The sequence below is a fragment of the Dermacentor albipictus genome, unplaced genomic scaffold (genome assembly GCF_038994185.2).
Source record: "Dermacentor albipictus isolate Rhodes 1998 colony unplaced genomic scaffold, USDA_Dalb.pri_finalv2 scaffold_14, whole genome shotgun sequence".
NCBI lineage: Eukaryota > Metazoa > Arthropoda > Arachnida > Ixodida > Ixodidae > Dermacentor > Dermacentor albipictus.
In genome coordinates this window covers 10,512,181-10,584,022 of record NW_027225568.1, presented here as the reverse complement: position 1 = coordinate 10,584,022, position 71,842 = coordinate 10,512,181, and the positions used below count along the sequence as shown (strand labels likewise).

General features: G+C 47.9%; 3 protein-coding genes across 3 annotated transcripts; 1 reads left to right on the top strand and 2 right to left on the bottom strand.

The window, feature by feature from the left end:
• Window positions 1–14,729: 14,729 nt before the first annotated feature.
• Window positions 14,730–17,186, bottom strand: LOC139046640 (piggyBac transposable element-derived protein 4-like). The gene has a single exon (XM_070528672.1). It carries the CDS (start codon window positions 15,937–15,939, stop codon window positions 14,941–14,943), a length of 999 nt encoding a protein of 332 aa, XP_070384773.1. The 5' UTR covers window positions 15,940–17,186; the 3' UTR covers window positions 14,730–14,940.
• Window positions 17,187–33,861: 16,675 nt separating this feature from the next.
• On the top strand, window positions 33,862–41,259 carry LOC139051708 (putative nuclease HARBI1). Its single transcript, XM_070528683.1, has 3 exons — window positions 33,862–34,971; window positions 35,989–36,200; window positions 36,540–41,259. Exons 1-3 carry the CDS (start codon window positions 34,393–34,395, stop codon window positions 36,853–36,855), a joined length of 1,107 nt encoding a protein of 368 aa, XP_070384784.1. The 5' UTR covers window positions 33,862–34,392; the 3' UTR covers window positions 36,856–41,259.
• Window positions 41,260–43,616: 2,357 nt separating this feature from the next.
• LOC135913447 (MAP7 domain-containing protein 1-like) lies at window positions 43,617–45,527 on the bottom strand. Its single transcript, XM_065446015.1, has 2 exons — window positions 45,291–45,527; window positions 43,617–44,101 (listed from the first exon to the last, which is right to left on the bottom strand). Exons 1-2 carry the CDS (start codon window positions 45,451–45,453, stop codon window positions 43,617–43,619), a joined length of 648 nt encoding a protein of 215 aa, XP_065302087.1. The 5' UTR covers window positions 45,454–45,527.
• Between the last annotated feature and the right edge of the window lie 26,315 nt (window positions 45,528–71,842).

Below are 71,842 nucleotides of genomic sequence, written 5' to 3'. Positions count from 1 at the left end.
GCTGCACTTGAAACTCAGCAGGAACCTGCTCATATCCGAGGCATTATTACCGAGGCCATGAAAAGTGACAATACATCGGTGCAATCTCGTCTGGACGATTTCGAGGACAGGTCAAGGAGAGATAACTTGACTTTCTATGGTATCGCCGATGGGGCCTCTGAAGCTTGGGCGGAAACAGAAAAAAAAGTTCGTTCACTCCTCGTGCAGTTTTTCGCGTTGCGATTACCCGAAGAAGGAATTGAGTGTGCGCATCGCTTAGGTGCCTTTATAAATAACAAATGTCGACCAGTAGTAGTGAAATTGGCATCATTTCATGTAAAGGAAAGCATATTAACACAAAAGAAGAAACTGAAAGGATCCGGGGTATCCATTCAAGAAGACTTCTGTCGGGTAACTAGAATGACCAGGAATAAGTTAATTGCATTTGGGAAGTCTTCCGGTCAATATTATCATCTCAGGTACAACAAATTGTTCATCAACCAAATGTGCTACGTGTATTGCTCTCAAACCGATACTGTTTATGAACTCCAGCAGAACAGTATTGCTACTGCCAGCGGTAATGTATATGCAGCAGCGCAATAAATTTCCCTGCGAATCCCCCGTCACCCGCTTCGAGTTAGCATCGCGCGGCCGTACAGAATAAGCGTCACAACGATTACTCTGCGCTGTTCACTAACATCCGCTCTATTATGAATAAGCGCGATGCTCTGTCTGCGCTGATCGACACGTGCAATGCAAATATTGTTGTTTTAGTCGACACCTGGCTTTCAGACAAAATTGAAAATTCGGAGCTTTTCGCGTGCAGTAAGGCTAACAATATTTATAGAAATGAACGAATAGGACGATGTGGCGGTGGGACCTTGTTCGCTGCTTCATCTGATATCACCTCTTTTGATATATACGTGCCTTCGCAATTTGAGTTCTTGTGCTGTTGTATTCACATAAATAACAAACACGTGGTATTTGCCGCTTGCTATCGACCACCCGATAGTACATCCACATTTTGCAATGAGCTATTTGACTGTCTTAACCAAATCGTTGTTAAATATCCAGCACCACCAATATTCTTGCTCGGTGATTTCAATTTCCCTGGCATTGACTGGGCTGTTGACTTCCCATCAGTGACTCTATCCTCATCCCAATCTTCAACCTTTCTTGATATGTGTTCGACCTTAGGCCTCACCCAGTTTGTTAAAGAGCCTACCCAAGTCACTGCAGTTTCTGCCAACATCATTGACCTCGTCTTCACCACATCCCCTGATTCAATTTCATCATTATCAATTATACCTGGTTTAAGCGATCATTGCGTGATTCATTTTGCAATCCCCTTACACTCGCCACAGCGTCTCAAACACCGTAAGAAAATTCGTGACTACAGTCGAGCAGATTTTTCCTCGTTCAATAACGAATTACAAAGTTTTGGCGATTTCTTTTTCCTCAGTTCTGGGAAAGAACTATTGCAAAAAACTGACTCCTTTTCAAAAACAAGGTTCAAACGCTAACTGAAAAATATATTCCGACTCGCCTATTATCTCCATGCAATCGAGCTCCTTGGTTTAACTTGAGTTTAAAACGGCTTCTTGACAAGAAAAAAAACGCATTTTTCGACGCTTCAAGCTATCTGGGGAAACCAAAGCAAGCCTGCCTACGTAGCTATCACATCTGAATATAAAATGGCCATCCGCTCAGCCAAGAATTACTTTTTTTCTGAAACACTGCTTCATCTGCTCACAACTAATCCTAAGAAGTTTTGGAACATTATTAACGTACGCAAACCAACAGAAATCGTTCTGAAAACTGACGATGGGTTTTCTGTCCCCCGTGAGCTTTGCTCAACGGTTTTTAACAACACATTCTCGCTATCTTTTTCTGACGCTCTAATAGATAATTCACCGTCCGCACGTGCCTTTACGTACCCTGAGATGGAGCCGATTTCGATCGACTTAGATGGCATATACAATTTGATTAAGAAAGCTAAACTTTCTTCGTCGGCAGGTGTGGATACCATAAATTACAAATTCCTTAAGAGTACTGTAGCGTATTCATCTGCTTTCTTGTCATACATTTTTATGCAGTCTTTGCAGAGTCTTGCGGACTCTGCAGTATTTGCGGACGACTGGAGGAAGGCGAAGGTGATTCCAGTCCACAAATCCAGTGATACACATAACCCCTTAAACTACCGGCCGATCTCCTTAACTTCTATTTCATGCAAATTATTAGAGCACATAATCTACTGCAACCTGATTAGCTTTCTCGAGTCTAATAATTTGTTTGCGTCACAGCAGCATGTTTTTCGCAAAAATTATTCTTGTGAGACTCACTTATTAACCTTTGCTAGTGATTTGTCTTCCGCTTTAGATCGAGCTTCAGTTATTGACTGCATCTTCCTTGACTTCGCGAAAGCTTTCGATGCCGTCTCACATCGACTAATATTATTGAAACTTGGCACATTCCATCTTGATTGTAACTTGCTTAAGTGGATTGAATGTTTCTTGCAGAATAGAACACAGTACGTTTCTGTTAATGAGCGTGACTCTAAATCATGCAGTGCAACATCTGGTGTTCCTCAGGGGTCAGTCCTAGGGCCTCTTCTTTTTCTAATTTATATTAATGACCTGCCTGAGCCTGTTACTTCTAACATAAGGCTCTTTGCAGACGACTGCGTTCTGTACCGCGTAATTTCTAACGAGTCTGACTTCTCCGTTCTTCAATCTGACCTAAATAAAATTTCTTCTCGGTGTGTGCATGGCTTATGAAAGTAAACATTAACAAATGTAGAGCAATGAGGGTGTCTCGAAAGAATAACCAGTCCATTTCTCAGGGCTATGATCTTAATGGTTGCCCTCTTCAGTTCGTCGACAGCTACAAGTATCTAGGCGTCCATATCACTGATAATCTGTCATGGCAGAAGGATATCCACCATGTCATTAACAAAGCTAACAGTTCCTTTGGTCGTCTTCGGTGGAATATCCGCCTCGCTCCCGTTCCGTTGAAACTACTATACTATATAAAACACTCGTGTGTTCTAAACTCGAGGACGCTTCATCATCGATATGGGACCGGCACACTAGCTTGTTAACACAGTCCATAGAATCGGTTCAGAACCGCTCAGTTAGGTTTATCATCTCTAACTACAATCGCTTAGCCAGCGTTTCTCGCATGAAGCAAAAGCTTGAACTACCTCTCCTTTCTACTAGAGGTCGAATTTCCCGCCTATGCCTGTTTCATAAAATATACTACACTAATAATGAGCTAAAAATGACACTTTTTTCGCCACCGAGCAATTTGTCATTCCGTATTGATCATCAAATGAAGGTTGGGGTGCCTCAGTGTAAAAGCAATGTATACCTCGAAGCCTTCATCCTGAAAACAAGTCAAGACTGGAATCGCCTTCCCGCATCCATCGTCACTATCACAGACGATGGTGTGTTCAAGTCGGCTATCTGTGACCATGTGCTGCCTCATTAGCTTCTTTTTTTCTATTTCCACTCCTCTCTGTAATGGCTGTACGGCCTTGAGAGTAAATAAATGAAATGAAATGAAACTTAGATGAAAAGCGTCATTGAGAAAATTCAATAGCAACATGAGACACTCGCGAATAAGCTTTCTGTTACTCAATACGTGGTGCATAAAAGTTTTTTCCAGCATGAGAGAAGCCCTCGAATAGAAGGAAAGTGCCTCAAGCTAGCCGCATGTCGGGCGGCAAGAAAACAGCCCAACGTCATGACGTTCAAGTGCTGGTCTCCTATCCACAAAAACTAAAAGGCATGTAACAGAGTGTGCACTCAGGATCTGAAGAAAAAATAAGTGCTATGTTCCGTCAGACCAAGCACGTGACACGGGAACAAAGATGTGGAATGCGCTAGTAGCGTGGTTTACCGCTTCCCACTAACATGCGGGAAAGTGTGTGTTGAGTAGACCGGACGCTGGTCTTAAGGACAGATTACGGGAGTGCAAATACACATGCCAGCGTCTGACAGCCCAAATGGCTGCGCAAAGCAAACATTACAAATGCTCCCCGCAACTAGATAACACCCAAGTCATTGGCACAGCCAAAACGAAAACAGAGCGAGAAATATAGGAAGCACTTGCAAAGAAAAGCAGAAGTGCGTAAAAGCACTCTGTCCATCGTGCTCATCGAAGCTGACATCGAGTTTGCCAAGGTCAACGGGTGCAAGTTAACGCCGCTGTTCAGGCCCACTGCATAATCACTTGTCATCACATTGCCATATCTTACATTTCACCCCATTCTCCTCCACCCTCTCCCTCTATCATCATGTATATAAGCGTGTTCTCTAACAGTATTAAACAAGTTGTTTGTTTGCGCCAAACTAGAAACTAATTTGATTTACCAGTCGGCGTTATATTTTGGAGTTCATTGGCCCAAATTTCATACACCTCCGGTTGCCTTCCTACAGAAACTGGTTAACCTTTGAATGTATATATACGGGTCAGTGAGATGCCATTTATTGATGGCGCGCGTAAATCACTAGAAGTTTCTTTTTTTATTATACCTATCCACGTAATGCTAAACAGCTCTCCTACAGTATTTTAAGTGGGATATTACAGGACGATTTCGTGGGTCTAGCGATATATGCTGTCAGTGGGACAGATTCGTCAAAATGCGAAGAAAACTCGAGCATTGGCATCTTCCCCACTACTCTTGGCTGGGCTTTCTCCCTTAAAATTTCTTAAATCACACCAGAGCTTATTGCTGAATTCTTAGCGGTAATATTAGCCCTGCAAATATTATCCCTGCCTACCTCATCGGTTGTCATAATAGTAGTTTCATTACCTTCACGTTCATCACTCACTGCCAACAGTGATTCTCGCATTTCCTATACATTCCATGCATACTGTAGTGCCTTGTCCTTTAATATCAATAGGACAAGCCTAGGCACCTGGACATCACAGAGTATACATGAATGAAATGCCAGAGAGCCTAGCGAGAGCGGGCCTCAGGAGTCAAATTCGCTCTGTACTTGCAGCGTCAACGTCGTTTCTGTAGCTAGATCCAGGTCATATGTTATATTGCTTGACGTTTCAAACGAAGCTTAAACTAATTTTCCAGAGTATAGGCACCTACTGTTCCCTTGGCACATAAGTATCTTTTAACAGCTAAAATTAGATAACTTTCACTCGATTACGGTGTCAAACACCTTCCTTAAACATTTATCGAGACAGGGCTGGTCTAGTTTCTTCCCCAGTGTGTCCATTATGTGTCAAGATGGCACAATTGATATCGTTTTTCTTATTCTGTTGCCAATTCACAAATGCAAGCAATAGCCACTTTAGAAACGACATTTAGAAACATTCGATTGAATTTTACAATTCCTGAAATTCTTTCTTTCGGAGCTTTCTCTTTTGGTTAATGTTGCAAAGATGCTTGTTCAGACCCCGAACGTCCTTACGTCTACACAGATTCGCGATCGGCGGTGTTACGTTTCGCCTATGACGCGCGCTGTAGCCGGCGCGGATTCAACGGACGCCGGGGCTTCGTTCAAAGCGGTGGACATTTTGGCCCGTTCGGAGCGGCCGCGACGCATCCCCGCCGAGCGCGTCCCGGCATGTTTCAGTGCCACGTGTCTTCGTGTGTGCGTGTGTGTGTGTGTGCCCACGCTTGTCAAAGCGCGGCAGCTGGGGAGAGGAGCTCCCCCAGTGTGAAGCGAGGAGGTCTGACCGGCGCCGGCCCGTCTGATGCGTCACCTCCTTGTCCCAACGTGTCTCTCAGTCCGTCCGTCGCCGCTGTCATGTGGTGTCATCTCGTGACCTTCCTTCTTGCCCGCGACGCGAAGAGTATAAGAGCAGCTGCCCCCGGACGCCAGGAGAGAGGCTCCGATTTCTGCTGTTGAGTAACGTGCTCTCCCGTCTCTCTACTTCGGTCGACCTGACCGCCCGCTCTTTGCGATGCTAGAATAAACAAGTTGTTCTGTTAGCAGTCGCCTCATGCTTTGCTGGGACCTTCGGATGCTTCCAGTGTGCCCCAGGCCGCCAGGCCAACGCTACCCTTGGGGCTTGCGACCCAGTTGCAATAACGGGCGTCAGCACTGAGGTTTCAACAGCTGGTGGCCGCGCTGAGATTCCAACAGCCGGTGCCATCGGTGCGGATCAAACAGCGGCAAGAGCATTCGCCTCGGGCTCGATATCCCGGGAAGCGGCGGCCGCCCTCGGCAGCGAGGGAGCTGCGGGTCAGCACCTCGTCAAATGGTTTCTAGCCCACATGGGGGCCGACGTGCACCCCGAATTTCCCAACGCCAACGAGTTGGCGCACGGACGCGCGCGAGGACTCACGCACCGCGGCGATCGTGGCGAGCGAGGTGGCGGGGAGGGAGGGGAGCACCGAGAGCCGCTGCTCACCTTCAACGAAATAACAACACACTATCAGCTGTCGAGGAGGACCTTCCCACTCCCCCACACTAAACTCACTAGACCACAGTCATCGATATTCAGGATGCTTCAGACAGGGCCGTTCCCCTCGAGAGGCAGACTGAGCCGTTATTCACCAGAAGTAGAGCCGCAATGTCCGGATTGTGGCGAATCTTACTGCTCGCTAGCGCACATGCTTTGGCAATGCTCCGCGTTAAGCGGCACCGTGTTCACTAAAGAAGAAGACTGGGTGGACGCCCTGCAAAGCGACGACCACCAGACCCAGCTCCGGGCCGTCCAGAGGGCTCACGAAAGGGCGGAGGCTCACGGGCTTCCGTCCCAACGTGGGTGCGGCCCGCGACCCCTGCCGCCCACTAAACCAAGAGTGGGTGGGGAGTGGTTCCTCAGGACACATTAAAGTTATTTCCTCCTCCTCCTCCTCAGGCGTTGAAGAGTTTACACTAATTTCAAACCGGCTTTTCAGTGAAATTTCCAATTCATTAGGCTATTTTCTATTGTACTGATTCTTACCCAATTATTTAAGTTGTTTTCTTGGAATTACTAATCACCTTCCAAATCCATCCGAATCTTGGGGTATCCTCCATAGAGGGTATTTGCCCTTAACAGAAGGCAAACAAACAAACAAATATTAGAGTAAATATTTAAGGAAAGCGTGGCTTGTCACGAAATCACTCATGTACATAAGATCCTCCGATTGCTTATTTTATTTATGTTTTTCTTTGAAATAACCGGATGCATGCAGAAGTGGCCTTGCATAGCGCTGGAGAACGCTGGTCGTCATCGACTGGAGGTCGACATGAGCGCATTTTTGCAAGGAAAAGAAGAAGAAGAAGAAAAAGAAACATTCACCTCAGTAGCGCTCAAGGATTTGCTTGTGTTGTGTCTGGGACACAACACAAGACAAGACTTGCGCGACGTTTCAAACATAAATTGGCCTTAGGCCTAAAGAAACCACCCTTGGCAGAAGACTTTGAAACAGTAACAGCGACAGAGATTGAACGCATTATTAGTTCGTTGCCAGCGTCCGCCACCGGTCCAGATGGAATTACAACAGGAATGCTAATAGTTTTATTTGATTATACGCCTCAGGACATCCTAAACATAATAAATTTCTCTATCAAGAATGCATGGGTTCCAAGAGAGTGGAGAGTAGCTAAAATTATTCCACTATTAAATAAAAAATCAGCTGCACTTGACTTTGACAACATAAGACCCATTTCTCTTACTTCCAATGGCGTCAAATTAATAGACAGAGTTCTTCACGGCCCTATAAAAAATTTTATGCGGGATGACACCCTTCTCAGTCCTTGCCAGATTGCATTTCGTCCCGGCCACTCCATATGGTGCGCCCATGTAGACTTAGAGAGCCGCGTTAAACTTGCTCGCCGCAAACGAGAGTACGTAGCTTTGGTGACGCTAGATGTATCAAAGGCATATGACTCTGTAGAACTTTGTATTCTATTCGATAAAATTCAGTCTACGAATTTCAAAAAATATGTAACCGCTTGGATCTATGAATTATAAGAGATAGAGAGTGTTATTGTTACCAACACGGTATTTCGACGTCCAAACACAAGCAGACAAGAGGTGTACCATAGGGTTCCGTTCTTTCCCCTATATTATTTAACATTTTCCTAAGCACAATTCCTTTGTGTCCGGAAGTACATGTTTATGTTTACGCGCACGATATCGCATTGTTTACGTCCGCAAATAATATACATTCATTGCAACAGTCGTTGCAGAATTGCAGGCTAGAGGGGTTATGCATGTCGTTAAATATTAGCAAAAGTGCGGTATTAGTATTCCCATTAACTGCACAGGTGCATATACCTTTACAATACCGACAGGAAATCATTCCCCAAGTTGACGAAGTCAAGTACCTTGGTGTCATCTACGGTGGCAAACTCACCTGGCGCAGTCACATTGAACATATTAAAACAAAGGCAGAACGAGCCGTAGCTATGCTCCGCCGGCTCAGCCACCGTCGCTCTGGACTACGCAGGGATAGCTTACTGATGATCTATAAAATGTATGTTCGGCCCATATTAGAATTCGGCTGCGTAATATTTTCCGGTGGCCCCGCCTACAAAACTAAACCTCTCATACTTTTAGAAAGAGAAGATACGGTCATGTCTTGGGCTACCTAGATTTGTTGCCAACGCTGTTTTATATAAGGAAGCTCATATACCCACCCTAGATTGCAGATTCCGCATACTTGCGGTTCAGACATATTTAAAAATTTATGACTATTTAAAAAGACGTACGCAATATGCTTTTATCACAGAACCTGCTGAGTTTTTCCAAGTATCGTGGTCGAGATGCCACAGTCCTCACATAGTATTCGTACATGCACAGTTACAAAAATTGGATGAATCCATACGCCAAGTTTACCATTCAAATGATGCCTTCACAGACCTCAAAATTGAGTTCGAGGACATATTTCCTAATTATGCTAAACTATGACAAAGGCGAGATTTAATTAATATCTTACACGGCCACCTACACCAGCTAACCACTGACAACGTAATAGCTACGGACGCTTCTGTTTGCAATGAGAAGGTAGAAGTGGGGATCTTCTCTGAATCTCTTCAATGGTCCTACACCCTCCGCCTTCCCGACTTCACACCTATATTTCAGGCAGAAATATTAGCGATTATATTAGCATTACGAAAACTCCCCCAAAAAGACCCATTATAGCTGTTATCGTGACCGACTCGCTATCTGTATGCACAGCACTAACTGCATCTTTAAATTCAGCAATTCAAAGAACATTTCGTTCGATGGTACCTCCGTACTTACGAAAAGTATGTTTGCTTTGGGTACCGGGACATCATGGGTTGCACTTGAATGAAATGGCCGATTCACTCGCACGAGCAGCCCTGAAAGTGTTTGTTTTGCCGGCATCAGCTTATGTCACCGGGGCTAGGTACAAAAATTTCGCTATATCTCAATATTCTGCAAAATCCATGCTAACACCGTGTTCTAAATTCCACCTTCTTGGCTTCCCATGGAATATTAATTGGTGTCCTTCAAGGCAATTGGAAGTATGTTTTAGAAAATTGAGATTTTCTATACCTCCTTTAAATATTTACTTACACAGGTCTGGTCTCGCTATGTCCCCTCTATGTTCTTTTTGCAGTGCACCTGAAACTATCGAACATTATTTTCTCTCATGCCGCCGCTTTCTAAGACAAAGAAAAATATTACAATACTCATTTACCAAACTTGGCCTATCGCTAACCTCGACAGGCATTCTTTCTTTTGGGGCGACTTCACTGGGATCCAGCCACAGGGATGCTTTTCTTGCAGTTTACAATTTTATTAGAGAGTCAAAAAGAGTACCTTGATGATTTTCTACAATTATGCATAGTTTCTATTATTTCATTTCTTTACGTTAAATTATTTTATCAGAATTCTTAACAATATTTTCATTGCAAGTCTAAATTACAGTTCTATCGTCCCACGCTCCACTATCCAAATCTAGTTTGTCTATACTTCTAACCTTACGAAAAACCGCCTGCTTTTTGGCCAATCCGCCATAGTGGGTACGCGCCACTGTCTGGGACACAAGACGAGACACAAGACGTTGCCCTCTTCAGTACTCCTGCAGTGCGACATAAAATTTTATTGCGCGGCAAGTGCAGGAGTGCAGCATGGGCTACGACAGTGTACACCCCGGTGCAGAAGTTGTGCCACGCGATTGCAGTTTGGCGTGCGCTTTAAAGCCAGAAGGCCCGAGCGCCGCGAATACGGAAGCAGACGACAAAGCTATTTTTGGCCGTGAGCTACACGCATATGCACGATTAACCATGTGAGTTTGGGTCAGCGAGCAGCAACATTTTTAGCTTGAGAGAAGGAAAGCGTATAGTTTTCTTTTTTTAACGGTAAACTACAGAGGGAGAAACTGGCGATGTCATTGTTGTACGCACGTGAATGCCGTTTTGTGGTGGCGTCGGATAGGAATCTTTCTCGGATAGCGAAGATACTGCGAAGACGCCGTCATCACAGTTTGGTAGTCTTGGTATGTTGTTAATAAACGCAAATACGCAGGGAATAAGACAAATAGCCGAGAGAGAGAGAGAGAGAGCGCTGTGTTACGATAGCATTTGGTTTCTACGGTTGACAAGCCAAGTTATTGGAGCTAAGATTCAAGACCTGGGTCAGATTATGTGAGCATCCTTGCTCCATACCTCTGAGCGATATTCAGGTTGAATTTCCTATAAGATGGTACCAGCAAGCCTTCATGCGTCTGCCTGGTATGTTTCCAGCAATATGAAGCGTTTCGCCGATAACTGTTGCCAGGAATAAAATGGTGCTGAGACGTAGCCCTTATTCTTGACTTTTCTGTCTTCTCCGCCTTGTACCAGAGCTTGGAGCATCTTCTTAGTAACATGAATACATTTCTTCTGTATAGCAGTGTTCAGTCTTTAAGAATGGATCATTCTTTACTAAAACATCGTGTAAAATGCTAACTTTTCTGCATCACATGTAAAACCTTCTACGATTTCTTTCTTCACTAAATAAGAATTTGCGCTTGGTAGTGCAATTGTATCACGCTTGAACAGTACCGGCGACCGCTGTAGTTGGTGTGAAAAAACATGAAAATTTAACGCGCTGTTGAAATCTAAATGATGCGAACCTTCTTTGACTTAGCGACGTATCAACAGTATCGGATCATACGACGTTGCGTGTGGCTGTTAGCAGTATGCGTCACGAATACGATGTGTGATGCTTGTCGCGGGAACAATGTTGATGAGATATCTATGCATGTGTGGATACCTGCGACACATATCTGAAAACATTTACGGATCCATAGCGATTTCTCCATAACGCCGGACAGGCCGCCATTGGAATCTGAACTTGGCAACCTTTAACGCTAGAACGTTACCTAGTGAGGCAAGTCTAGCAGTGCTATTGGAGGAATTAGAGGGCAGTTAATGGGATATAATAGGGCTCAGTGAAGTTAGGAGGACGAAAAAAGCATATACAGTGCTAAAAAGCGGGAACGTCCTGTGCTACCGGGGCTTAGCGGAGAGACGAGAACTAGAAGTCGGATTCCTGATTAATAAGAATATAGCTGGTAACATAGAGCAGTTCTATAGTATTAACGAGAAGGTGGCAGGTCTTGTTGCTAAACTTCATAAGAGGCATGAATTAAAGGTCGTACAGGTCTACGCCCCTACATCCAGTCGGGATGACCAGGAAGTCGAAAGCTTCTATGAAGACGTGGAATCGGCGATGGGTAAAGTCAAAACAAAATACACTATACTGATGGGCGACTTCAATGCCAGGGTAGGCAAGAAGCAGGCTGGAGACAAGTCAGTGGGGGAATATGGCATAGGCACTAGGAATAGCAGGGGATAGTTATTAGTAGAGTTTGCAGAACAGAATAATATGCAGATAACGAATACCTTCTTCCGCAAGCGGGATAGCCGAAAGTGGACGTGGAGGAGCCCGAACGGCGAGACTAGAAATGAAATCGACTTCATACTCTGCGCTAACCCTGGCATCATACAAGATGTGGACGTGCTCGGCAAGGTGCGCTGCGGTGACCACAGGACGTTAAGAACTCGAATTAGGCTAGACTTGAGGAGAGAACGGAAGAAACTGGTACATAAGAAGCCGATCAATGAGTTAGCGGTAAGAGGGAAAATAGAGGAATTCCGGATCAAGCTACAGAAAAGGTATTCGGCTTTAATTCAGGAAGAGGACCTTAGTTTTGAAACAATGAACGACAATCTTATGGGCATCATTAAGGAGTGTGCAATAGAAGTCGGCAGTAACTCCGTTAGGATACCAGTAAGCTATCGCAGGAGACGAAAGATCTAATTAAGAAACACCAATGTATGGAAGCCTCTAACCCTACAGCTATAATAGAACTGGCAGAGCTTTCGAAGTTAATTAACAAGCGTAAGACAGCTGACCTAAGGAAGCATAGTATGGATAGAATGGAACATGCTCTCAGGAACGGAGGAAGCCTAAAAGCAGTGAAGAAGAAACTAGGAATTGGCAAGAATCAAATGTATGCGTTAAGAGACCAAGCCGGCAATATCATTACTAATATGGATGTGATAGTTCAAGTGGCCGAGGAGTTCTATAGAGATTTATACAATGCCAGTGGCACATACGATGATAATGGAAGAGAGAATAGTCTAGAGGAGCTTGAAATCCCACAAGTAACGCCGGAAGAAGTAATGAAAGCCTTGGGAGCTATGCAAAGGGGGAATTCAGCTGGGGAGGATCAGGTAACAGCAGACTTGTGGAAGGATGGTGGGCAGCTTGTTCTAGAAAAACCGGCCACCCTGTATACGCAATGCCTCATGACCTCGAGCGTACCGGAATCTTGGAAGAATGCTTACATGATCCTAATCCATAAGAAAGGGGACGCCAAAGACTTGAAAAATTATAAACCGATCAGCTTACTGTCCGTTGCCTACAAAGTATTTACTAAGGTAATCGCAAATAGAATCAGGAACACCTTAGACTTCTGCCAACCAAAGGACCAAGCAGTATTCTATAAAGGCTACTCAACAATAGACCATATTAACACTATCAATCAGGTGATAGAGAAATGTGCAGAATATAACCAACCCTTATATGTAGCTTTCATTCATTACGAGACAGTGTTTGATCCAGTGGAAACCTCAGCAGTCATGGAGGCATTACGGAATCAGGGTGTAGACGAGCCGTATGTAAATATACTGAAAGATATCTATAGCGGCTCCACTGCCACCGTAGTCCTCCATTAAGAAAGCAACAAAATCACAATAAAGAAAGGCGTCAGGCAGGGAGATACGATCTCTCCAATGCTATTCACAGCGTGTTTACAGGAAGTATCAGAGACCTGGATTGGGAAGAATTGGGGATAAGAGTTAATGGAGAATGCTTTAGTAACTTGTGATTCGCTGATGATATTGCCTTGCTTAGTAACTCAGGAGACCAGTTTCAATGCATGGTCACTGACCTGGAGAAGCAAAGCAGAAGGGTGGGTCTGAAAATTAATCTGCAGGAAACTGAAGGTATGTTTAACAGTATCGGGAAGAGAATAGCAGTTTACAATAGGTAGCGAGGCACTGGAAGTGGTAAGGGAATACATCTACTTAGGGCAGGTAGTGACCACGGATCCGGATCATGAGACTGAAATAACCAGAAGACTAAGAATTGGCTGGGGTGCGTTTGGCAGGCATTCTCAGATCATGAACAGCAGGTTGCCATTAGCCCTCAAGAAATAGGGTATAACATCTGTGTCTTACCAGTACTCATGTACGGGGCAGAAATTCGGAGGCTTACGAAAAGTGTTTTACTCAAATTGAGGACGACGCAACGAGCTATGGAAAGAATGATGATGGGCGTAACCTTAATGGATAAGAAAAGAGCAGATTGGGTGAGAGAACAAACGCGAGTTAATGACATCTTAGTTGAAATCAAGAAAAAGAAATGGGCATGGGCAGTACATGTAATGAGGAGGGAAGATAACCGATGGTCATTAAGGGTTACGGACTGGATTCCAAGGGAAGGGAAGCGTAGCAGGGGGCGGCAGAAAGTTAGGTGGGCGGATGAAATTAAGAAGTTTGCAGGGACGACATGGCCACAATTAGTACATGACCAGGGTTGGTGAAGAAGTATGGGAAAGGCCTTTGCCCTGCAGTGGGCGTAACCAGGCTGATGATGATGATGATGATGATGAAGCGCAATAAAATCACGTAGTTATTTTATTTGTTTCAATTAGGCATTTGTATTTCTCATAGAAGTAACGGCCACCTCATCGACTAGTTTAGCCCAAGGATTAAAATTGTGCGACCTGCCGAAGGCAAATTAAACAAAAAATTTGGTGCGGCTAAAGAAAGACACCTGGTATAACGCGCGCATGTACAAGTTCGCCGTAGTTAATGTTTCTATTATATACCTAACTAGTCAATGTAACCAGAGAACGCAGACGCTATAGCTAACTATCCTCACACCGAGAAATGGACGACGCTTTCAAAAGCATCATTCCTACCTAAAACGTGTGGCTATTCGCCTACACTTTGACGATCATCATCGATGGTTTTTGCGCAATATTTTTACGGTATATCGTGAGCGAAACTTCACTCTATTGCGTTGATCCCCGAACACACCGAATTACCTCTATGCGGACTTCCAAGAGAAGCCTATAGTTTTAACCCCACATCATTTCTGATACGCTCATAGTAATGTTTAAAACTCGAACTTGAGCGCTGGAAACCCAATCTAGAGCCTTTACTAGCTGTTTTGATATGCTGACGGGAGTTTTCTGTAATGGCTAGCTCATGAAATTTCATTTCATTTCATTTCATTTTCATTTTATTACCTTAACCCTTTGTGGGACAACATATATTTTTTGCAAGAATTATAAAAAATTTTTTATTACACTTGAAAATGAGGTGTACAGAAATGATTCTAAACAAATTTCACAGTTTTATTATGTATAGTTAAAGAAAAAAATGTGGGACGCATTTGTCCCATTGACACTAAATGGGAAAATGAAATGTGGGACGTATTTATCCCATTGACCTACACGGGTGCCACACTAGGTTAGTTCTGACTAACCACTTCATGGAATGGTCCAAAACAGGTCACACAAAGCGGGACTGAGCATGCCTTGCACAAGAAACTTGTTCGCACTTCTTTCCCCCTCGTGGAACACCAACGGCATCTGCGCCTATTTTCCACTTTCACAGGGTTGTGCTCTCTTCCCATGAACCGAACTTCATCCGATACGCCAACCATTTTGTGGCCATTTTTTCTACCCTCCTTGTTCATTCTGAACGGCTTCCTGCTGCCGGTGGTTGTGAATGTCTGGCCATTGATGAGTTCCCGTCCAAGAACCAATCGAAACCATAAGTAGGTCATTGGATTCACAGCATTTACTTGAATGAACGCGTTGACGATGGCTGCATCGAGCAAGAAATAAAATATTCTGTACCAGGACTTTTTGGACCTCGTGTCAGCTGGGTATGCATTGCGCTTTTGGTCGAATTTGTCGACTCCTCCCATCCAAGTGTTGTAGTCGGATATAGCCTTTGGACACTGGACGGAAACCGAAGACCCATTTGCAAGCTTGCGGACAACTTCTTCTGTGTCCTTTGGGTGGTGAAAATTCGATAAAGCATGCACATTTTTTGTGTCACGCCACTGATATGCAACAATGCTTCCTTTTGATCGCCAGATATATTCTCCTTTCTGGAGTTTGTTGTCCATTTTTAATTCATCAGGCAGATCCTTCCTGTTTGTCCGGACTGTACCAACAGCAAGAATTCCTTTCTGTGCAAGGTCCTCCATGAGGCGAGTGGAAGTGAAGAAATTGTCAAAGTAGAGTTGCGTGCCAGGCTCAACGCCTTCTACCAGAGACAATACGACGTACTCTCCAAGTGCTTGGTTGGCAGGACGCTTCGCATTTTTTCCTTCATACACCTGAAACGCAATCAGGTAGCCGGTTTCTGAATCGGCCCGGCACCACACCTTGTAGCCGCGTTTGATGGGCTTCATTGGCATGTATTGCTTCAGAGACGATCTTCCTTTGAATAGGATCATACTCTCATCTATAGCTTGATGAGCCGATGGCGTGTACTCTTTCTGAAAACGTTTGTTCAGAGCATCGATGAGAGGGCGTACTCTTGCCAGCCGGTCATATCCATCTTCGCCTCTTTTTTTTTTCTTTCGTGTTGTCACTCAAATGCAGGCAATTCATGATGGATTGGAATCGCTTGAACGACATGACTTTTGAGATTTCTGGTGCATTGAAAAAGTTATCGCTGCTCCAGTAAAGGTACAGCTGATGTCTCGGGTTTACACTCATGAGAATCAGAATGCCGAAGAAAGCCCGAAGCTCATCTAACGTGATCGTTTTCCATTTTCGCCGGTTTTTCTGTTCTGCAAAGTGGTTTGTTTCCTCTACAAGGAGCTGCATTACTTCGTCGTCGAAGTAGAGTGAAAAAGCTTCAATCGGTTTGGATGGCAACTTTTGTGACATCTCAGGATCCCATGTTTTTGGGACTTGCAGAACATGGTCTGGCTCGTCACAACCCCATGTGCCCGGCGTTTCTTCCTCATTTTCCACGATGTTGTCGCACAGGTCTAGCGATCTTTTCCGCCTCTTTGTTTTCTTTTTTGTATAGGTTGCCTTGCGTTTTGCCTGTCTGCTCGTTGACGCAGCCATTTCATCTGCACTGGCATCCTCATCTGTACAATGAGGCGCAAGCTCGGGAATGACATTCTCGTCTGTGCTTTCCCCATCCGAATCATTGGAGTCCGGATCGTCCGATATGCTAAAATAGAGCTCGAGAGCTTCTTCTTGTGATAGAAATCGCTTGCCTGCATTAGAAAGCAACGACAAGTTCTAGATCAAATAATTCGAAAATTACCGCTCAAAATTCTGCCATTAGGCTTAGCAAAATGTGCAACTTTTTTCAGCATGGTATTGAAAATTTGCATTTATCTCATTATATGTAAGCTCAAATCTCAGAAACAAGAGCTGATTTTAATCCAGGGTTGTTTCTCTGAATGCAGAAAAAAGGAATTACTTACCAGGCATGTTGATTTTCTTTTCTGCCGGATCGCATATAGTCGAAAACTTCCAATGCATCAGAAAAAAAGAACGAAGTTTCAAGTTCTGGACTCACTGCCTCATCTAGTGGAGGCTGCTGAAACTATATTTAAAAGAAGTACTGAAACCTCTCAATAGGTGGTAGCACATCACAAGAATGATTCCGGTTTCCTTCTGCTTCGTACGAGCCCTTTAGAGTGGAGCACTATGTGGGACGTATGTGTCCCACTGTCCCACAAAGGGTTAAAGACCCACGAGGGGTATTACATAAGGGGTGGGTACATATATTTTGGTGAGCGAGTGTTAACAGAACGAAACATGACTGGTACCATTATTGGCAAAGTTGGATGAGCACGTGATGGCTGCGATGTCGTTGGGTAGGTTGACTGCAGTCTGCTGCAGTACGGGAGAAAAATGATGCGGCAAAAGTGGTAGTTCGGGCACGAGGTCGGGAAACTTGAAGCGGATGACGAGTGCGATGAGATATGCGGGCTGGAGGGACGATGTAGGGTGCGCGACCTAGTGAACTATGGAAACATTTATGAAACAAGCAAAGGCTGGCAATGCGGCGACGAAGTGATAAGGGCGATAAGTCGGATTCAGCTTTCAAAGCTGACACACTGATGTCATAAGAATATGATGAATGAATGAATCTGGCTGCTCTGTTTTGGACTGATTCGAGTGCATTTATAAGGTTACTAATTACCGTACTAATTACTAATCATGTCACTGCTTTCTTTGTAACAATACACTCTCCGTGGGCAGAACCACATACGAACAAGTTCTTCAAATTTTCTTTGAAGTCAAATAGTTTTCGAGCTTTGTGGGGTTACTTTTAGGGCCAGACATTCGCATAGGTACAGTTTCGTCGTTATGTTCCGCTGTGGCAGGCACGGTGACGCGCGAAGTTAGAAGTAAAAAAAAAAAAGCAAGTAACGCGCGACCAGCGAAGCGTACCCTATCAACTGAGTTTTGTTCAAAGAAAGAGAGAATATTTCATACCCTTGTGATCAGTGCAGAATAGAAAGAACAATGAAGCTGCACCAACTGCTCATTTTCATTGCGTAGTGCCGGAGCTCGATGAAAGATATCGTGACACGGCCGCAAACCTTTGTTCGCATTTTCTTTTTTTCTTCTTTTTTTGACAGGCTGTTGACATGGCACGTCGAATGGCGGTCAATTTCTACGCATTCTTTGTCTCGCAGAGCAGTAAGCAAATTACGGGCTCCTTCCGAATGTTGTGCAACCTGAAATTTTAGTCAGTGTAAAGGATCTCTCCGGCGTTCTACATCTCTCTTTCGCATCTTCGTTTTTTCGTTTGTACTGCTTCTTCTTCTCGCATTTCTAAGGCTATTGCTATCCCATTACCCACCCACCAATCTATCTTTTGATTGAGATTTTTTTTTGTAGGACCGTAGTTAACATGGAAGAAAAGAATCGGCAAACACCTCTTTCACTTATTCAAAAAGCACTGGCATCATATTTTTCTATAACGGAATTTCTTTTTTTGATTTATTGTTTGTGGCAAGCAAAGTTCAAGCACTCAAAACCATAGAAAAGAAATGTCGTCAAACGTTAGAGGACCTTACAGATAATTTACTGCGGCTGTGTTCAAATACTCGCTGTAGACGGCTAAGTAGACAGCTAAGCGGACAGCCTGCCATCTTAAGACTCGTTCCAATTCTGACGAAGTCGGCAAAACGGACTGCTTTGCAAAGACAGCATCGAAGTCAAAAAACGAAGCGTCCACTTTGCTGTACAAAGAAGATGGTGGCTGAGCAGAAGTTTCGGAAACCCGACGGAGAGGTCGTCTGCTCACGAGAAAATGCGGCCCCGTCTTCTCACGAGCTTTGCGCATTCAGCGTTGCGTTTCTCAAGCAGGTTCGCACTTGCAAAACGTTAAAATACGGCTACGAGGTGTGGTTTTCTTAGTGTTTTTTGTCGTCGCTAGGTGGCGTCATTTTGCAGAGTCGTATTCAAGACGTATTCCAGACGCGTTCGACCATTGTAGATCGATGCTGCCTTCTTAGCTACCAGAGTATAGTCTCCCTTGCTGATCCGAATGGGAACATACCTTATGATATACTTGATCCAAGGAGCCAGTTTCGGTGTCGGTACAAAGAACTTGGGTTCTTCGTGACGCCATGATACAGTCGTTCACTCAATTCCTACGTCCCTGTGGCTGCAACACACAAGCGAAGCTTGAAAGAACGTGCTCAGCATTCTTGCTTTATATGCTCTGTATTCTGTGTACAAAACGAGAACAAAGTGAAATACGGTCGTTTCCCGGGCCTTGTGCACAGCACGTGCTTCTTTATTCTCAATTCGATACCCTCGCTCGTTGCCGCACCCGCCCGCCTTGCGCCCTCTCCCCTTTAGAAAAACTCCACCTATATATATTGTGGCGAAGAAAGCCTATGTCACTTTGAAAAAGACAAGACCACTTCTCCAAACATTGGCTCCTGCTTCCACCCTGTTCTCGTTTTGCTCATCGTCTTCAATTTCCATCTCCCGTCTTCCCCCTGTTATCCCTGTATTCTGTCTGTCTTCTGTGTGTTTTGTATGTATTACGGGGTTCTTGGGCTTTCTTTCTTATTTTTTTAATAACCAACGTTGTCATACCCAAGTCACCCTTACCCATATTGTTATACCACGCCAGCAAATTTGGACTGTGTCACCCCCATCATAATAATGCCGATGACACGAGGTCCTCAATTTGGAGACCCGATTTTATAATCAAATAAAATATCATGTAAGCGTTTCCCGACTCTCATACTTATTGTTTCATTCGTTTACGTGCCAAAGCCATGGGTACACCTTTTACAATTTCGGAAACATGGTTCAGTAGTTGTCTTAGGTCTTCTTTCTATGAGACGAGAGAACGAGGAGGACACTTAAGTACTCTCGAGCATCATGATTATTTTCGTAGCAGTACTAAATCCCATTTCACGTAGGTCCTGCTGAGTAAGTGAAACATTTTCGCGCATATATATATATAATGTGAAAGGAATGCCACCGCACGAAAACAAACATTTAATTTCGACCTTTCAGCCAGCCGAGGTCCGGCCTTTATCAAGAGCGCCTCTTGTTAAAGCGCCTCATCAAGGCACGCTTGATGAAGGCGGGACTCCGTCGGCACGTCGCCAAATTAAATGTTTGTTTTTACTTCGCCACGTGCGCCGGTACTTTTTTTTTCGATACTTAAACAATCATAGGAAGCCAACAAACAATGACACCATGGAGGTGACATTTATTATCTGCAGTTCTTAAATGAATTAAAGAAATGATAAATGAAGAGAAATGAAAGGGGATAAAAAAAACAACTAGCCGCATGTGTAATACGAACCCACGTCATGGCAATACGCGTGCGATGCTCTTACTAAATGAGCTACCGCAGCGCAGTCTTCCCATCCAATTTCTGGGGTATTTATGTCTTTACTACTAGAACTAACCCTGGAAATGTTAGCTAGCACCACCATTCACGGCATTTACGCCGCATCATCCTTCCTCCGCAGGCGTCAAGAGTACGTGAACATTTTGGATGAAAGCAATAGGTCAATAGACCCACGCATGCTACCTGAAGGCATCAACGTTTGCGCATTCGAGACCCTCGCTATGTCATGAACGAGAAGAAAGGAAGTCGAATGGCCGGATATCGCATGATACGACTACGAAAAAATTGGGCCACCCTGTTTATTTTCTTCACGTTGATTACGTAGCGAAGGTCTCGAATCCGGCAGCTTCGATGACTCACACATCAACGCTGCAAGAAATGATTCTGTGACTTCAGCCAGAAAGATCACGTTCTCGTGACGCCTGCGGCAGAAAGGCTGTTCCACATCCGCCGCCAAGGCATGTTAGTGATGCGTTGGCTAGCACTCCCAAGGTTAGTTCTAGTAGCACCGCATGAATACTCAACGAAGGGTATGGGGAAACCACGACGCATCGCACGCGTAATGCGAAGACGTGCGATCCTTCCCCACCAGCGGCAAGTTGTTTTCTCATCCACTTTCATTGCAATTCATTTATCATTTCTTCAATTGAATTAGTAAGTACAAGTAATTTCCCCTAGGTTTTCCTTGGAGTCTTTGTTGGCTTCTCTTGATATGATTAATAAAATCAGGCCCCTCGGTTAGCCCCCGTACCTCTCGAACCTGCAGATTCATATTTTTCAAAAGAAACTCGAGCTGAGCCAGCCAGTCGACCGCGTCATGTTGCCTTGGGCGCTATGTGGACATTCCGCCATTTTCTTCGATGCGTGACGTAGGCGCGACGTAAACAAAATGGCGCTGGTGGCCTCCTTTTGCTTACGTAACGTGACGCCAACTTGACGTTTCGCCTAAGAAACTGTAATGAAGGCACTGAATGTAGCTTTATCGGTAAAGCAAAACAGTTTTCCTACGCAGTGAAAATAAAGCAACTATCTCAAAGCGTATGATTATTCCGTCGAAAACGCTTCTCGCTTCCGTCGTCTGCTGCGTACAAGCCGTCGTCTGCTTCAATAGCTAGGATGTGTGTCCCCGGAAAATGGAATAGAGTCATCGCATGTTGACGCCAACGCGCTTGTTTTCTTGCTTGAGACAACATACGCGACATACCAGTGGTGATGCGCGCACGTTCTAGGCCACGTTATCGCTATCTCATGAAACGCAAGTGACTCAGCCCGACTCGGCTGGCTGAGAAACGGCCGAATATCACCGATAGCGTTGCGCGCGCCAGAGATATCCACTAGCGCGACGCAAGCGCCGGCGCTGCCATCTCTCGTTCATTTCGCTGGTTACTCGCACGGCGGGAGGAAACTTCAAGGCGCCGCCTTGAGTACATTTCTTTTTATAAATTAGAAAGGGCCCAGTTGAAAATGACAACAGAGGTTGTGTTCAGTACTACAGAAATTTCTGTTGTACAACAGGATTTTTCTGTAGTAACTACAGATTCCTGATGGAGCGACAGACTTTTCTGATGTACAACAGACATTTGTTGTTGCTACTACAGAAGTACAGTCTGTCGTATGTCTGTTGTTACAACAGAAAGCTGAAGCTCTACAACAGATATTTGTAGTACTACAGAAATTTCTGTTGTACAACAGGATTTTTCTGTAGTAACTACAGATTCCTGATGGAGCGACAGACTTTTCTGATGTACAACAGACATTTGTTGTTGCTACTACAGAAGTACAGTCTGTCGTATGTCTGTTGTTACAACAGAAAGCTGAAGCTCTACAACAGATTTTTGTAGTACTACAGAAAAAATTGTCATCACTACAGGCACCCTGTTGTCCCAACAGAAATGTTCCTGAAGTAACCCGAAAAACTTCTGTAGTGCTACAGAGAGCTGTTGAAATACTACAGAAACCTATTGTGGCAACAGGCCCCCAATTGTCACAACAGAAGTGTTCCTGAAGTAATGCGACCAACTTCTGTTGTACTACAGAAAAATGTTGTACGACAGAAGCCTATCATTGCAACAGGCCCCCAGTTGTCATAACAAAAGTGTTCCTGAAGTAATGGACAAACTTCTGTTGTACTACAGAGAACTGTTCCACAACGGAAACCTATCGCGGCAACATGTACCCAATGATGACAACAGAAGTGCACTGAAATTGTGTGATGCGACAAGCTTCTGTAGTGCCTTGTTGAAAAAGACAAAAGGAATTCCTGTCGCAACTACAGAAATTCTGTTGTACGACAGAAATTCTTGACATTTCTTAATTGGGAGACATTTCTGACATTACGACAGAAATTCTGATTTCGCAACAGAAGCATTCTGTCGCGACAACAAGAGTTCCGAAGTCGGAACAACAGCTTTATATCCTGACAGCGACTCCGACGTTACGACACCAATTCTGACGTCGCAGCAGAAACATTCGGTCGCGACGGCCAAGAGTTCCGAAGTCGCAACAGAAACGCTTTCCGTCGCGGTCCTTTAAAATTGTATGTTTTCGCATCGGTGGTGTACACTGTACTTTTCTCTTGCGCGGTATTCAATCGCGCTTCTATGAAGCCGGCAATGCTGATGGCACCGACACCGGTAATAAAGTCGACGTGGCGAATAGTTATAATTGTGCCGTGACGACGCGGCACCAGCAACGCCCTACCGGCCTCCTCAAAATCGGCCGCTGATCAAAATCATACCATCTGCGGGAATGGCTGCGTATCCGTTTTTTTTTTTGGTAAGATGTGGCACACAGGCCTGTGGACTTACATGTGCTGTTACACTGACACATTAGTTAATTTCCCAGGAATATTTCACAAGCTTTATGCGAAGCAGAAAAGAAGATTTGGGTTGTTCCACAAAGTTGCGTGAAAAGCTGTCTCGCTCGGGTCTCATTAATCTGGTACAGTGCTGCCGTGAGAAGCCAGTATGCTGTCAGAAAGAACTCTCATCCACGAATGTTTATGTACCTATTTTGCATTGAACACACGAATTATATGCGAGCTCAAAAGTGTAAAGAACGAGAGACTACTGTCGAAACTAGCAGTAATAACCCTAAAAGTCAACGTTGCCTATTTCTGAATTCCTTATTTAATATGGATATCGTACATCAAAATCGATGTTCTAGCACTGCACGATGTACCTGTCGATGGTACGAGCACTCTTGCTCTTCTAGAAATGCGGCACTTGACGCCGTGGAGTGATAGCGGATCTTGGCTCTCAAAATGCAAATGTAAACATCAGCGCATCAGCACGTCGTACTATTCACATGGCCAAAACGTACACTCGAAAAGCATGTCAGCGGTGGTGCAGTGGTAAGATGCCGGGCTGGGAATCGTGAGGTCGCATGTTCGAATCCTAGGCGAAGACGTTTTTTTTTAATTTTTTTTTACTTTTATGTTTTTCTTTTTTGTACTAACAAATTTACATAACCTTACGGACGTCTCTGTCAATTTTTAATTAAATATTGATCAAGAACTACAGAACTTTCTACTACAGGACGTCACACTACAGACAACAGAACTACAGGCAACAGAACTACAGAAACAACGTCCCAAAATACGACAGACTGTTAAAATTTCCTGTTGTGTTTTTCAACTGGGGGACCATTGTCATAACTTTTGATTGTGCGAAAAGGCATTAATCTTGATTACAATACAAATTTAGCGGACAACATAAAATGGACAACATTGCCGAAAGTTTGCTATGTTCAACCAATATTATTTCGTATAAACGCGTTCTGTTAAAAAATGATGGTCCAAACACAAATGCCAACACCACCCGAGAGCGATGCAAATACTATGAGCCCGCGTAATCAACAAAAGATTTTCGTGGCGCCAAACGACGGGGAAAATGTGGCGATACGTATTCATCTCGGCTGCCATTGCATATGGCTGCTCATTAGCATAATGCGCGGCTCGTTGCAGCAAAAATTATGGCGGAAAATCTCAGCAATGGCGGCCCAGCGCAACGTCACGCTTCGTCAAAAAGACGTTTACGAAACAGCCCTTCCTGTGACGCTCCTCACGAGATATTCCTTCAGCCAATCAGCAAGCTGGCATTGCGCATATATTGGATCGCCACCACATATTCGCGCAATTGCAGGTGCGTTGCACTGGCTTCTGAACACTACCGCTCACATTCTTTTTGAAGCGCTAACATCACAATATATCCGCCAAGGACCAAAAAAATGTACGAGTCCATAAAATTTGCAGCTCCACATCACGTTTCGTCATCTTGATGAAAACGCAAAATGACATTTCGCAACACTTCCGTTTCGCGGCACAAATTTCAAAGCACGTGAGCTCTCCACAGCCAATGAGAGAGTAAACATGGCGGATAATGGCGGCCGTGCAGCCGCCATGTGTGTCGAGAATAGCGCCCCTTCACGCAGCAAGCAAGCAAGCGGCACGCCAGCGGAGTCTCCTATAGCTGACGTCACACGCCAGAGAGCGCCACTGAGATCTCGGTGCCAATAGAGACAAGTAATTACGGCAGAAGAAAAAAAAATCATTCGTCCATGTGTGGGTATGGAAATTCGAGGAAATCGATAACGTCAGCGACGGCGAAGCTGCGTGAGTGAGTGATCACACCCTTATGAAACCCTATATTGCTACCTACTTTGCTCTAGCCCACATCTCCACGAGATTATTCAAACGTTTTTCACTATATCCGGGGAAATTCCTTCGCTTTACGCGAGCCTTTTAATACACTTAGCGATATCCGACCGCATACAATACTTCTATACTCATACGCATACGTCGCCTTGAAGAAGACAAGTCCACTTGTCGAAACGTTGGCTCCTGCTTTTACCTTGTTCTCGTTTTGCTCATCCTATATTATACACTATACTAAGTGCTACACCCGAAGAATAGACTACGCTGCTCAGGCTCTTTGCGAACGCCAGCTTTTGTACGCGTTCGTTCTCACTAGCATCACTGGTCATAATCTCGCTGCACCGTAGATTCCTCCTTAGGCTAAGTAAATGGAACACATTTTGTAAAGGCGTTCCATTTACTCTCCGGAACATCTGTGGCACGTGCGTCTGCGACCATCGCCTCTTCCTCGTGTCGACCTTCTTGCCACTTGTTTATGTATATAAGCTTAATATCATCTAGTGTACATTGTTTTGCTCTTTGAACGTGACCCAATGGGCGACATCTACCCCCGATCAGAAGACTCACTGTTTTTCACAGTGTCTGCTTGTTCACCGTCGCTACAATGTGCCGATGTGTGCGATGACTTCTAATTTTTTTTAATGACCTACCCGCAAAAATCACAGGAAACATTAGGCTATTTGCAGACGACTGCATTCTTTATCGACATATTAACTCGCATGATGACCATAGAACATAAAAAACGACTTGAAAGCTGTGTCTAACTGGTGTGCCCACTGCCAGATGACCATCAATACTAAGGAATCTGCTGTTCTTTATATCACCAGAAGGAAAAGTTACTTGAGCTTTATGTATACCGTTAACGATGTGCTACTAATACGAGTTTATGAACACAAGTACTTTGGAATAATGTCAACGCATGACTTCAGATGGAACTCCCATATAAACAACGTTACAGCGACTGCAATGAAACGCCTTTTGTTTCTTGGAAGACACCTCCGACTAACACCACTCGATACAAAACTTCTGGCTTACAAAACTTTCGTCAGGTCAGTCCTTGAGTACGCAAATGTTATCTGGTTCCCATACACTGAACAAATAATAAAAAAAGTAGAAGAGGGAAAAAGAAAAGGTCTACCGTACATACACAATGGACATAATCTAACAGACTTGCCCACCAACCTACTTGACAAAGCCCGAATCCTAACAGTACAAACCCGAGCTGTACTAGCCCGTTCTAAACTTATGTACCAGCTCCTGCACAACAAGCCTAATATTGATACCTCTATATACATCTCCAGAAATGAAACACGGCCAACGCGACATAAACACACACAAAGACTCAATGAGTATTTTTTTCATACCGACTGCTTTAAGAATTGGTTATTTACTTTAGCGATAAGAGACTGGAATAAACTGAGTCAATCCATTCGTAACAGCTCCTCAGTAGATACATTTCCTAATTCAGTGGGAAAGCATCTCCTCGGCTTAGAGCTCTGATTTACAAACTCCCGTTTGTTACAGATCTTCATAGCCTAACACTTTAATCTATGGGTGTTCTTTCTGTATGATGCATTACGCGCATGACTGCATCCTATTTGTCATGTTCATTAGGTGTTTCATATCACATGTGTTCTCAGGTCAGTCAGTCAAGAACTTTATTGAAGTCCTGAGGAGTTTCAATCCGTTGGAGATCCCCCGCAGGGAACTCCTCCGGCAGAAACCGTAGGCGACACCCAAGTCGGGACGGGAGCGTGGTGACGCTCCGCCAGTTCTTGGGCCCTCTGGACGGCCTTGAGTTGAAGTTTGAGGTCCGGGCATTTGAGGGCTTCCTCCCATTCGGGCTCACTGGAGAGAGGGCCCTTTGGTAACGCGGTACATTGCCAGAGCATGTGCGAGAGTGAGCAATAAAGTTCTGGGCAGTCTGGGCAATTTGCCGGGATTTCTGAGTTATAGTGACTTAGTAGGCCTCGCGACGGATACGAGTCCGTTTGTAGCATTCGAAACGCGGCCGCCTGCGCGCGTTCGAGTTTGGCGTGTGGGAGCGGGAATTTGGTTCTGCCTTTCCGATAGTGGGAGGTGATCTCTTGGTAAGTGAGCAGCAGGTCATTAAACTGAATGTCCAGCCCCTCGTAGGCCGTGGGACCGTCGCGGCGGGCAAGTTCTCGCGCACGGTCGTGGGCCGTTTCATTGAGGTTAGCTTTTTGCGGGTGAATGTCTTTCCCCATGTGAGCGGGGAACCAGCAGAGGCACCGTTTGCTCTCTTTTGAGCTCGCTAGTAGTATACGCGCTGCTTCCTTAGATACGTTGCCGCATTCGTAGGCCCGAATTGCGGCACGCGAGTCCGTGAAGACATGAGTAAATGTGGGGTCTGCCATGGCGATGGCTACGGCTATTTGTTCCGCTTTAGCGCTGGTGCTCGTTTTAACCGATGCGGATGATCGTAGCGTTCCGTTGCCGTCCACGACCGCTATTGCGAAAGTGGATGTGCTGCCGTACTGGGCCGCGTCTACAAATGCGGTGGCTTCACGATCCGCGTCGATGCGGTCGAGAATCGCGCGGGCGCGGGCCCGGCGCCTACCCATGTTGTGTTGTGGGTGGACGTTTCTGGGAAACGGTGAGACTTTGTATTTGTCTCTAATTTCGCTCGGTAGGGTAACCGCGTGCTCGAGATAGGGAGACGGGGAGACATTGGCGTCATTTAGGATTAGCCTACCGGCTTTGGACGAGGATAGGCGGAGTATTTGCGCCATAGTCTGAGCCTCGATCACTTCGTCGATGTTGTTGTGCATACCTAGCTGGTCAACCTTTGCTGTACTTGCTCTTTGTGGAATTCCCAAGACCTGTTTGATGCTTTTGCGCATGAGTGTGTTTAGCTTCGTCTTTTCTAGTTTCGTCCAGTTGTGGGCAGAGGCGACGTAATTAATGTGACTCATAAGGAACGCGTGATATACGCGCAGAAGGTTATCTTCGCGGAGACCCTTCCTGCGCCCCGAGACTCTGTGGATGAGTCTGATCATGTTTTCGGTTTTGGCGGTTAAGTGTTTGATCGTGTGTCCGTGGCATCCGGTGGATTCGATTAGGAGCCCAAGAATGCGTATGTGGTTGACTCGCGGAATCGGTTGTCCGTCTCTTGTGTGTAGTGCGAGCGGAAGTTCGTCCAGAGGTGTTAGGTGGCGGACTCCTTGGCAAGACTTGCGAAATAGTAATAGTTCCGATTTCTTTGAGGATAGTTTCATTCCTGTGTTTAGAAGGTACTCTTCCGTGGCATCAAGGGCAGACTGTAATGCCTGCTCCATGTCTCCCAGGGAGCCTCCCGGGCTCCAGATGGTAATGTCATCTGCGTATAGTGCGCAGTTTACGTTTGGGATGTGTCGTAGTTTGTCTGCAAGTCCCTTCATCACTATGTTAAATAGTAATGGAGAGATGACTGAGCCTTCTGGTGTTCCGACGGAGCCCAGCGCGTAGGGGTCCGACTTAAGGTTCGAGACTCGCAGTCGGGCTTCTCTGTCTTTTAGGAAGGAGCGTACGTACTCCTGAAATCTCTGGCCGAGGCCGAGGCCTGCCACAGACTCCAGTATGAAGCGGTGCGAGACGGTATCGAATGCTTTCGTGAGATCGAGGGCGAGGATGCCTCGAACGTCTCTTGTTTTAACGTCGAATATCTGTCTCTTTAGGAGTAACATCACGTCTTGGGTGGATAGGTGGGGTCGAAACCCTACCATGTTGTGTGGTAGGAGTTCGTGTTCTTCAATGTAGCGTGACACTCGGTTTTGAATTACGTGCTCGGCTACTTTACCCACGCATGACGTAAGAAAGATGGGTCGTAAGTTGTCGAGGTTAAGTGGTTTGCCGGGTTTTGGTATGAGGACCACCGTGGCAGTGCGCCATTGCGTTGGTACCTCTCCTGTTTCCCACACGTGGTTGATGTCTTTCGTCAGCAATGTAACGGCTTGGTCGTCTAGGTTACGCAACAGTCGGTTGGTTACACCGTCGGGTCCTGAAGCAGACCTGCTGTTTAGATTGTGTAGCGCCTCTCGGACTTCTGCTTCCGTGAAGGCAGCGTCTAGTTCGGGAGCGGTTTCGCACTTTATGATCGGGTAATCATTAGGGTGAGCGACACCTAGCGGAAGATACCGTTTGGCAATTTCTTCCAAGAAGGACTCTTCCGTTCCCCCTTTCCCTTTATGTGAGTGTAGAAGTCGGTCTAGCGCGTGACTTTGATTATCCTTCGTTTGGCTGTCGTCTAACATGCGTTTCAGAAGGTTCCACTTACCTCCTGTCCGCATGCGGCCGTCTACTGCCGAACAGAGTTTGTGCCATTGGAGTCTTGTGAGCTCCGTACAGTATTCATCTATGTCTCGGTTGAGGATCGCGATGCGTTTGCGCAGGCGTCTGTTGAGACGCTGCTTTCTCCATCGCGCAAGTATCGAAGCCTTGGCCTCGAGTAAGTGTGCGAGGTGAGGGTCAACCCTTGGGACTTCCAGTTCCGTCTCTATGGTTTTCGTGGCTCTGGTAACGTCGCCCTTTATCAGGTGTTTTCTTTTTCTTTCTTGTTTGGTTTCTTCTTTTCTCAGATTCTTCGTCGTTATAGTAAATTGTACGCAAACATTGCATTTGTGATGAAGCAATTAATTCTTTCGTTCAGCGAAAGCAAAACCTTTGCAATAACACACTCGTGATTATATAGTATATTTATATTCTTCGTTCGCAAACGCTATACCTATGTACTTGCCCTTCCTCTTATAATCCCTTGAGAGATTGACGGTACGTGAAAAAAAGTTTTGCTAAGTAAGTAGAATATCGCAACCTTGTTTCGTGTAGGTTCCCGCAACAAATTGGAACACATTCGCAAAATTGTTCAATTTACTTGGCACAGCTTGTACGGAACAAGATTAAGAGTGCGTATATTTTTGTTCATGAAACAAAAAACTCACCGATTGAAGTCTTCGATAATGCCGGAATATCAACCCTATAAAATCAACCGCAGCCGAACATTCAGTCCAACACTTTCGAGACAGTTTCACAGGAACAAGCAACGGCAGGCAAGTTATTGTCCGAGCACAAACTGTCGCGCCTATTCTACAAAGGTCGCGCCTTTTCGAGGAAGCCGAAGATGGGGCAGTTTACGTAGAAATGACGTTGGGTTTCGCGCGTTCTGTGGGCCATGCTTTCTTTTTTGTTGTCGTTGTTTCTCTTCCTGCTATGTGAACGAATCTTCTACACCTATACGGTCCGAGGTGCAATAACCACCAGTCTCCCTCCAGTCCCACGGGAGCGGTCAAGGCCAAGGTCTTCCCGCCAACTGCTGTTCTTCTCGCGGAGCCGCGGACGGGATGTCTGGAGTTTGGGGAGCCAGATAGGAGGTCGTAGCGCGTGCGGAGGCAACAGCGGGGACTTAAAGGAGAGAGGGCAAGGAGGAGGCCGCTCCGCGGGAGTACGGCTTCTGGACCAATCGACTGGGCATTCGGGTCAGCGGCACCCTGTTGCGACAGCAGCCACCCGTGCGAGCGCCCACGCGTCGCGTTGTACATTCGCGCCGCTCTCCCGCACGTACTTATAGACACGACGCATCTTTGAAGCTCTGTGGTGGAGTGCGTGGCCGCGACTGTGCGCGTACAGGGCACCGACACTTCCGTCGCGTCCGTGTACATCCGCCCCGATCGCGTCGACCGCCGCCAACAGCGCGACTCCGCTTTTCTCGTGCGCCTGACGGCATCTCTGACGGCGGACTGTGTTGTGTGCGGTGACTTCAATGCTCACCACCGCGGCTGGGGAAGTGCTACGTCGGATCAGCGGGGAAGGGCCCTCTTCGGTGCCGCGTCTTCACTGGGCCTGTACGTTATAAACGACGGGAAGCCCACATTCGTGCGCCGCAGTGGGGTAACATCAGCGATCGATCTGGCACTTGTCTCGGAGCGCTGCTCATACGTGTGGCAGCGCGCTCCCGACACTGCCGGATCGGATCACTACCCAATCACCCTGGCTCCCACCTCTCCCAGCCGCGGTGTCACCCGTATGTGTGTGGTGGTACGGTGGTCGGTGTACCGCGATTTGTGCCGCGAGTGGTCGCGTGACACCGATTTCTTCGAGCACGTCGCGGAGTGTGCGAGACGGGCGTCGACGCGTGCGGTGGTCCCTGCCGGTTCTCCCACACCGGACATCAAACTTCTGAACCTTCGCGCCGCCCGCCGCCGCGCTGAGCGCCGTGCCATACGCTCGGGTGACGCGTCTGACTGGACGGTATACAACAGACTTGACGCGGTGTGCCGACGACATGCGAAGCGGCTGCGCCGCCGAAGTTGGGCACGACTCTGCTCGTCGCTCGCTGACCCGCGCAACCAGCACCGAGGCTGGCGCATCATGCGCGCGCTGGAAGACTCCTCGCTGGCCGGTGCTCGCCATCGCTGTTGCGCGCGGAATCACCGAGATGGCGCTCGCGGAGCTCCTCGCCGACTCCTTCGCTGCCATCGCAGTCTCCACTTCACCCGGCGTCCCTGCGGTTGCATTGCGGGCGCTCTACACGGCTGTGTTCGTGAGAGGGGAAGATCGCGCGCATACCGCGCTGGCGATTGACAGCCTGTGCAGCGACGACTTCACCTTTCACGAGCAGCAGCGCGTCCTGTGCCGCAGGAGGCGCCGCAGCGCCCCCGGAGCAGATGGTGTCACACACCAAATGCTCCGAAACCTGGACGACGACCACCGCCGGCATCTCCTGTCCACCTACAACGCCGTGTTCCGCGAGGGCTGCCTGCCGGACCCCTGGCGCTGTGCTGTCGTTGTGCCGGTGCTGAAGCGCGGCAAGCCTGCACGCGAGCTCGCCTCCTACCGGCCCGTCTCGCTGACTTCGGTGCCGGGAAAGACCATGGAGACGATGGCGCTCTCGAGGTTGCAGTGGATCGCGCGGGCCCGCGGTGCCCTCCCACCCGAGCAGTGCGGCTTCCGAGCACACCGATCGACTGGCGACTGCATCGCTACTGTTGTCGGCACGCTGGAACAGGCCAGACGCGAGGGAGAAGCTGCCTTCCTCCTTCTCCTCGACGTGCGTAGCGCCTTCGATGCGCTCCCGCACGAACCGATCATCTCGGCTGTTGAGGCTCTCGGCGTGGTCGGCAACCTGCTTGCCTACGTCAAGGCTTTCCTCGCCGACAGGACATTCGCCGTCCGCGTGGGCCGCGCAACCAGCTCGCCACGACCAGTGACCACCGGTGTGCCTCAGGGTAGTGTGTTGAGCCCTTTTCTGTTCAACCTCACCCTCGCTCCCATCATTGAGTGCATACCGAAAGGTGGTCGCTTCCCTGTGCGTGCTCTTGTCTACGCGGACGACGTCGCCCTCTACGTGCGGGGACCGAGGACTGCCATCGCCGAGATGCGTCGCGAGCTGCAGGAGGCTCTCGACTCTGTCGCCGGCTTCCTACGAGCGATCGGATTACAGCTGTCGTCGACCAAGAGTGAGGCGTTCATGGTGCACCCTCACGCTTCCACGCGACGCTACACCGGCCGCGTGCTCGTTGATGGTGTGCCACTGAGTTGGCAGCCGACGGTGCGATACCTCGGCCTCACAATCGACCACCGCCTCACTTGGCTTCCGGCTGTGCGACGCCTGCGAGCCGAAACGCTACGTGTTGAGTGCGCGATACGCCGGCTACTTGCGCGCGGAGACGGCAGCCCTCCATCGTTTGCGGCTAACATGTACAGTGCGCTGGCGCTCTCGCGGGTGTTTTACGCGTTGCCACTGTGCAGTGTGCGCGATTCACAGTGGCGCAAAATCGATGGTGATCACCGCAGAGTGCTACGCATGTGTCATGGCTTGCCGCGAGCATCACGAGTGGCGGAGACCCTTGCGGAAACCGGCGCATGGCCTCCCTCATTGACGGCCGATCTCCGCGCGCTCGGCCACATCGAGCGCCTCTCCAGCACCCCCGACGCGAGCCCCATCGTCTCGCTACTGCGGCAGCTCCCAGCATCCCGTATGGGCAAGATGCTCGAGCTGTTCGAGGCAATTGTGGCTGACCCGCCAGCTCCCCCACCAGACTGGCCGCCACCGAGTCTCGCCGTGCCCCTGGACGTGTGTCTCGAACTGCCAGGCGTCCACTCCAAGCACCGCACGCCTCTCTGCGCCATCGTACAGGAGGCTGCAGCGAGGATAGAGGACGACCTGGCAGGGAGAGCGCACCTGTACACGGACGGCTCGGTACTCGAGGACGGCTCCGCGGCTGCTGCCTGCTTCGCCCCGAGCCTCACCATCGAAAGCCAGTGCCGCCTGCCCTGCCGAGCCACTTCCACCACTGCTGAGCTCGTGGGACTGCACCTGGCTGCTGACGCGCTTGAGCAATCGCCGCACATCACTCGAGCGGCGATTCTAACCGACTCAAGGCCCGCACTGCAGCAGCTGCTACTGGAGGAACGCGCCCCACTGCTCGCTCAGCGTGTTGCGTGCAGACTGCACGCCTTGCAGCAGCGGGGACTGGACCTACGGCTGCAGTGGGTGCCTTCGCACGTTGGCGTCGCCGGTAACGAGGCCGTGGACAAGCTCGCGCGACGCGCACACGATGTCAACACGCCGATCACACGGCGGGTCAGCTCGTTCGACGCCGCGCCGCACAGGATACGCCGAGAGCTCGCGCTTCGCCATCCTGACGACCGGGTTGCGCGGGGACGCCCGCCACGCCATCTCCCGGAGGCCGGCTTCACTAGGCGCGAGCGCGCCTTCCTCCTCGCCTTACGGACCCGCTCCGTGTGGCCCGCCGAGAGAAAGCATCGTCTGCTACGAGCCCCCTCTCCCCTCTGCGAGTAGTGTTCCTGTATATGCTCCCGCAGGGAGCATATACAGGACAGCGCCTGGCGCTGTACAGGCGAGGACTGCGGCGCGACCGAGACGCTGGAACACTAGCTGTGTGAGTGTCCTGCTCTCTCGCCCGCCCGATCTGCTCTTGCGCAAGTGTATCGTGCGCTAAACTTACCGTGTGCTACGCTCGACGACTTGCTGCATCCCTCGGGCTGCATCTCGCAACACAGGCGCCTTTTCCGCGCGCTCTTGGCATTCGCCGAGGACGCGGCGCTTCGAAGCCGCCTGTAAACCTGCCCCACCCACGGCCTTGCCGCTGCGGCTGTCGCCGCCGCGATTTTATCTATCTTTCTCTCTCACCTATCTTTTAATTCCCCTTGTGCAGTGCGGTTGAGGTGTCCTCCGCGGAGAGACAGTTACCGCCGTATTCACAAACCAAACTTATACTTATGCTTATGACTTAAGTCAGTGAACAGCCCTTAACGCGTTTCAAGAACCAACCTTGTACTTATCGCAGAACTTTTCTCGTACTTATGGTCGTGATAAGTAAGGCTCGGTTAAGGTAGCCTCTGACCTACCTTAACGCTCCCTTGTAAACAAACAAAATGGCGGCGATGGACGACTTCGAGGAGTTTGTGGGCTACCTGGATCGCCACGAAGAAATATCGACTGGAGCAGCCTACGAATACGCATCGCCGCCGCGTCGAGTAGTCAGGGATCGTTTAAATCCGATGGAGCTTTACAACGACGACGAGTTTTTGTGCCGATTCCGCTTCAGCAAAAGTGCCGTGCAGCAGCTGCTCGCAATGCTGCCTCTGCGGGAACGCACCGACGGACGTGGGTTCCCTGTGCCGCCTCTCCTGCAGCTCCTTATAACACTGCGGTTCTATGGAGCAGGCACATTTCAAATTGTGACCGGGGACCTCGTAAATGTTTCGCAGCCAACGGTCTCTCGGGTCATCGAGCGCGTATCCACCATGATCGCGAGAAGCCTGTTCACCGCGCTTGTGAAGTTCCCTGCCGCTTCAGAAGTGAGCGGTGTGATGAGCGAATTTTATAAGTTAGGAAAGTTTCCCGGTGTCAGCGGGTGCATTGACTGCACCCATGTGCCGATTAAGAGCCCTGGTGGTGACCACGCCGAGGTTTATCGCAACCGGAAAGGATACTTTTCGATAAATGTTCAGGTGAGTGCCCATTTCAAATACCGTAACGCAAACAGAAGCGGTACAGAATGCCGCTGGTAGTACGACTCTGTATGTAACAGACGTAACACCAAGTAAACCACCAGAATCATTTACGACGCGATTTCACACCGCCAGTGCAACGACAGTTGTCGATGTTTCGAATTTGCTAACCCGAATCTGCACCAACGTTTTGCCCCTCATTAAAATGCAAGTGCCGTGACCAGCACTTTGAACCGGCAACGTTTTCCTCAGCGTCGTGCCGATGAAATCACAGCGCCGCCAGTATATAACCCTTTACGTTTTCACCCAGTATAATCTCGATTGTGTGTGTATTTTTAGGGACATAAAAAATATCAGTAGGTTATTAACCCCAATGTAACGGAACGTAATGAGAACAAACACGCCTGAAAATTCGGCAAGGGTACATATAATTGCTAAAGTCACCTTTGTCGGAATACAGTGCTGTTATGCGGCGAAGATTGCGTCATGAAATTTGGGGAAGCATATGCACGCGTTCGTTAATTATTCACGCTGCACGCGTTCGTTAATTATTCACGCTCGCACGTACCGCAGATCACACGACGACTCGGCTCTTCGGATCACCAAGCGCGTTACAAGCGGTTCGCAAAATCTGAAATTTAGCACGTTGTTAAGCTAATGTACTTGGGCCGGGATGACTCAAAAATTCGTATCGAACATGATCATGTAATCAGATTCCACTGCATAACTCTATCACAGAGCTACACTATTACGAGAACAGGATTATTGGAGCACCCGCTTTTGTTTTACCACTCTGGTTTCAACAAGTGTATTCGCGCATTTTGCACAATCAATATAACCATTACTGTGGGGCTTTACAGTAATGCTCATACTTAACTAATGACAAAAAAAGTCAACCAGTCTGTCGGTTATGAATGTGACGCCACCATAAAATGCTTACCTGTACAGAATTTCCTCTATGTGCAAGTACATTTTGGATACCTACCGCCCTTATTAATGAAAGTTGCTGTTTTGCAGGGCATCACGGGCCCTGACCTACAATTTTATGATGTAGTGGCCAGCTGGCCAGGGTCTGCCCATGATAGCAGAATTTTCGACAGCAGCCGTGCAAGAGTGCTCTACGAGACTGGTGTCGTCCCCGGGATTCTTCTCGGAGATATGGGCTATGCCTGCAGGCCATACCTCATGACTCCACTCAAGGATCCTGACCAAGGCAGCCCAGAGTACAGGCAAGCTAGCTAATTTCTATGAGGCAGTGCTGCAGATTATCACAATTATTTTCAAGAAGAAAGTGTCCTGCAAAAATGGTCGAAAAGCTTCTTGCATGCAAAGCAACATATTTGAACATGCAAGACTAGACAAAAGCCAACACAGAATTGAAACACTTTTTATTTGCTCATTTTCAATAATGTTCCCGCAATTCATTTCAAGAGCTCATCGCCGAAAGGCAAAATGCATCAAACAAAGAAAGACAAAGCACTGTTCATATTACATCAAGAGCAATTGATCGCCTCTCTTTCTGTTAATGTTTTCACGGCAAAGAAAAATAATGCAGCTATTTTTTTCAGGTACAACAAGTCACAAGCAAAAACACGAAACAGTGTGGAACGTGTGTTCGGGATATGGAAGAGGAGATTTCCATGCCTTCAGATGAAGCTGCAACTTCAAACAAACACTACACTTGTAGTTATCACTGCATGTGCGGCACTTCACAACCTCAGCAGAATTCTGCGTGACCCATGCCCTCCCGATGTACAGCCCCTCACTGCACCCAGTGTTCACCAGCCTGGACCAACATTGCCGAATGGACAGCCACAGACCGCAGTACAAGATTCCAGTGGATTTAGAACCCGTGCTCGTATTATTGCCGATTATTTCTCGTAAATCCATATTCATTCACTCCATATGCATTCACTTTAGATTACTCTTTAATTAAAAAGGACAAAAATAGGCAGGTAGGTAGGTTGAACTGGTGGTGCATTCAGCGATTCAGTACGTTCATTTCCGGGCAAACAACTGTAGTGTTATGTTCTTGCATGCCTCCTCGTGGAACGTAAGCGGGGATGCGCTCTTTGTGTGCTGCCCCAAATATATCAGCAATCTACGCAGACGGTTTAAACGGGGGAAAAGTTTCCCGGCTCTTGTAGCATGTGTAGTGAACTTCATCAGCGCAGCATATGCACGCTACTCGTAACCGGACGATCCGTTTCTCTCTGTCCGCGAGAGAAGGGGGAGTGCAGCGTCCTGGCGTGCGCCAGCTTTCCAACACATGCATACTTTAAACTTGCACTGTGTTATGGTGGCTGCATGCAGGCTGTTTCACAACACATGTGCGAATAGAAAATTCATGGTGCTTTGCGACGAAACTGGCATCAAGGGTGGGAGATAAACACGCACCTTCCATTCAGCGTGCTAACACGAAGGAGCTAGCAGTAAATCAAAATCCAGGTTTGGGCAACTTCATGTATTCATACCGTCTTCCAAGACCAGTTACCATCTGTCTATCTGCACCCGTCCCGTCTATGTGTGTTCGTTGCCCCGACCTTCTCGCGCTGCATTTAGAAAGCCTGCTAGCAGCAAGTCATCCTCTCACTCATTCTGTGGCCATATACAGTAACTACGTAGGCCAAACTGCAGGGCTGGCTGTAGCACACGTGCTGCACGCCTATAATATGTATCAAGCTAACCTGCACTTGGTACAGTTGACGACAGGTTTTTTGAACGCTCAAGGGACCGCGAAAATGTTAGAAAAATCAGGCAGTCCGAAAAAGCAAATGTGCCCCCCAAAAACTCAATTTATTGCTTACTATTGAGTTAGAGGCTGGAAAAAGTGATTGATCTTCTGAACCATGCTTCGCTTGCGTGCAAGCAGGTCCGCCTGAATTTTGGCAAGAGCTGTCGTGTCGCCATAAGCCGACGAAAGAGTTGCGACCGCTTGCATCAGCTAAGCTTAGGTCGACTGCGCTGCTGTATGCGAGTCATCATCGCTCTCGGACTCTGCAAGCACTTGGCGAATGATTTATTCATCCGTGAGCCCGGCGCACAGTTCCAACTCGCTGTCCACGTCCGTGAACTCCGAAAACGAAACGGTCGAGGGAATTTTGACGCCTGCAGTGCGAAAGTTGTCGATGAGGTGCTCACTGCCAGACAGCTGCTCGACGACACTATCCTCGTCCAAGAAAGCCGAGTTGCCATTCAACACAAATCCCGCGTGGTGGAAGCAGTTGCACAGCGTTGTGGGTGGCCACCGACTTCCACGCATCAGCGAGCATGCTGAGTGCTCCAAACAAATCAACAGAGTAGGCGTTTCCACTGTCGAGGCACAACGCCACACACGAAAGCAAGCGTGACCGATACTTCACCTTCAGGTTACGTATCACGCCTTGGTTCATCGGCTGTAGGATACTTGTCGTGTTTGGGGGTAAGAACTCGACTCACACAGACTTCGAGAGAGAAAAAAAAATGATTTTTTTTCTCGATATCTCCCACAGACTTTTGTTCTACTAAAACTACGCAAGTTGTTTATGTGCCCGTGTGCAGCCCAGTTGTCGACAAACAACAAAACTTTGCGGCCTTCTAGATCAAATTTATGATCTAGTTTTCTCACATAGCTTTCAAAAAACAGCTGTATTATCCATGCCTTCTTGTTCGCCTCATACAAGACAGACAGGTACTTTACACCTTTAAAGCACCTCGGAACTTTCGACTTGCCGATGATGAGCATTGGCAGCTTTTCTGTCCCTGACATATTGCTGCCGACCAAAACAGTAACTCGTTCCTTACTGTGTTTTCCACCATGGAAAGGGTCTTCTCTGGCATAAGCTTAAAAAAAAAGTCCGGTCTCACCGCAATTGAGTATGTCGTCTGGCGAGTACTCCCGTAAGAACGACTGCAGCTTTTCACAGCGGTAGTTCGCAACAACGCTCAGGTCAACAGCTGCACTTTCGCCACACAGTTTCAAAAAACTGAGATCAGCACGCTTTTTGAAGTTTCAGCCAGCGATCGCTGACCTTAAATCCCTCAATGCTCATCTGAAGCGCCATCGTCTTGGCTTTCTGTTTGAGGAGGGCACCGGAGACGGATTTGCTTGCTACTGTTGACTTCAGCCAAACAAGGAGGGCCTCCTCGAGCTTTCGATAGGTGCCTTGGCTTACATTTTTCTGCCAACACCCAGTAGACTTTCCCGCTGCCTCCAAAATCTTTTGCTTGTTTTTCATGTAGTCCGAAAGAGCATGTTTGGAAATTTTAAACTCTTTTGCGACATCTGCCTGTGATTGGCCACCTTCGATGAACTTGATGATTGCCACTTTCTTCGCCATCGGCATTGTGGCGTACTTGCCTCAGTTCATCGGAATTCTCGAGGCCAACAACATAGATTTCTTCTCCATTGTGAATTAGCATGCTTGGCTAAGCAGTACACACAGCGCAGTCGTCGGGAAGTTGTCACACCGACTTTGTTGAGTGCTGCCACGTTGTACGAAAAAATAAAGTTCCGGAAACAGCGTCTTGAAGCACTGAAGCCGATTCAGTCAAATGCGAGCCACAGTAGCTTGCTACTGCTAAGCTTGTCAACACCCTGCAAACACAAACAGGCAATCGAAGGAACAAAGGAAGAAAAAAAAAGCATTGCGTTACGGCAGTGACGCTGTTGCGGAAGCTGCTAGCATATAGCCTCAACCAAGCATCCGAGTAGCAGAGGAACCGCCATGCAAGACCGGCACCGGTTTCGAGACTACAGGATGAAAATATAAACAAACAAGATGGCGGCGACACAGCTCAAGATGCGCGGCATCTTTTGCTTGGAAAGTCCAAAAAGATCGAACAGCCCTCCCTAGAGTGTCTGAAATTTTAAGCCACGTAATACACTGACTTTGTGAGGTATCTCCTGGGGCTGGGAAAAAGTCAGAAAAATCAAGCATGTCCAAAAAATTAGGCGTCCGAAAAATCAGTCGTCGACTGTGATTTGTTACTATTTCTTTGCATGTGTTCATGAATGCAAAAGCTTTTTTGGCAGATCAGCAATGCCATTGTAAACACACTTCACTTTTAATAGGTTTTCCTGCCATCACTGTTTTCCAAGCACTGTTGTTCTCGAGCGCTTGAATTTATTTCGCTTCACAGCAGACAACATTGTCGCGGCCACTGGTGTTCGTGCAAGCGTAGGCTGCACAGAACGCCGGCATGATTGGCCCACCACTTCAATTGATGCTGCGCACGTTGACTACCGCTCTACATACAAACAAAGGAATGCGGGGTCGAGCGAAGCAGATTATGACGCCACGCACGCAGAAACAAGCACGGTCAGGCATGGTCGCGGTGACTGTGAAGGAACGAAACACTAGTGTTGACGTCACTATGCCGCGGTTTCCCGTCTCCGCTGACGTCAGCGTGCAGTTATTGATGGGGGGGGGGGGCGACAGCACAATTTTAGCCGACAATTACGTCACTCTTAAGTGAAAAGTCCCCCCCCCCCAAATTTTACCTGCATGGTTTATAAGGTTCCCACATCCGTATATGAGCGTCTTATTGAATTCGGCACTCTTCAGCTTCCCTTTAATATGCAGTTGGCAGTTGTGCACCGATTATCATCAGCAACACAGCTTTGCTAGTTGTCGTATGCCTTTTCAACAATCTCCATCAATAGCACCTAACCGTTGCCAAATTCAAGACTGTTTACAACTTTTAAATATGCTGCTTCCCCACAAAGTGATCCTATGCACTTTGGCTGTTACGAATTCAAGGCCAGGAGCAGGAGCTACCTAACGTTGCTTTGTTTTTTACATGTGCAATGACATTCAAATTCCACAATAGAACATTTCAGCGATAAGTTGTCTTGTCCAATGGATTCAATGCAGTGAGACATGGTTATCGCATACAGAGCCTTTGAAATTGGTGGTACAAAACATCATGCCTGTGTTTCTCAGGAGACTAGCATTAAAAATGTGATTGTTTGCACATGCGTGCACATGGCACAACAGAAATGTTATCAGCATGCTCTGCACAGAATGAAATAAACAGTACTCATTCTTGTTTCACATATTTCTCGACATGGTGGCTTCTGCTGCATTGAGATTCATGTATATGTCAAGCTCTATCTAGCAGAAGATTTTGCCGTGACGTGTTACATGAACTACATCTAGATGCCGCTTTCATCCCTCGGCAGAATGCTTCTTGTTGAAGCCTCTTTCAAAAACATGCAACAAACAATGTGTCAAACAGATATGAATTAGATGAATTGTGTAAGGGCCTGTACTTGCTCAATCTGCCTTTTGCAGGTGGTCGGATGAGGATGGATGGCTGGCCAAATGCCTTGAAAAATGTGCTGACTTTTTGAGAAGTCTCACAAGGCAAGGCACGTGGAACACTAGTCAAAACATACACATGTGCTTTTCAAGGCGTCTAGCCAGCTGTCTACCCTTGTCTGCCTGTGTGCAGAGGATGGCGCAATGAGCAATTACAGGGCCTAAAATCCATAAAGTTTACCCGTGATGACCATGAGCTTCACATGTTTACCATTTCTGAATGGCTGTGAAAGGCACCAACGTCTACAACTGCCATTTTTCAATACAATCATTTGTTGATGCTGCAAATACAGAGTGAGGATCACAAGAGAGACAGAGAAAGAGTACAAAGCTACAATGTACAAAATATGAAAACACCCATGTACTTAGGCGCACTTTAAAGAACCCCAGGTGGTCCACATTCCCGGAGTGGCCCACTACGGCGTGCCTCGTAATCAGATTGTGGTTTTGGCACGTAAAGCCCCAGAATTTAATTTAATTTTCAGCTACAATGTAGGCAAACTGGCACTAATGCAGAGGCTATATGTTGGGCAGCTGTCTACCCTTGTCTGCCTGCGTGCAGAGGATGGCGCAATGAGCAATTACAGGGCCTAAAATCCATGAAGTTTACCCGTGATGACCATGAGCTTCACATGAACTTTACCATTTCTGAATGGCTGTGAAAGGCACCAACGTCTACAACTGCCATTTTTCAATACAATCATTTGTTGATGCTGCAAATACAATGTGAGGATCACAAGAGAGAGAGAGAAAGAGTACAAAGCTACAATGTACACGGTCGTCCACTTCCAATTTGAACACGGCTCCGGGTGGCCGGCGCTCCGCGGAGCGCCGCTCGTGGGCGCCGGGCTAACTAACGCGCCGGCGCACTGGCCGCCACAAGCGTGGCCGGAGCCGCGTCGTCTGCTACAGCGCGTCTGCACTAGTGTGTGCTGGCGGCTGAGGCCAGACCTGTGGCTGCCAGTGCGCCGGCGCGTTAGTTACCCCGGAGCCCACGAGCGGCGCTCCGCGGAGCGCCGGCCTCGCCGGCAACCCGGAGCCGTGTTCAAATTGGAAGTGGACGACCGTGTACAAAATCTGAAAACACCCATGTACTTAGGCGCACTTTAAAGAACCCCAGGTGGTCCATATTCCCGGAGTGGCCCACTACGGCGTGCCTCGTAATCAGATTGTGGTTTTGGCACGTAAAGCCCCAGAATTTAATTTAATTTTCAGCTACAATGTAGGCAAACTGGCACTAATGCAGAGGCTATATGTTGGGCTGCTGAGCTCGAGGTTACACGTTTGATCCAAGCTGCGGTAGCTGATACATTCTGATGGTGGCAGAATTGCACAATGCCCATGTACTTTGATATACACGAAACATATATTACAAGACATACCGTATTTACTCGCATAATGATTGCACTCGCATAATGATCGCACCCCTGAATTTTGTCGTCAAAATTCAACTTTTTCTTTCCTGTGTAATGACCGCACCCTGAACTTGTCGCAGCGATATGTCGTGTGCCAAGTCTAGCTAATGATGATCGCACTTACCTTCTGTCAAATGCTACGCAAACGATTCTTGAAAACATACCAAGAGGTCTGCATGCACCGAACATTCTTAAGCAGATGCGATCACTTTCTGCACTTCCATGAAAAAAAAAAAAAAAACTACAACCAAGCTTGCCTCGGCTTTGTTTGTAGGCATCATAATGGATTTGGTCAACAGCAACAACATAAAGGGTGCGTTTTGATTCCTCTCGTCTGCACTCATGGGCACGCAACAAATCGCGGGCGGCAACAATAGTGGCCACGTTTACGCTGATAAGTTACAAATGTACCCTATTCATACGCCCATGCTTGTAACGCAGCTAAGATATTCGCCCACCCTTAGTGGAAACGTGCCATATTAGGATAACAGTGAAGACATATGTCGCAGTTTCCACAGCATGCCCGCTATGTGTTTCTGTGTCACTGGCAGCTAAGCGTGCCCATCTCTGTTTCTGTCTCCTCAAAGTAGACATGGCTATGTCGCAAACGTGCCGATATTAACATTATTCATTACTGATACGGAAGGAACTGTTTCAATGCATGTAATGTACTCACAAGAAGAACAATAATCGCGTTCGGCTTGCTCCGCCGGCCGTCATTTTTGTTTCGGTGTCCCACACTGACAACGGCAGCCGCCTGCTTGTCACCGTGCTGCAAATGCGGGATCAAAAAAAAGTTTCTTTTCGTGGGAAATTTAACTCGTACAATGATCGCACCCCTGGATTTGCACCAATTTTTTTGACGAAGAAGTGTGATTATGCGAGTAAATACGGCATATGATCATACACGAAAACTTTTTCTTCTGCCTCACTCATTCTGTTTTTGCAGAACCTTCATTTTTAGGTCAATAAGGGCCTTCTTTGCTTTAAGATTTTCCATTATTTGTGCATGTTCTGCCTGCCTTTTCTCAAGTCTATCCTTGTGATCCTCACGAGCGAGTTCCATGCGAAGTGCATGGTCTTCACGCGTTAGCTTCATCTTGAGCAAGTGCTCTTTCCTTTTTCTCTGAGCATCTTTTGTGAGTGAAGAAAGCCGAGCACCAAGTTCACTCCTCACAGCATCATCCCTTGTGCAGGATGACCGGCTTGCGTTTATCCGCCGGCGGGCTGTCGGCACTGGCGGCACAGCAGCTGGCGGGGCTGGAGCTGGTGGGCATGTAGCTAGGGCTGCTGCTGGCTCTGGTACACGCTGAGCAGTTTCAGCATTTGGTGGCGCTGCACACTGCGAAGCCGCTGCTTCGTCCTGGTTTTCGATGTCCCACTGCCAGGAGTCGTCATAGTCCATGTCGGCATCTGCAAAGTTATTGCAATCAGAGTTGACATTAGTGTCGTTTCCACAGTGCTTGTACCTTTTACAATCCACTTTTACGAGTGCGCTGTGAGCTATACAGACATTTTTGCCTTGCTACATAATGCACCGATGTTGAACAAAATACTGCACTGTACTTACTATTAGGACATACTAAAGAACTTGACACAATGTAAGCCCGTGAGCACACAACAATACAGCATGTTCCTGCTGGTGCATCCAGCTGAAGCAGGTTGAATGAAACGGTGACAGTAATAACTATGCGGTTGCATTCAAACTTTTGCATACAAGCCGCTCATCCTCATATTAGGACTCATTCTCTGTTTCATGGGCCACGAAAATAACTAAACCAATGGTGTCTATGCTGACAGTTATTTGCATCACAGGTAGGCTTTCTGTGTATATTGCTTGTTGACGGTACATAATAAACAGGAAATTATGGGCACTATTGCATGGGAAAAAGAGGCGCTTTGGAAACGCTGGAGAGGTTTGCCCAATAGCAAGTGTACCTGCTATTCCACACGCATGTGGCAACAAATGAAACACATGTATGACCACAAACACACAGCATAGGCACCCATGAACATACACAGCTAATCATATATCGAGTACACGACACAACATGGTCAATTTACAGTTATCTCCACAAGGCATGGTGCCTCTCGTATGTTCAGAGCAGATAACATTATGACATCTCCTCTGGATCCAGACAGTGCAAGAGCATATCGATCCATGTGTACTGTACATTGCACACGTACAACTTTGGCGATGTAACCACTCCACTGTAAAAAATAAGGGATTTCCGTTTGCAACACTGACATGAAAACAATGAAATAATGCACAAATGCAACTGCAAAAACCAGTTTTGGAAGCCTTTGAGACAGAACCAATGACTGCATCATTCCTCGTTATAGTGTCCATTATACGAAACCATAAATAAAACCCTTGCTGCACTGCTCCAACCTCATCACCATGATGCCCAAAAGTAATGTCAGCACTTCGACATTAAAAAGTAGCTTAGTTTCTTGCAATACTGCTGTGTCAAATGCGTAATACAGAACGAGTTGTTCATTAGCCACCTGCAATGCCTCATTTGGTGCCTTTCTGTATTAGCAAATCTAGTTTCCTAAATAATTAGTCCAGATATAATATTGCACATAAACTCATACTCACCATCTGCATCAGTGCTTCGTCCCGGCTGTGAGGAAGTCAGCAGTGCTGCTACAGCTGGCGTTGGCTCTGTGCCAGGGCCAGTGCAGTCGCTGTCAAATGGATTCACAAGGCGTGTGGCCATGTGAGTTGCCACTGCACCGACCCTGAGCAACTCGTCATTCATGTGGCATCCTGCCGGGGCGCCACCACCTTTGAAAAGCAAATATCAACGTTAGCAAAATAACGATACCTCTTCAGTTTCACCGCTTCGAAAATACTGGCAGAAACATATGAACACATCATGATGTAGCTTAAGTCATTTTGAAGCCCTGCTAGCTGAGCACAAGAGAAATACAGACACAGGTCGCCGTGCTTACACGCACATAGCACCAGGCATATGCTAATGAACTGCAACTGTGCCCAAGTTTTCCTTGCCCCTGGTATTTCATTACACGACAAGCCTACACACAAAGCTAGTTGATGGCGTTCGCCCAAGGACTGCATTAGCACGCTTTGCAAACAAATAAGGTAGCGTTTCTTTCACAGCAAGACGTCCTTTGAGGTAGCAAACGACGCCTTCAAGAAACCAAAACATGAGCAAATTTGCCGATCGTGCAAGTGTGTCGCGGAAAACAAACATGCGTAGGCACGTCCTTTGTTTGCCTGCATGTTACGATCAAGCAAGTTTACTGCAACGTTATTTTTGGCGATGAATTTATTATGTCCTCGCCACTGTTCCGTATGCACACGCACAAGCTGTTGCAGAGTGCGCTAGAAATCAGCTGTAGCGATGGCTTCCCGTGCTTTCATCAAATATATATACAAGCAAGAAGCAGAAATTTCGGCACATGAGGAATAATGCTCACCTGTTTTGAATATTTCCCGCGTGTCTTCGGCTTTGGCACGGCGCCACTTTTCTTTCAGGTTGTCCCAGCACTTCTTTAATTGCTTGGACGTTCGTGGCCGGACGTTGTGGCGACTGTTGAATTCTTCGGCCAACTTTTCCCACGTCTTCTTCTTTGCGTTGACCGACACCGCGTCAGTCCGTTTGCACTCGAGCACATCGCGGTGCCTCTCCATCAGGTCCATCAGGATGGTGCGCTCTTCGTCCGTGAAGTTAATTTTGCGCCGCTCCATTCTCAACGCGGTTTACGAAAAAAAAGATAATACTAGACTATTTAAACAACTAAACTGATAAAAAATGAGTAAAATAATGCACAGCTAATTATAAATAAGCAAGAAAAAGCGAAGGAAGTAATAACAGGGCAAAACACGGACGAACGAAATACCAACACAACACGGACAAAACCAATCTGGAGAAGACTGTACAAAAACGTGCGCTGCGTCGAGTGGATTAGACCAACGTGGCCAGACGTAAATAGCGGACTCACCAAAAACGGCGAGCGTTTCATCAAGTTTTATCAAGCGTTTATACATTATTTATGTACAGATGCTTGTGTGCATGCCATTATTGCTTTCTTATAATAAAAGCAGTTTAAACGTCGTCAAAGTATCTATTTCGTAGCAAAAAATTCTCTAGCCTCGCTCCCAGGTAAAACACTTAACAAGTGAAGGGTGCCTTTCATAAGGCACACTTATGGCGCGTTAAGGTGCGTTTTCGAAACGCACCTTGTTCTTTCCTTATACTTATACTTTTCTCGTCCTTTCATAAGTGACCTTATCGCGATAAGTTAAGTTTGGTTTGTGAATACGGGGGTTAGTGCGCTGCACTTAAATCCCACACTTCAACTTCCTTCCTTAGAATCTCTCTTGCGGGTCAGCGGGGGCTTCCCTTTTGGGACAGTAGGGAAGCAGGTCTCGCGTGCAGGCAACGCGCTCCCATTCCGATCCCGCGAGCTCGAGTTCTTTCGACGTGGACACTTTAGCGGTTCGGCCACGCTCGTCCTGTATCATTCGGCCACTGAATAATCGACTAATTATTTAGTTGATTGATTGGTGTAGCTTAACCTACCAAAGCGACACGCGAGCTGTGAGATAAGTCGTAATGCAGACATGCGCACCATTGATTAATCGAGTGTCTATTGTTCCAGGGCAATGCATGGGCCACAAGAGGGAAGGCGGGGAGGGTTCGGTTTTGATTGATTGATTGAGTGAGTGAGTGAGAGAGAGAGAGATAGATCGTAGTTGAGAGCTAAGTCACCGTGGCAGCTACGGCGACATGACGACAACGGGTTCACAAAGCTGGAATAGCGACGACGGTGGAACAACCACGACGGGGTCACGGCGATGGCATGAACAGGAATGCGTGACGACAAGAAAATGGCGAAGACGGCGGGATGGCAAGGGGCTGGCGACGATGTGCGATTACGACGGCATGATAACAACAAAACGATGACGAAATAATGACCACTGAATGTTGATCACGGCAGGAGGGTGACGACGATGTGACAAAACAGTGACGATAGCAGAGTGAGCACGCAGGAACGACAACGGCCGCAGGGCAACGAAGGAATGATCACATTGGAATTAAGGCGAGGAAATGACGACAACGTAACAACTACGACGCTTTAATATCAACGACGAGATAACAACGACGGCGTGTTTGTGTTGGAGCTAACGCCCGCTTTCATGTACACAAATTAGTCGCTGCGCGACGCCGCTGGCCACCTCGGCTTGCACTATATCCAGTGCCAGTTCGCACTATATCCGGTAGCGGCTAATCGTGTAAAAAAAAACAACGAGCACCAGAAAGGCGGTGTTTTAAAACACGACTCCCAATGCATAACTTTCTGCTGTTTTGTCCGACTGGGTCTATTTGTCGTAAGAAATGCTTGCATCCTGAACAAATGTGCGCTTGAAAAAATTTGTGGTAAACAAGTGGTGATGACGAGCCATGCCAATAAATGTTTCCTCTCTATCATTCACTCTATCTCTCTCTCTGAACAAATGCACTACATGCAGCTGCAGACATTTATGGCGTTAAGACACTCCGATGTTTATTTCACGGTGGCTTTCTGTACAAGGTCTATACCAAAGGTAAACAGCTCTCTCTCTCTCTCTCTTGGAAAGTCAACCGTAGCTTTCGCTGGCTCACAGGCCACGTTGGCATGTGACTCCACTAAACCCGATGTGCTGTGAAATGCGAGCTTCTACTGCTGCAGGAAACCTCGCGATACGCACCAAACCCATGAATTGCATTCACGGGCAAGTCCGTAGTGTTTATTTAAACGTGTTTCTTGGTTCAGGAGAGCTCCTTTGAGCCGATGAGCTTCATTCAAGTAAGTACCGAGGATAGACCGCAAAAAAAAGAAAGAAAAAAAAAGGATCCGCGGATCCTTAAAAACGATGGGGTCGTTCTTGTTCGCCAGTTTAGGTTGACCTTGGTGAAACTAGGAATGGTAAAAAAAGGAAGAGATGCGTTGACAAAGACGTTATACGCATGGCATTTGTCGCTAGCTCGCAGTGTTCTCAAACAGACGTTTAACGGTTTATGTCAATCCAAGTGACGAACCCAGACGAAAAGTAGTACACACTGTTTGCACACTGAATACAAGTACTCTGTCTGCACCATAGGAAAAACGCAATTGGGTGTTAAGTCATCTTGCAGGTGGCTTTGCTGTTTCTTACGGTTGACATATTCGTTGTCACCCAGACGCAAGCTGCACTAACCATGCTGGCGTAAAGACCTTGCCTCGGGCCACCCTGATGAGCTTGTTCATAAAGCACGGGTGAAGAAGCGAAGGGAAAGGGACAGCGGAAAAATGAAGAAATAAAGAACCACCCATAGAAGAACTCGTCGCCAACCTCCGTTTCTTGCCGTGCCGTTCATGTTGGAGACTTGGACGGCGGAAGACCCTGAGGGGACCAAAGGCCTGCGGCTGGCAGTAAGGCAATCACCCCAGCGCTGCGCCTTCCACGTGCAAGTCTGCAAAGGGAGGCGTTAGCCGAAGCCGTTTTCGCACAGGTCTTCGTCGCAGTCGAACAACATCGACGCAGGTCCCTGCTGGGTCCTGGTTCAAAACACCCCTGGCAACAGTTCAGAGCCGTCGTTCTCGAGGTTACGTTCCCGAGTGCCGAGACATTCGTGCTGCTAAGGCCTTTCATCTCGTTAACCACCCGCGCTTCTTTGACGGTGGCGCCACGTCGTGCACAGTTAGGCCCGAGTTTTTTAAAACTCATTCTCGCTATTACGTTGTGCATATTGATTACTGACTCGAAATATGGACTAGTCAGATAGTTGGGCACACAAGAAAAGTGGGATAATATCGGTTAAGAATAGTGCCTGCGGCAAGTAGGCACCCCCTCTCCAATGTCATTCATTTCGTGGTTGTAAAATGTATTCAAACTGGTAGATTGAGACTGTTAACGTGTAATGAATAATGAAAAACATTCCTCATGAAGGCTGCGATTTTCCACTGACGCTGCGTAGTTCAGTAATACGAGATGCGACTTAAATGACTGAAGACTTGAACACGGATAAGTATTGCAGTGCCACACTGGCAGCGCCAACCGTCAAGTGGGGACACATGTGGGCCTACGTGAAAAATAGCTGTTAATGCGTGACAGTTCATCTTTATTTTCGTCTTGTCCCTAATGGACGGTTGGAGCTGCATCTCCCGAGCTTGCACAGTTAAGTTTGGCGGAGGCTGCCGCCATTCTTCAGCATGCGCAGATAAGTTTTGTGTGAAACTTCATTACCGCCACTGTGCGAATTTTCTGTTGACAGTCGGTGTTTCTGTTGTACACTTCCCTCTGTTTTTGTCTTGGTCTGCTTGTCTACTTTTTTTTTTTCTAACCTGAAACGCTATCACTGAGGCATAGTGCGCGGGAAGGCTAGTAGAAACTGTTCCGGGGAACATTTCCCATAATCTGATTTTCGTTTTTTTTTACTGATTTTGGCAAAACTATGCTCTCCGCTGTAAACAGCGATTGCTTTCAGCAAGCGACAAATAAGCGCGCAGGTGCTGAAGTCCCCAATTTCTAGACGCTTTGGTAGAAAGGCATGTGGGCGTGTCCTGTTTGGAAACATAAGTACGTATGTTTCGAGCGAGTTCACTGAGTGGCTGTGTTGCCGGCGTAGGTGCCGTAACCATGAAGTGAATACAGAAGGGAGAAAAACGACACTTTCGGTCAGGCTACGCTACCTCCAATGGCACTTCAGCATTTTTAGCGGCCTTTATCTACGCACTATACAAAGTCTTCAGGGTCAAGTGCTCCGGATCTGTCTAGGCCTGCCTCAGAGTGCTTCAACAGGGGCTACGATAGCAATCGCTAGAGACCACCTTGTCAAGACCCACATTGAAATTGAAGTACTCAGGACCCATATAAGGCATCTAGCCAGGACTCCTCGTCACCATTTAGCCTCGCTACCAGCGGACAGGCCACACACATCTTTCAGCCAAACGATAACTGCATATGATGAATCATTGCCAGCTTGTTTCACTCCGGCTGCGAGACCTTCGATCCCTCCATGGTGCCTCGCTCAGCCGAAAATCAACCTCGCAATACCTGGTATCTCGAAAAAAGCTGATCTGTCATCACCAGCCCTTAGACAGCTCACGCTACTATATTTGTACGAGAACTACCGTGACTCTACGCATATTTACACTGATGGATCTGTCCTTCCAAGCAGCTCCGCGGCGGCAATCGTCATACCAGCGAAAGCTACAACAATCAAATTTAAGACGACCCACGCGACAACATCGACAGCAGCAGAGCTCGCAGCGCTCTTTACTGCTCTTCATCACATTGGTGATGAACCCCCACACAAATGGACAATATTCTGTGACTCGAAGGCGGCACTGCAGTCTCTACTGTCAGCTTTACGACGCGGACCGCACGAACAACTAATATTCCATATTACAGAGACATTACACCATATAAGTGATGCAGGCCACGACATAACCTTTCAGTGGCTTCCAAGTCACTGCGGGATTGTCGGCAATGAACGGGCGGATCACGCTGCCCGCTCAGCCCATACTGAGGAGCGCCACGTCCCCATTCCTCTTTCTAGAACTGACGCTACACGGAAGCTCCGCCTACTTGCTCGGCAGTGCACCGCGTCGCAATGGAATGAGCCACATTTAAGAAATCCGCGACTGCACTCACTTGATCCAACATTAAGTCTTCGAGCGCCATCACAGCTTCGCCGTACAGACGCCACGCTTTTATATCGACTTTGGTTGGGCGTTGCCTTTACTAAAGCCTATGCCTTCCGCATAGGGATGACCGACACCCCAACCTGTTACCACTGCGGCCATGAAGAATCAATTGGCCATATTTTGTGCACCTGCCCGCAGTACAGTCCACAGAGGGCATGCCTCAGCCAGGAACTAGACCAACTGGACGACCAACCACTATCCGAAAAAAGAATTCTGCAACATCGAAAGCACTTACCGTCACAGAAGAAGGCCGTGCTAGCGCTTTTGCGCTTCTTGCGATCTGCCGGCCTGTGTGAACGACTCTAACTGGAACGCCTTTTGTGTGTGTGTCTCCATGTGTGCGCGTTCATTTTTTTTTGCGTTCCCCTCTCTATCATCTTTCTAACCCCTATCCCCCATCCCCAGTGTAGGGTAGCAAACCGGAGACTCATATCTGGTTAACCTCCCTGCCTTTCCTCTTCATTCTCTCTCTCTCTCTCTCTCTCTTTTAGCGGCCTTTCAGGTTCATTTTTATAAGAACATTTATTTGGTAAAAAACGAAAACTTGTATATAATGACTTCGAAAGGAGATGAGATTACCAATTGCTCAAATGAAAATGAACTGACATTAACGACCAGCCATGGAAATTTCACCGAAAAGGGAACGTATTACTCCATATCGCTTGTGCAACCTGTAGTTCAGTTATAGGTCTCGTTGACTCTTCTTTTTTCCCAAACTTTTGTTTTGAACACGCTTGTTTTGAACACACAGCCCGGTTATAACGAAGTCGGCGGGAATCGGAAATCACTTCGCTATATCCGCTATTTCGTAATATGTGGACTATGAAAAAAAATGCAAACATGGGCATACCGATTTATTGCCGCTGAAAGAAATGGTCCAGCGTCCCCTGACCACGTTTCGCGAGTGCGGACTTCAGGATTGCGGCTTCCATACCATCCAGCTGTGAACCAAAGATCTGGTCGAACTCCGGACACCCGAGGTACATCCGTAGCGTGTCAACAGCTGCGATGGCCGCTGTGGAGGTGACCGGCTTAGGGGCACAACTAGCATCGTCGCATTCGCTGTCGGTGGCGCTGTCTGCCAAGGTCTCTTCCATGCCACTCCCGGCAACTTCTTCAGTCGTGAAGTCCTCGGTGGCAACAAGGTCTTCGTCGGCGAAAACGAAGTCCATGTGGCTTAGACCCGCAGGCACAAGGTTCAAGTCGCTAGCGGAATCCCAAAGCTGCTCCAAGCAGGCCGTCGCGACGGCAGCATCAGCGGTTGCAGCGATGTCAATCGCGGTAGCTTCGTCCCCAGCAGGCGCCGCCTCCGCGCTGCTGCTTAGGGAGAAGCCGGCTTTCTCGAAGCAGTGGGCGATGGTCAGGTGCTTCACATCCCTCCAGGCTCCGCTTGCGAAGAAATTCGCCTTTACCAAAGGCACCTTCATGCCGGCCACGTTGTCGGCAGTGTGAACATCAATTCGGAGGCGCTCGATCACTCGGCGCCGGTAGTGGACCTTAAAGTTGGCGATAACCCCCTGGTCCAAGAGCTACAGCTTGGCGGTAGTGTTTGGGGGCAGGAACAAAACCTCTACAGCGCTCAAGTGTGCGTTGACGTGATGCGCACTGCAGTTGTCAAGCAACATCAGCACCTTGCACTCCTTTCGGACCATCTCCTTGTCGAAGTCGGCGAACCACTTGCCAAAAATGTCTCGCGTCATCCATGCCTTCTCATTGTTCACATACGTCACTGGCATAGACAGCACCTTGGCGAAACCGTGTGGTTTCTTGGCCTTTCCCATGACCAACAGTTCGGCAGGCGCATCCTAGAAGAAGCAGGGATAAATGCCGAGGCAGAGTGCAACGCACGCAAGATTGCGCTCAGCGCGGCGGTAAGGGGCACTTTCAAGGTAGCACCGCTTCCGAGAAACGTCCACCCGCAATTCAACGAGGGGCGCCGAAGGGCGAGGGCCCGAGCACTGCTGCAATCGACCGCCAACTGCCCGGGCCTGGCGGCATTTGTAGACGCGGCCCAGTATGGGCGCAGCGACCGGTACGCGGCCGTCTCGGTACGCTGGGATGGCACAATAATTAACGCAGCATCGGTCAAGGGGGTAACGTCCGAAGTGGCCGAACAGGTGGCAATAGCCATGGCAATGAGAGACCCCGAACGTCCTTACGTCTACACAGATTCGCGATCGGCGGCAAGAGCATTCGCCTCGGGCTCGATATCCCGGGAAGCGGCGGCCGTCCTCGGCAGCGAGGGAGCCGCGGGTCAGCACCTCGTCAAATGGTTTCCAGCCCACATGGGGGCCGACGTGCACCCCGAATTTCCCAACGCCAACGAGCTGGCGCACGGACGCGCGCGAGGACTCACGCACCGCGGCGATCGTGGCGAGCGAGGTGGCGGGGAGGGAGGGGAGCACCGAGACCCGCTGCTCACCTTCAACGAAATCACAACACACTATCAGCTGTCGAGGAGGACCTTCCCACTCCCCCACGCTAAACTCACTAGACCACAGTCATCGATATTCAGAATGCTTCAGACAGGGTCGTTCCCCTCGAGAGGCAGACTGAGCCGTTATTCACCAGAAGTAGAGCCGCAATGTCCGGATTGTGGCGAATCTTACTGCTCGCTAGCGCACATGCTTTGGCAATGCTCCGCGTTAAGCGGCACCGTGTTTACTAAAGAAGAAGACTGGGTGGACGCCCTGCAAAGCGACGACCACCAGACCCAGCTCCGGGCCGTCCAGAGGGCTCACGAAAGGGCGGAGGCTCGCGGGCTTCCCGTCCCAACGTGGGTGCGGCCCGCGACCCCTGCCGCCCACTAAACCAAGAGTGGGTGGGGAGGGGTTCCTCAGGACACATTAAAGTTATTTCCTCCTCCTCCTCCTCTCGCTTGCCCGAACCATCCATGTTCGCGCAGATTAGCACGGTGACACGGTTTTTGCTGTCTTTTCCTCCCACGCACTTGTCTGTCTTGGCCGCGAGAGTGTTCGATGGCAGCAGTTGGAAAAATAGTCCAGTTTGATCTGCATTGTAGATGTCCTTGTCGGAATACGCAAGCACACAATCGCGGTGCTTGGCCATCCACTGCTGGAGCGAACCCTGGTCAACGGACGCGGCCTCCCCGACAATGTTTTTACATATGATGTTGTGCCTGTCCTTGAATCTCTGGAGCCGCCCATTTCCTGGCTGAAAGTCTTCGTGGCCGAGAGCAAAGCCCAAGTCCTTGGCCTTCACCAGAATGATGGGTCCACTGAGCGGGATGTTCTTCGATCGCGCGTCCACGAACCGCTTGTAAAGCGCGGCTTCTACGTCGCCGTAAGTGGCGCATCGGATCGTCTTTCGGTCCCTGCTGCCGACGAGGGCGTCGAGAACATCTTGCTACCATTCTTGATTATTGTTGAAAGCGTGGACTGTGCAATGTCAAACTTCCGTGCGATAGCAATCTTCTTGACGTTTCGACGCACTTCGTCCAAAATGGCGTGCTTCGTCTTCAAAGACAGCACCTTTCTCTTCCCCGTCGAAGTGCTGGGGCTCGCGAGGCTGGACATTACAGAGAAGTGAAGTCAGTTCCGAGAAAGGGGACAGCTAAGTAGGTCCGCTGAGGTGAAGTGGTCACGAAATATAGAAAGAAGCGGAACAAGACAGGAAACCGTGATGGCGTCAATGCGGGCGTCAGTGCGGGCAGAAAACAAGTGACAATGGCGTCACGCGCGATCTCAGTAGCGTTCGCCGTGCTCCCAACCTGGAACAGTGCGACACTGCGCTCAGTTCTCGGTCCACCAGCTAGACCAAGTCGAATAACTCTGTCTTAATAAACAGCATACAACGATCTGCGAAAACGATGAAAATGAGCCGCGCTTCCAACATGCACAATGCTGCCGCGCTTTATCCCTGCCTTGCGCACCGCGGCACCGACATAAAACAAAGCGCGCGCTGCCACACCTCCTGCAGACTGCAGTCCAGCCGTGGCGCCGACTGCCCGGGAGAACCGTGATTGGCCAAGACGGCCGCTCTCCGCGACGTCATAAAAAAAGTCTCTTCTTTTTTTTTCATTTTTTCCCCTGCGTGGCGTGCTCTACCGCTCTACGCCATGACACCGTTCAAGGACGGCGCAACACGAGACCGGCGTGCCAAGCGATGCAGTGAAGCAACCTTTCGCTCTGCGGGAGAGCAGACGGCGCCACGAAAGGATGCCGTCAGCCGAATTTCAACGCGACAGCGTTAAGGAGCTCGTGTCGCAGAAAAGCCGGTGTCGTCGGTGTCCGCGGCGTTGGCCGTGAGCGATAAATCCTAGAAGGCACTCCGGAGTGTGGGACGGAGACGCTACCACTCAGCCACGCGTTCGTTCCTTCAAAACGGGACAAAATCGCGTGTTGTGAATGCGGTGTTGCCTTAGAAACGTGCCGTAGAAAGTTATACTGCGGTGTATATCGGTAATTATGACCATGTAACTTACAGAAGTCGCAGTTTCACGAGTACCGAAGTACGTTTTCGCTAAACTTCTTCTGCACTCTGCGCACACGCAGAGCCATCTTGCGGCAAACACAGAAGGCCCCCTCCTCGCAATGTACGGCGCTGCCCCGACACGTGGCGCGCCACTCGCCGCATGACCGCGTCCGCCTTCATGACGCGTCGGGGCCCTGCTATCTCTGCCGATTGCGACGTTTGGCTGGCGTAGCGCGTTTGAGCAGGCGGTGCGAACGGGGTGCGATAACGCTATCGCGTTCCACTCTTGAAGGCGAAGCTTAAGCGTCCTCCAATTTTTTGCTCTTATTTTCGCGGAAAAAATCGCCTCAAGGACGCAAAAATGTGTGGATTGACAGATTATTTTTCGGTTGGTATTAAATCTCTTCGTTATGTTCGCTGACGCGCTCTTATTTACTTCGTTAAAACCGGACCCAAAATGTATTCAAAATGCAAAAATTCGAATGGGTAATTGCAATCCCTTTGTTATAACCGCCATTTCGCTATAAGTGGCTTCGTTATAACCAGGCCAGACTTACTCCATATCGCTTGTGCAACCTGTAGTTCAGTTATAGGTCTCGTTGACTCTTCTTTTTTCCCAAACTTTTGTTTTGAACACGCTTGTTCTTAAGATTGTTAAGGCGGTTGTACGTAATAATTGACTGACATCTTAATTGTTAACTAAGAGCACGCAAAGTTTTACGATATCGAGGAAGCGCGCGGGTACACGCAGCGTTGCCCGATTCGTGGCGCCTTGCCCTTGTTCTTCCTTGCGCAGGTCCTTGACTCAACACAGGCGCGGGCATTCACGTGCCACTCCTGTGCGTGACTTGTCTTGTGGCCTCACTAACGAATGACGTGCATATTCTTTCTTTCATCTTGCTGCAGCTTATCGGAGGATAAAACCAGGCCCGAGGGTTCTTCATCTACTGCCACGAGCTGTGCCGTAACCTTTCATTTCCTCAAGAACATTTCGTGCCCAGACTGCTTGCGCGGACATGCTCCTTATGAAAACCGCGGGCAAAATCAAAGGCTGGTCCTGCGCTCTAACCTTCCCACATAAAACTCCGTCTTCACGCCCCTCTCACTACAATAGTCGAATTAGTATGCGCTGATTCGTAGGAATGCGGAGTAAAAAAAAAAAAAACGCTAATACACCCAATAGGGGCTGAAAGAGTTGCTCAAACACACTACCGTAGGATCAATCTAATAGTTATTCAGTAACGCACACGCAATCGCCAAATCAGCATTCTGCGGCCTAACCTGGAATTCTACCTTTGAGCACTCACTTGGGCTCCTGCACCTAGATCAGCTGTCATTGAATATCGCTGAGCCCAACGCTAGTATATTCAATCCTAAAAATTTCAAGTTACAGACGGTTAATATAATACGTCCTAATACGGGTTGAAAAACAGAAAATTACGTTCCGTAAAACAGTTAATGATTCCAAGAACCATGTGTGTGCCATATTTTAATTTGCGATCGTTAAACACTGAAAGAAAAGAGGGAGAGAAAAGGGAAGCTGAATTTTTAATTAAAATTGTGGTTTTACGTTTCAAAACCACATTATGATATCAGGCACGAAGTAGTGGGGGACTCTGGATTGAACCCGACAACCTGGGGTTCCATAACGTGCACCCATTGAAAGGCGTATGGCCGTTTTTTTCATTTCACTTCCATCGAAATACGACCGCCGCGGCCGATTTTAAATCCAGCGCCCTAGAACTTACCAGGCCAACGTCAAGGTCCCTACGCCACCAGGGCGGGTTGAAAGTTACTGGCTGTTGAACTACAAAGACTCAACTGTATGGAGATGTAATATATTTTACGCAACTTTTTTTTGTGTTATTGTATGCTTCGCAAGGAAGTTTCGTTTTCTCGGCCCTTGTTGGGAACATGGACCTGCAAAAGGTGTTATTGTGTATCGAATCCGCTGCATATTGCAACCAGATTGCAGTCGTCGGCGAAACACCCGGTACTCCACGAGGGAAGGTCGACAGTCCACTCGGTCTGGGATCGGACCTCAGTCGGAGAGATTTGGTTGGCCACCTGTTTGCATGCACGTGCCCGACACACTACGCGTGGAGATGTCCCCCCTTTTCCTTGATCCGCAGCATTGGGGAGAAGATATATTGAGGCCTCTCTGTGGCTTGCAACAAGAAGGATCTGTTAAGCGGAAAAGCAGGTAACAGGAAAGCATATCTTTATTGATTCAATATTTACGGTTTAAATGTTTACAATCTTGAAGAGTCGAACCGGCGCGAACCGCGAAGAGAGATGTTACGGAAGAAACGAAAAATAACGCGTTCGTAAAAAATCGCGCGTGCCACGGTCTCGCCGCTCCTTCTGCCGCAGCGCAGTGCAGGTGGGCACCACGTTCGGCATAAAGAGGAAAAGAAGAAAAGAAAAGGAGCCACCTCGGGTGTCGCGGCCCCGGACTCGGGCGACGCACGCGGGCGCCGATGGCTGTGGTGCTGCGGGCGACGCTCGCACTTCCAGCAGCCTCTGCCGCGCGGAATTCGCCAGCGTATTCTTGTTTCTGTTAAGCCGTGCTTCACAGAAACCGCCCAACTTTCATATGCTGTCGTTTAGCGAAAAACTCTTGGGAAAGTTTGTTTAGGCCTTCAATACATTATTCAGTTTGGCACTACGTGTTACCAATGTGAATCACGTCCCTATACGCTCTCTTTGCAACACGTCACATTCGCTGCGTTAAGGGGAACTATGTACAATCGGCCGTGGGCTTGCCAGCTATAGGCTAACTCAAAAAAGCACGAAAGTTCCCCTTACAGTTCGAGACCCGTAGAAAAACACGCGAGTTTCGTACCCTGATGGCACTGGCTACCGGCCTACCTTTCGAATCGATCGTTCTACTCTCCTTTGCAAAACATTGGTCGCGCAAGCCGGCAGTTTGAGGCCTATGATTTAGCGTAGCTGACGTTGGCGTCAGAAGTGATGATAACTCGAAACGCAATTATACTGCTCAAGCTCCTTGCTCCATTGCATGAATATATTCCCGAAAAACTTGCATTTTCTGTTTGGCGGTTGTAGCGTGCAATCACTTGAACATTCTACGATGACAGAGAAAGCGCGGAGTGGAGTGCTTATGCACGAGTTACGTGAACACCGGCCCCGACTACGGCTGCTCGTGTTTTCTGCGCCGCATTTTCTCATTTAGGAACAAACTATATGTAGTTCAACGTACTCACGCGTGGTCAGTAAGAACACGTGGCAAGAAAACGTAAGGTGTCTTTAGGTGATCACTGTGGCTGTGGCCGCAGCCACATTTATTTATTCGATCGTAGCATTAGCAGTATTGGCGATGTAGTAGCAATACGAGTCGTCCTGGACATAAGGTGCGTGTCTAACTGGGGTGCTAAAAGGAGCCGTATTTTATTTGTGTGTACAGGGTCGTTATGTTGTAAAGATTGCATTCCAACGCTATTCCTTTTCGCTCAACGTCCGTAGTCCGATCTACACAACGCCGGGAGTGAAGGGTGAATAAGAAAAAAAATTATGCATGGCTCAACTATGGCGAACACCAGAGACTAGTGGCGCTGGGGAAGAAGGCCAGTAAAGAAGTGCCAAACCGCACACAAGACACACGAGCGCCGGCAACGCGTCTCTACGGCGTCCACCATAGGCGTTTACCACCCGTCTGCAATTCGCGTGGTCAACGCCGTATGAAGCACCGCGGTTGTCTCCACTCTGTACGGAGCAGCGGGTGAGGAGGACATCCGGTACCCTAGCAACAGCCGGAGAAGAATGCCCCTCCTCCCTCGCCTGATCCCCCTGCCTCGCGCACCATAAGAGTGGGCACGCATCCGGACCGCGTTCCTGCCTCTCGTGCGCGCCGCTCATTCTGCCCCGCTAGGCTGCACCCACCATCACTGCGTCGCTATGCTGCGCTAGCTTTACGCCCTGCTTTCACCCTCTCTCAGCTCTCTTCCCCCGCTAGGCGATGCTGTTAGGATGGATAGTTGGGCGTGTTGGTTAAGCATGATTTCTGAAGTGAAGGCGCTAAAATGACGGAGGACAAAGAAGAAACAGACACACACACACAGGGCGCCACTTCCAACAATGTTTAATCGGGAAAAAACGCCACCGATTTATACTACGAGCGCAATCACAGTTTCTCAGGGCGCATTCGCGTTCAAGTAAAGCAGTTCTTTGCGTGACAGTGATATGGATGCAACACTTACGCAGTTATCAGCTGCTTCAATGATTCTTTTGGCCTCAATTATTAATCTAACCCATTTGTCACGGCTTCTGGCAACCACAGCGCAGGCGTGGAAGTCTGGCTTACATCTGCAATTTCTACAATGAATTGCCAGGTGGCCCTCCCTCCCATTCTTCACTTTGTTATTGTGTTGCCTCAGCCTGTCATGCAGGCACTGCTCTATTTGGCTCACGTACTTTTTTCCACAATCTAAAGGAATCTCATAAACAACTCCTGCCTGACAATCTACGTATTTGTTTTCGTGCTTTGTAGCACAGGCCGGTGCCTTGCGGTGCCTTGTGTGTGTGTGTCTGTTTCTTCTTTGTCCTCCGTCATTTTAGCGCCTTCACTTCAGAAATCAGGCGATGCTGCGCGCGTAAAGAGAAACCAGCGAGGTTCTCACAGCTCCAGTGTAAAAAGCAATATAGACGATCGAGAGGAATTCTCGCGTTATATCGGCTCAGGTTACCTCAACCCGTCATAGGAACCCCTACGGCTGCTATTTATTTCTTTGTCGCGGCAATCGTAAATCCGATGCTATTAGCGCCGAGAGATCTGAGCGGCACACTCTCCCGTGTGACGTCAGAGGCGAGACGCCTGCTCTGCTCGAGTTTTTGAAATGCCAGTGTGCATGCTTGTAGAACGATACATACGGAACGTGGCAGGACCATATTTCCTGCGAAATAGAGCGGAGTCGCAGACGTCACCACGCTTAGCGTGCATTGCTCCTGGCGTCGTCTGCTACAGTCATAAGTCTGCACATGTGCGTGCACGGCGTTAATTACTCATCGCCGCTGTTCGGTTCTCTCGGCGCACTCGTGCTGATTTGTCGGCCCTTTTTTGACGATGAACTGAGGCATTCGGCCTTCAGCTACTGTGTCTGCACTGTAGTACCTCCTGTGTTTGTCTGTCCAGCGCGTGCTGCGCCTTTGATCGCCCACTCCGGTGGCCACAGACAGTCCAGTTTTGTTGCTGCCCAGCTGCACAGCGCGTAAAATATTTGGTGACATTCTCAGGAAACGAAGTGGTCGCTACGGCGGGTGTTTGATGCATGCATTGCTTTAGCACCACTGACCTGAAATCCGTTCTGGAACGCCTGATGGAAGGGCGGACAAAATTATTGCGCAGAACAATGTTACCTAGTGTTTTGCTGCTATGCTGGCTTTCGCAAGATAAATTAAACTAAACCTAATAACTTCCATTAGGACACAGCTCAACCCTGGATGTTAATCCCCTCAGCGTAACTCTTTCATCCTTTCCTTCTACCGTGGGTAGCGAGAACATTTTCCGTGTGACATTTGTCTAGCGAAGAGAATTAGCGCTATAAAAATAGGTGACATGACCTTTACTTAGATAACAGTTTTCAATATACCTCATTCTGCAAGCGCGCCACAGGTATTGAAAACAAGAAAATCGACAAGTTGGGGCTGGCTGGTATTTGACCGATTAAGTACGTAGCTGTAGCACTAAACACGGAAGGGAAAAATAAAGGGGGATGATGAGTAAAGGTACAAAGGTGCAATTAAATGTTATTTTAGACAAAAAATATTTTTTTTTGCCATAGAAAGTGGTAATGAGATTCACTTGCAAGAAAATAATGTAAAGCAGTCTTTACGTTTGGGGAACATAATATAGCAGGCTGGAACTAATGTTCGAGATAAACCGCTTCTCACTGAAAAAATATATTGTTTTTTCTGGTCAGTAAAAGCTTTACATATAGGAAACACTAAGTGATTGGAAATGTGAGCAAACTTTTGCGAATGAGTCCTGCGATCGTGCTTCATTTCACAAACAGCGTAGACTCTCGTTTACTTGCTCGGCGCGGTGTTTCATGACTGAGTCACGAGATCGTGTCTCTGGCCGTCAGGTTCATGGTTATATGAATTTTTTTATTCTTTACAATGAAATTTAGCAATTTTACGTGCCAGAAACTAAACTAGATTATGAGGCACGCCGTAATTGAGGACTCCGGATTCATTTTGGCGAAAAAGTGGAGCAACCCTGGGCGCAATATGCCTGAAAGGGGCCCAAAACAGCATTAAGCACTGGATTGAACGGAGTACAAGGACACGTGGCGCGACTTGCAGGCATGCAGCGCATACTGACAGTCGGCGTATATATCGATGTGTTTTACTTGCGTGGTGCTTGAAACTCTATGTAATGCCCAGACAATTGCTGACCCGTAGTTCAAGTTCCGTTGGTTTGTCGGCATCAGCAGTTGTAAAGGTAGAATGTGTCTCACAAGAACCCGCTAAGTGGTAGGCGACTATACTCCCTCGCTGGTGCGTGGGTCGAAAGCTGCGTCAGTGTACACTTGTTCATGGCTGTGCGGTGGGTCTGCCAAAGTCTGCACATGACGCGCATCGAATGCTGCCCGGCGGTGCGCGTGTTGGGAGCCCATGTTTCGGGGCGTTGGTGTAGTGTCGACGACAGCAATGTCATCCCACGGTGAGATGTCGGATGGCAGTTGTGGCAAAGTTGATATATCCTTCCCCATGTAGGCCGGTAGAGTCCTGCCTTGTCTGGTGTGCTTCAGGCGTTCCTCGTGTCCTGCCTTCGATGCTTCGATGGTTGCATGGTGGGTAGGCAACTTTGCATAGCGATGTAGCTCCTCGACACGTGTGTGTTTCGAGAGCCCTGTGATAACACGGAAAGCTGATCTGTGGAGTACCTCTAGCTGTGTCTAGTGCCCAGCAAGCAGGTCATAACCGCGTTCTCCGTAGCAAAGCACTAAATAGCTTCGTTTTATTATTTGTTTTATTAGATGCATAGTTTTGTGCCATGTCTGACGACGGTCTGCGAGCCACGCATCCGCTGTGCCTGTGTGGTCAATAGGTATCCCGAGCTGCGCACTGATTTTTCCGCTCGCTGCAGCGTTTCACCTGCGAGAGTGAGCGTGAGGGCTGCTTCGTCCTCCGTTGAACCTCGGATCACCACATAGGTTGTCTTCTCTGCAAATGGCCGCATGCCACTTTGTGGCAGGTAGTGGTCAAAAACATCAAGTGCCGCCTGCAGGGTCTCCTGTGGCTCACCAATTGGTCGTGATGCAGTCCATAACGTGATGTCACTGCGTTAATTGAGAAGCCAAGTTGAGAAATAGCCTGCTGTCGCTCAGGCAGGCCTATCATAGTCAAATTAATGAGGAAGGGTGATAGTTTGGAGCCTTGTTTAAATCGGGATGCCAATATAAATAAGGCGATGGGTGAGTGCTTCTTGCAGTCAATTTAAGCCTTGGCGCGTAACATCACTTGGCGGATAATTTATGTGATACGGATGATGGTGCATATTGTCTCTAGTAATCATCAAAAGCTGTTAAACTCCGTGGCCGAAGACGTCATTCACAAATGGCAACGCATCGCACTTTAATGGGTCCGCAAACAGGCCCCGTATATTACTTTGGAAATACGCCAGATTTCGTGGAGTGGCGTCAAAGGATCGTTGAAATACCACAAGAATGTTAGTAAAGGTGAGTGCTAGCCTTGATATATCCAAATGATATGTCGTGCGTAGATCAATACTGTGAGAAAGCGACTACATTTTACGCAGCAGACACTCTCTCCCCTTACCTCGTTTACAGCCCCCACAAGGCAACATTAGCGGCTTCTTTTGGGAGAGCACAGCTACCCGCTGTGGTTGAAAAGGAAACTGCGTAATCGTCGTGTTCTACCGGTGCTAACACGTGGGGCAGAAACTTGCGAGTTTAACAAAGAAGCTCGAGACCAAGTTAAGGACTGCGCCAAGAGGGCGATCGAAGGAAAACTGTTACGCGTAACGTTAAGAAACAGGAAGAAAGCTGTGTGGATCAGAGAGCAAGCGGGGATAGCCGACATTCCAGATGACGTTTAGAGACAGAAATGGAGCTGGGACAGCCAAGTAATTAGGACGTATTACATTAACCGTCTGTAACTTGAAATTTTGTAGTGTTGAATATACTAAGGTTGGGCTGAGCGATATTCAACGACACCTGATGTAGGTGCAGGAGCCCCATGGAGTGCTTAAAGATAGAATTCCTGGTTAGGCCGCAGAATGCTGATTTGGCGATTGCGTGTGCGTTACTGAATAACTATTAGATTGATCCTACGGTAGTGTGTTTGAGCAACTCTTTCAGCCCCTATTGGGTGTATTAGCGTTTTTTTTTTACTCTGCATTCCTACGAATCAGCGCATACTAATTCGACTATTGTAGTGAGAGGGGCGTGAAGACGGAGTTTTATGTGGGAAGGTTAGAGCGCAGGACCAGCCTTTGATTTTGCCCGCGGTTTTCATAAGGAGCATGTCCGCGCAAGCAGTCTGGGCACGAAATGTTCTTGAGGAAATGAAAGGTTACGGCACAGCTCGTGGCAGTAGATGAAGAACCCTCGGGCCTGGTTTTATCCTCCGATAAGCTGCAGCAAGATGAAAGAAAGAATATGCACGTCATTCGTTAGTGAGGCCACAAGACAAGTCACGCACAGGAGTGGCACGTGAATGCCCGCGCCTGTGTTGAGTCAAGGACCTGCGCAAGGAAGAACAAGGGCAAGGCGCCACGAATCGGGCAACGCTGCGTGTACCCGCGCGCTTCCTCGATCTCGTAAAACTTTGCGTGCTCTTAGTTAACAATTAAGATGTCAGTCAATTATTACGTACAACCGCCTTAACAATCTTAAGAACAAGCGTGTTCAAAACAAAAGTTTGGGAAAAAAGAAGAGTCAACGAGACCTATAACTGAACTACAGGTTGCACAAGCGATGTGGAGTAATATGTTTATTCTTCGGTGAAATTTCCGTGGCTAGTTGTTAATGTCAGTCCATTTTCACTTGACCTCAATTGATAATCTCATCTCCTTTCGAAGTCATTATATACAAGTTTTCGTTTTTTACCAATTAAATTTTCTCATAAAATAGAACCTCAGGAGCCGCTAAAAATGCTGAAGTGGCATTGGAGGTAACGTAGCCTGGCAGACCGTGTTAATTTTCTCCCTCCTGTGTTTACTTCATGGTTACGGCACCCACTCGAAACATACGTACTTATGCTTCCAAGCAGGACACGCCCGCATGCCTTTCTACCAAAGCGTCTAGGAATCGGGGACTTCAGCACCTGCGCCCTTATGTGTCGCATGCTGGAAGCAATCGCTGTTTACAGCGGAGAGCGTCGTTTTGTCCAAATCAGTAAAAAGTAAATGAAAATCAGATTCTGGGAAATGTTCCCCGGAACAGTTTCTACTAGCCTTCGCGCACACTATGCCTCAGTCATAGCGTTTCATGTTAGAAAAAAAAGTAGACAAGCAGACGCGCACACAAACAGAGGGAAACGGACAACAGAAACACCGACTGTCAACAGAAAATTCGCACAGTGGCGGAAAAGAAGGTGCACACAAAACTTATCTGCGCATGCTGAAGAATGCCGGCACCCTCCGCCAAACTTAACTGCGGAAGCTCGGGAGATGCAGCTCCAACCGTCCATTAGGGACAAGACGAAAATAAAGATGAACTGTCACGCATTAACAGCTATTTTTCACGTAGTCCCACATGTGTCCCCATTTGACGCTTGGCGCTGCCAGTGTGGCACTGCAATACTTAAGCGTTCAAGTCTTCAGTCATTTAAGTCGCATCTCGTATTACTGAACTACGCAGCGTCAGTGGAAAATCGCAGCCTTCATGAGGTATGTTTTTCATTATTCATTGCACGTTAACAGTCCCAATCTACCAGTTTGAATACATTTCACAACCACGAAATGAATAACTTTGGAGGGAACGGGCCTACTTGCCGGGCACTATTCTTAATCGATATTGTCCCACTTTTCTTGTGTGCGCAACTATCTGACTACTCCATATTTGGAGTCTGTAATCAATATGCACGGCGTAAAAGTGCGAATTTGTAAAATAAAAAAAACACCAGGCCTGTTGCAATCCTCTAGCTCGACGTCAAATACGGCAACGAAACGGGGCAAGATTTCGCACGCACAAGCTTTTCCCCGTTCTTTTTCCATTACAGTCTTGCCACATGTTCACTGTAGGGAGATAAATTCAAGGGCTGCGCTAAAGTTACGTAATACTTTGAAGTGCGAACGGATAATTGTGGTGAATTAATCCGTTCTTAATAATCCTTCTTAATGCACACGGAGTCCAATCGCGAGTAAAAGTTAAGAGAAAAAAAAATTACGCACACCCAACGCCGATGTTTGAATCTATGGGAAGCGAAGCTTTAGTAAAGCGGTTAATTAAGTGCCTTACATCTATCGGCCATCAGTAGAATTGAGTTTGCTTTCATCATATGCAACGTGTAATCTCGTGGAATGTGCACCAGAAAGCGCAGAACTTCACAGACATGCAATTTGTATGCTTAAGCACTGAATCGTTCACAGGCTATATCGAAATGCAGTCTCAATCAGGCGGATGCACAATGCGAGAACTCTGCGCAGAAATGTCTACGAGGACAAAGGCTATAGATGACTCTAGTCGAGGGAAGACTGGGAATGACAAGTGCGTCGACAGAATAGTACGACACATATGAAACATCGTTTGAGGATTCTGTACGTCTTGTGCGACAGTGGGAGAATTCAGGAGAATTGGCCAAGAACGGGCCCACACACACACATCGGGCATAGCGAGAGGCTAGATCACAGCGAATAAAGTAAATTGAAGAATCACTTAATCACAATCCGCCATTTTATTAAGGTTTATTCCGTCGGTTTGATCTGACGAAGAAACGCAGTGGATATGAGCGGCCCATGGGGACAGTACCTCCGTAATAATGCTTGCCACCGGGTGTTTCACAATCTGCCTCCGAGGGCGTGCACGTGCAGGAGGGTTATTCATTCAACCCGCACTGGAATGCGGCCACGACTGCTGGGAATGGAACGCTCGAACTCAAGCTAAGAAGCGGACCGCTATACACCCTCAGACATCTAGCGCGGGGTAACAGGCAGTGTAATGGGTGCACGAACCCTGTCCTAATACGGAGGGCAAACGACTTACGCGCTTCGGCCGAAATGTTTTTTGTAATGGTTCACGGCGTTCTGAAGCACATCGCGAGGTGGTAGCTTCAGCTGCTGCTCACGGCCGCAGGAATTCCAGTGTCTCATTACGTGTGCCGATAGCCTACTTCAATAAGGTGGATAAACCACACAATTCTCCCTCGTTCGTGTCTTTTTCTTTAGGTAGTGACTACAGTGACGGGGCCCGGCACTTTAACATCTGCACTACAGTGACGGGGCCCGGTACTTTAACCTCCACACTACGGTGACGGGGCCCGTCGCTTTAACAACAACACTACACCGACGGGGCCGTCACTATAACGATGTTGGTATTGGGGGCGAGGACGACTTACGGAGTCGCCATCTGTCGGAAGCGCCTCACATGCGTCGGCGTTAAACATACTACGCGGCAGCCCTCCTGAACAATTTTGCATGTATACTCTCGAAATGGCAGTATTTTACCCTTAAAATAATCATGTTGGATAAACAGAAAGCACAGAATGGTTTACAAACGCTATCTTTTTGCCTACTACGTACAGTAAGCTGGGACACTGCGAGCGGTCGCCGCGATCGATTCCACCGAACCGGTTTGCGTGAAACGAAAGCAATCGCTGAGAAAACTATGTGAAAGATGTTTTATAGTGGGATGGCTGTCTGTGAAACTAAATATAGCATAACAGAATGAAGCTGCAATGCAGCGATCGCACGGGTTCGCGGTGACCGACTTCGCGTCTGCATGCATGTCCTCGCGCAATGTTTCACTTTCGTTCCGATCACGTTTTCGCACCGTGCCGAGAGCTTTATGTCGCAGCATATGACCATTTGACAGTACGCAAGCAACCATTGTTGCATGGACACTATCGGAGCTGTTCAAAAATAATTTTGTTATAGCTATGGTCTTCGACGCCTACAGCGACTTGTGATGTTCCGTTGCGATGATTCAGTCTCAATTTTTTTTTCTTTCCTCTAAAGTCTTGGAAGCTTCAATATCATTATTTCTCAAATTTTATCGAACTGCATGTTTATCAATCTTCTAAGCGAGCAATTACCCGCTGCTTCTTTTTCTTAATTCAGTAGAATATTCATTGTCTGGTGCTACACAAGCAGGAACATATGTGCCGTGCCTTTTTTAATGTGTTTTACCATTCCCCTTCCATTAGAGTGAACTTTCTTTCTTATTATAATCATCACAGGTGTTACAGTGCATACGCAAAAGATTGTACATTCGTGGACAAGTACCCATTGCGGTCGTTCAATCCGTATGTGTGCAATCGATGTATTCCGTTACTGCACGGAAGTTGCTGACATCGTGAAATTCACGTGGTGTTGTGGACAGTACTGGAATAAAATACCGCGGTCCGTGAAGTGCTCGGCATCCCCATAAGCGCCAGCACAGAGAAGCTCATGCAGCTGGGGGTGCACAACACCTTCGATGAGGTTGGGTCACAGAAGTTAGTCCAGGTTGTCAGGCTCGCTTCCTCGCCTGCGGGGTGGCGGATCCTGGAGGCGCTGGACTTTAACCCTGCAGGGAAAGGCGGTGCGTGCTCGACGCGTGGTCGCGGGAGGCCGTCACGGTCTCGCCGTTCCCGCGCAACGTGCACCCGCAACGCAATGTAGGCACACGCCGGGCCCGAGCTGCCGCACTTCTCGGATCCGTCGCCGACGATCCACGATCGGTCGCGTTCGTCGACGTCGCCCAATACGGTTCGTCTGACCGGTTCGCGGCGGCCGTGGTGGACCACAGGGGCAAGCTAACGCCGCGTCCGCGCGGGGCAGGTGTCCGGATTGCGGAGATCCATTCTGCACTTAGAACACATGCTCTGGCGGTGTCCCTCGTTACGGGACCACGGTCATCTCACCACGGAAGAAGAGTGGGAGGAGGCGGTGAGGCACGGCCTGCCCGTCCCAACGTCGGAACGGCTCGCGGCCGCCCCCTCCCTCATAACGGGGTTTCGGAGTCGCTCCTCAGGACCTTAATAAAGTTCACTGCCTGCCGTGAAGTGCTCGAAGTTGTTTGCATAGAATGTTTGAAAGAACTGCAGGGCAGAGGTTAAAGCGCCGAGGCCCGTCACTGTAGTGTATATGTTAAAGTATCGGGCCCCGTCACTGTAGTACAGATGTTAAAGTGCCGGGCCCCGTCACTGTAGTGCATATATTAAAGTACCGGGCCCCGTCACTGTAGTACAGATGTTAAAGTGCCGGGCCCCGTCACTGTAGTCACTACCTTTTCTTTAATATTTTAGCGCGGAATGAGCGTTCAAATAAACGTATGTGAGATTTTTCTGGCACCTCTCTCTGTTCTTTATATCACCAACATTTTCGCCACCCACACGCTTATTCATACGCTAAATCAGTCGAAGTCCAGTCGGCTCTCGTTACATAACGATTCGTCATTCTTGCTCAAATGCTGATGTTTACTTATGTTGTGCTCTTCACCTGAAAAGAAAACATGCACGCTGTTGATTAACTTTTAGCCTTCCTTCAAGCTTTCATGCGAGCGCGATATCCACAAATATTTGTATACAGCTCGAAATAAAGTTTAATTGAAAGCACATTAAGCGAACTTTCAAATTCTGATACAACATTGCATCTAGTTTCTTACCCCTCCGCATCACTTTCTTTTCCTGCACAGACTGGCACATATAATGTGGCGTCCCGATAGGGGGGTAAAAGACCTTTCATAAAAGGCAGCCGCTATTGTCTCTACAACATTCCCGAGGGAACACGGAACGAGGTCGGCTACATTAAGGAAGTGTTTGCCGATCAACAAGCTAAATATACACCTGTGAGGGCACTGACATAAAATGGTGACATGGAAGAAACGATTAGGAACCTCGTTCGAAAAGCTCGGAATAATTTTGTTTTGTGATCTCGCATTAGTGAGGGATAATAACAGCAAGTAAAGGCTAAAGCGAGCGCACTTCAGAAAGATTCGGGAAAATCTTTAAACGATGTCAGTCTAAACTGGAGTAAACAGATTCCATACTCGTATTTATGAAAATATCAAGAGCAATGCCCGTCGCCTGTGTGCTAGGATCACGTGCGAGGAAAAGACGAAGAGAAAGCGCCCCTCTGCGGCCCTTCAAAAGAATAGGTGAACGTTTCAGCACGCAATTCTTGGCCGATCCCCCAGTGTGGGTATGACCCATAACATGAGGCAATCATCATCATCATACTCATCTTCATCATCGTTCGACGCTGTACCAGACGCTGCACGAGAGCAACCAGCCAACCGAGCGAGCGTCTAGGACCCGGTGGCCCCTTCCTTCACGCGTTCCTGGATGCGAAGGCACCCTCACGCAAGGCGTCAACGGCGCACTGATGACGTCCGCCGTCCAGTCTCACTCTGCATCCGACGTGGTGATGGTGGGGCTACGCAGCGGGCATCGACCAGCCAGTTTTCCCTTCCGCTGCGTTGGCACCGCAAGGACTGCAGCAGGCCTCCTGGCCACGTCTTCCAGCGCAAGTGCCACCATGACGCCACGTCAAGCTGCACTCTGGGACCAGCAGCACTACCTGGCAACTCCAGTGTGCTACCGTGCTTCTGGTTCCGGCACGAAAGGCTGCGCTCCTGCAGAGCCATGGCAAGTGATGCTTATTCATTGGCCATAGGTGTATGTAGCTGCCCTGCCGTCAAGTTGAGTTGATTGGCAGAGATAGCATGGTGCGTCACACGATAGCTTCATATTGAGTCTAAGATGTGCCATGCTGTATTCCTGCCCTTTAACTGTTTGGATATAAAACCTCTTCACAGTATTCATCAGTAAAAATGTAACCGTCTCTCATGTGGTTTTGTTTGCTCATTTTAATCCTCAAGTTGGTGTCTTAGTTTAGGTAATTGTAAGTACGTGTCCATGACAGTCGTTTGTCCAGTTTTACAGAGAATAAACCACAAGAAACGTATAATCAAACAAGTGCCTCTGCATGCAGCCCATCCATGCACCTTCATTAGAGATATTTTATTCATGCAGCGACCACTGTTTTTATTTCTCAAGAAAAGTGAATAACTGTAGTAACTAATAGATGACGTGGTAATAAGCAGTCAGGATAGCCCAGCGGCCATGGTGTCGCTCTCTAGAGGTCCAGGTTCTAGGTTCGATCCTAGACGCTGGGAGTCAAGTACCGATAGGGCGGAATGCAAGAACGCGCGTGCAATATGCATGCATTCGACGCACGGTAAAGAACCTCGAATAGTAATTTGATGATCAGGGGATAGTAGTTCTGGCACGTAAAACGCCAGAAAAATGACTATTAAACTGCATGATTGAAATGAACGACAAAATAACTTTATGCATGTCATTGTGTGGTTGCGCATACTGACTAAATAATATACAAGCAGAATTTTCCTTCCTGTTTGACCACGTGCTCCCCAGGCCACTAAACCCAATTAGACAGGCACTACTTAACCAACAGCCAAAGGCTAGCGCCCCCACCTCTCTACGCCATGTGCTACATAAGTACCGAAGTGCTGCGAGTACGTTGCTGGAGTTTTGTTTGGACGGTTGTATAACCTTAAATTCACATGGATGTACGTTGCGAGTATTTTCCGCGCAATCTGTAAGGCTATGATTGCACATTCACAATTCACTCTGTGAAGTACCGGGAATAGGATTGCTTTTTAGAAGTCTCAATTTCAATATGATCAAAACATCTTGGAACTCTACGCGTAGCTTGAGATGCGTCAGCGCAAAACTGTTATGAATCTTAAAAAACAAAGCCACACACAAACTCCAAAAAGTACCCATGGCTTGCGTAACTGAAGCGATTCTTCAAACCTCATGGGTTGATGAACATAAGGAGCAGCTTGCACTCCCCTTCCGTTTAAA

Excerpts from the sequence above, each read along its gene's own strand:
- LOC139046640 (XM_070528672.1), bottom strand. The coding sequence starts at position 15,939 with ATGATCCTATTCAAAGGAAGATCGTCTCTGAAGCAATACATGCCAATG.
- LOC139051708 (XM_070528683.1), top strand. The coding sequence starts at position 34,393 with ATGGCGGCGATGGACGACTTCGAGGAGTTTGTGGGCTACCTGGATCGC. Across the intron at positions 34,972-35,988 it reads ACTTTTCGATAAATGTTCAG|GGCATCACGGGCCCTGACCT; the intron begins GTGAGTGCCCAT and ends GCTGTTTTGCAG. Across the intron at positions 36,201-36,539 it reads CAAGGCAGCCCAGAGTACAG|GTACAACAAGTCACAAGCAA; the intron begins GCAAGCTAGCTA and ends TATTTTTTTCAG.
- LOC135913447 (XM_065446015.1), bottom strand. The coding sequence starts at position 45,453 with ATGAATGACGAGTTGCTCAGGGTCGGTGCAGTGGCAACTCACATGGCC. Across the intron at positions 44,102-45,290 it reads ACGAAGCACTGATGCAGATG|ATGCCGACATGGACTATGAC; the intron begins GTGAGTATGAGT and ends ATAACTTTGCAG.